Here is a 72089-nt window from a genome sequence, read left to right as displayed (position 1 = left end):
AGTATTGATGAAGCATGAGATATAGTGATGGAGGATGCAAACTGAGGAGGAGATTGAGGTCAGATTGATTGACAGGAACCTAGACCATTTGGTTTCCAAGTGCTCATGGAAGATCCTCAACAAATTCCCCCCTCTAGTTCAACCGAGGTAGTCATTTTGGGCTCAATAGGGAGCACATCAGCAACAAGCCCTAAATGGGAGGAAGGGTAGATGACAGAGGAGAAAAACAAGAAAATCAAGGATGAAATGTTATGACAGCCAATGTTTTAAAACTCCAACTCCGACTCAGCCAAAGATCGACTCTGACTCGATATCGACTCGGCCAGCTTGATTTCAATGACTCGGTCATTGTAAAAAATACATTAAATATTTTATATAAAAAATAAATAAATAATAATAATAATAATTTTAAAGATTTTCATTCATGTTTCCAAACACACAGCATTAGAATATAGATAGAAGACAACATATGATCAAAGTAGGCTCATGAATATATCCATTATATCAAAAATTAAAATGGCACCCAGTGCACTGTCCAATACATACATGATGATGATATAGAGATCAAAACAAAAACACATAACCAAGGAGGCTAGAAATGGCCTCTACAACAAAAGTAAACTGTGACCAGTACTACTGGCTAGTGGCTACTACTAGAGGAGCGAAGATCATCTGGATCAACCACTGGTAGCATATCCACATGCTTCATAGTTTGTAACTCATTTTTAATCTTGTACCCTCATCAATCATCTTAGACCATCTCATCAAGATGGATGTTAATAGATGTATCCATGAGAAGAACTACAAAAGCAATTTGTATGTGACACAGTCCAAATCAAGATATAGGATCCCTAATGCCAAAACTTCTGCATCCACATCTACATGCAGTCATGACAGACCCATCTACACCCCATAAAATATTTTGTGGCTATTCTCTAGTTTTAGGATCCCTTGGGGCAACTTCAAGTTTGTTCCCATCAACTTTGTAATATGTATAAAGATAAACTGACATCTTCCAAGAGAGAATTGCACCTATAAACATTCTAACTAGGATCACATGTCTGATCAACATTTCAATTTCAAGTGCTCTCTTTATTACATGGTTCTCAAATAGTATCATTGTTTACTTAGAAATTCACATTGTTCCTTGAGGAATTTTATACAATGAAGGCAACAAATGTCTTGCTCCATTCTTACAGGAGATTTCATGTTCTTGGCAAAAAGTTCACAACATTAGATCCTATCTAATTGCCAGCGCCAGACTCATCACTTTCTATTTTCAAGCACTAAACAATTCATGCCACAGGAAGCTGAGTGAACAAGTAAAAAACCTATGAAAACAGTCAGCTAATGTAGAATTCATGTGTCCACCGGCTTTTAACACAAATCTCTTCACCAAAAATCAAGTGGAAAAAAAATCGCTATTTTTTTGAGTTTTCAGGCCACTGTTACCAATCTAGTCGGGTTATTACCGGCTCGGTAATAACCCGGCCGGCCGAAACGGTTTGATGGCCGAGTCGACCCAATGAGGGCTTGACTCGAACCAACTCGGCCGAATAGGTTTCGAGCCGGACGGTTCTTAAAACAGTGATCACAGCTAGCGTCTTATTCAGTTCCCTACCAAACCATGCTTCTAGCTTCCATAGACCTAGAGAGAAATCAGATGAAGTTCTCCTTGTATCATCCTTCAGTGTAACCCCTCCCATCTGGGCCAGAGTTTAGAACAGTGGACTTGTATTTGGATATGACTAGTGTTCGCTTTATAGACAAGATTAATTTGCATAAGAAGGCATGGGAGATGATTTACAGCGAATTGAGTAAGGGATTCTTGACTATTAGCAAGGTCGAGAAGTTGTTGGAGAAAGAAGCCACTAAAATAAAGCAAGAAAATGCCAATTCGAGATCCCTTCATTTGCAAAATAAAGTATTTCAAGAGCTAATTATTAAATTGGGGGTAGAACCTGATGAACCCCAGTATTGCAGCAAGGATGTTGCAACTCCTAGGGCGACCAACTTTACTTTATCAACCCGAGGTTCGCACAAACTTGGAGGTGACAATGCTATATGCACAGTAGATGCAACAGTCTACTCTTGTCACTGCTCAACTGGGGCGATAGACCACTAGGGTTTTTCAAATTAGTCTTCTATTGACTAGAAGTAGGTTGACTATTGACATTGAATGTAAAGTTGTCCTTATTGCAGAAAGTAAATGCTTGCCTATGTTAAGGAAATGAAAGTGCTGAACAGAAAGTGCTACGAAAATGGCATGAAATCACCTAGCTAGGAATTAACACACATTACTTGAAAAAGAGACCTAATTTAACCTTGCATTCTATCATCTAGTTATCTGGACTAAGTAGGCATGGAAATGATCCTAGTATTGTTAAGACTGACGTATGCATGCATTAGCTAAATATTGCAGAAAAGAGTCTTTTGGTTTTTCAATTTAGACATGTATATGTTAAACTAATCAAGTTGATCTTTTGCAGGGAAGAAAGGTATGGGAAAACTAGTCAAAAATGGAATTGAGGGGTATGGAGGTCAAGTTGAAGGCCTACCCTAGTCTCTGATCATTATTTCTACCCAAAACAGTCTAAACAGGTTGCTACAGGGTTTCTTGTAGTTGTTACACGATTTCCTATAGTTACTACAGGATGTCCTAGTTTACTATAGGAAACTTAGCTGAAAGTTATAGGAAGGTAGGGAAGGTGAAAGGAAGTGTTGGGAAGGTGTATGATGGTGGAATAAGGTATGGGGAAGGTGCACACTACCCAAGGATCAGCCCAACTCTTCAGAATGGTTGGATTTTCTCAAGGTGGTTGTCCACAGTGGCTACAAACAGAAATTTGAATTGATTGTTGGTAGGGTTTGGCAAGAGGGGGAGGAGACTTAGATGAGGTTAGCTAAATGATTTCTCCCTGTAGATCAGCAACTCCTGCAACAACACATATTCATTTCTTCATTTATGCACAACTTTATGTAAATGTGGAAAAGATGAGTTGAATTTGAGAAATTGATTTATTGATGGCTAGTGGATCAAATCTATGGAATGGAATGCTTTCTAATCTACAACAAACTTAAGAAACCAAAATGACAATTGCAAGTGCTTCTAAGAAATCATGAACAATGACCTACTCAACAAGAAACCCTAAGCTATGTAATAACCAAAAGATAACTCTGTTTTTGGGGCTATGAGAGTGGGGCCCTCAAACCATGATCCCATGAGGGAGATGAGGATGAGGCCACTGTCACAAGCTTTTTTGAAGTCTTTTCTTCACTATTGTAACACTGATCTACTTCTCCAACTAATGGAAGCAAAACTAACCAATCATTCAAAGACTTGCAAATTAAACAAAACAAAAATAATTTCAGCAGTTTATCTATGATTCTAATCTAGGGTTACATGTACAAAAAGAAGAGGAATCTTTGATGCTAGGGTTGGGCCCTAACCCAAGAGCTTCAACCCTTTGAGTCAACTCAGTGTTGGATCAAAGAAACCCTTTTCATTATCACCAAAAAGTCAAAAATAACATGAGAATAACAATCATAATATATTAAGCTCAAAATTGCCTCTTAGCTACAATAAAAAGTTGAATCCTAATGAGGCCCTAGGCCTTCTTATTTATACAACTGGAGCTACCAATAGCTTCCTTAAAATTGGGGAGGCTTGGCTCCCAAACTCAAGATTAACTTGTCTTCAACTATCATTGGCTTGGTTTCCAATGAACTTGGTGGTCTTGGTTGCTTGTAACTCTGAGTTGATGAGATATGATGGAGGAATCTTTGAGTGATTGAGGACTTAAGGGGGGAGACCCAATCTCCTAAAATCCTTCTTTCTTGTCTACTTCGATTTCCTGCACTTAAATTAGCCAAAAACTGCTCCAAAACCTGCAATTAATGCACATTAGGCCACATGACATAACATCTCACCTTTACTCTCCTCGCTAAGCAAAATATAACAAAATATGTAAAGAAATGTGAGAAAAGTTTATTTTAATAAGCTGGAGAGTGGCATTAAGGCCCATATAATTTACCTATTAATGAGCCGCATCATCACCCCCCTACTGGAAGTGTTGCTCATCCTCTGAACAACTTAGTCTATGTCCATGTCTTTCATGGCTCTTATAGCCTCCCTGACATCCTAGGCCTTTGTTGATGGAGTTTCCTCTTGTGGATAAAACCCTGCATTCTTTTATATTTCCTCCCACTGCTTTATTTACTCCTCCTCCTTTCTACCTTCTAGCATAGCCAATAGAAAAGGTGGACTGAGTTTCAAACCAATCCAATTGATTTTGAGTCTCTGCAGTGCATTCTTATACAATGGGGTCCTTTCTAATGCATCTCTCATCCTTTCAGAGGAATGATACTCCTTGATCCTTAGGTTGTATGGTCGGGTCCTCCATCTCCTTTGGCATGCTTGCTGGCTTTCATCCCTTAACAATCTCAAGATGTTCTCAAAATGTGTGATTGTTTGCTCTTGTGTAGCTAGGTATCTTGGTGCAAGCTGGGGATCATTGGCGATGATGTTGTGGGTGCTAATGACAACCATAGAATTGATCTGTTCTGCTCTGATGTAAAGGGTCTCTTTTTCTTCTCTTTCCAACACCCTCTTCACCTCCTTAGCCTTGGCCTCCTCATGACTCATCCATGATGCAAGGGCCCTTAGTTGTAAGTCCCCGAACTTTGTATTGGGGTCCCACATGTTCAAGTCTGTTAAGGCCAAGTTGTGCAAGTAGAATTCAGATATCCTGGCCTTATCCTCTAGGGTGTTTTTGTCATATAGCTCGATGAACTGCTTATAGTCTTGGAAATGCATAGCCCCTCGTTGTGCTAGTGTCTTTATCTGAAATTGCATCCATTGATCTTTGAGGTGCAAGGCATATGATTTTGGTGGCATCCTATAGTGGAATGCCTCCATGGAGAGGTTTGCCATGGTGGCCAATTGGCTCTCTTTTTCCTGTAACGGCCTCCTTAGCCCTGTGTTTTCTGCCTCTAGTTGAGATCTCATAATTCATTCCATGTCTCTTATCCTACTCAACTCTCTACCCATCTCTTGTAGCTTCTCTTCCATATGGCCCACATCCTCTACCTTCTTTGATTTGGCAATTTGCATCCAGTGATGAGTCCTTCCTCTCTCTTTCTCAACCTCAAAGAATAGAGGGATGGAAAAATTTTGTGGTATTACTCTACCTCCCTTAATGAATCTGTAATAAGAGCTCAAATCGGGTTGTGGGCTAGGTTCCTGCAGCTCTTGGGACTCTCCCTTATATGTCTTTGGAGAATCTTCCCCCCACACTTGTGTTGTTGGTTCCTTGCCTTCCCTTTGTCCTTGTTGTCCTTCTTGCTGCTTTTTTTTTGTTTCCTATAGTGCTGACAGAGTTTCCTGTAGGATTGTCTGAGTATTCTATAGAAGGATTTTTCCTTTCTAAAATGGAGTGAAAGGTGCCTTATCTTTCTTTGTTGATTCAGAAATGGTGATAGACCTCCTAACATAGGTGATAGGAGACACTGAGGAAGCTTGTTTTGATGTGCCCTCTTCATCTTTTATTCCAAGGGAAACTGGCTTCTCTTGCTCCTTTGGTGAGTCCTCAATAACGATTGAGTCCTGGTGGGTGTTTGCGGTCTCCCTTGTTTGATCCTAATGCTCCTCCTTGTTTTGAAATAGAGGGGAGTTTTCCTTTGTCTCTTCCCTTTTGACTTGATAGGTGTGCTTAGGGAAGTCAAGGCAACAGCTGCCTCCCTCTTAGTTGGTTTAGGAGACAACCTTGGAGATTCCTCCCTTTCCTTGGTGTGTTCCTCAAGGCTTGCTTCTTCCTTTTGTTCTTTCTCTTCACCTTTCTCCTCTTCTTCCTCTTCAGGTTCTTCTTCTGCCTCCTCTTCAGGTTCTTCTTCTTCCTCTTCAGGTTCTTCTTCTGCCTCCTCTTCAGCACTAGAGGTATTGTCCCTATCATATTCAAGGGCTTGTATTTCAATCACAGCCTCTTTGTCCATGTCTCTAAATGTGGACCATTGAATGGGGATTCTGAGCTGGCTCAGGGCATCCTCTAGTATTAGCTTAATAAGTCCATGGTGTGCCAATTGCTGATGTTTTCCCTCTTGGAATTTTAAGCTCATGTCTATTATTGATTGTAGCAAGAAGTAGGGTATATTGAGTCTTTTGTCAATGGGTATCCCCTCTCCAAATCTCAACTCATGGAGGAGTCTAAATTGATAGCCATAGACTATACTGAGCCTCCCTTCACAAGAGATATATTTGAGAATATGATAGCTCACCTCATTCCAAGGGTAGGGAAGGCTTTCCCTTCTTATCCCATTTTTGTCCTCAATTGGCTCTTCATCCCTTAAGAAGAATTTTTTCTTTGCAAAAGTGTTTGTAGCCTTATCCTCCTTTCTCCATGGCATCCCTTGAGGAAGTGTAGTGATTCTGCTAATTACTTTAGGAGTAATTGTAATTAATAGTCCTCTTACCATAGTGGTAGCACTGATCCTAGCCTAAGGGTTAAGTGCCATGGAAAATTCTTGAGCTACATCATCATCATACCCTCTGAGCAGCTCAAAGAATCCCAACCAGTTATGTCTTCTAAATATTTCTACCACAGGGGGATGGAGGTGTATCCTGGATGTCTCTGTGGGTTCCCTTTTGTTAAACCCTCATATCATGTTCCTTTTCTAGTTGGCTAATTGTGGGGAGTTTGGTGGGCTAGCCTTATTTTTACTTAGATTTTTATGTTCCTAGCCATCAATTCAAAGCATAGGAGATATGGGCCACCTACCTTTCATTGTGATGAGGATAATTTCTGAGCAGCTAGACCCTATGCACCCCCTTTTAGCGTTCTCTGTGAATTTCCATTGTTTCCTATAGCTCCCTGTGTTTCCTGTAGTTGCTCTTGTAGCTCTGTTTCCTATAGGGTGGTTGAAATAGGTTTGCCTCCTCGATGGATCTCCAAGGTGGTCCCGATCCTCTTTGATCTCGAAATGAACAAATGGTGCATGAGAGTTTGGAATATTTTCTTTTTATGGTCGATTCCTTGGAGCATTGTATTGGTTGGCAATGTACAGGATTTCCTCTTTGGGACCGTTGGCCCACCGTTAGTTATCATGTAGCCTCTCCTCGTAATCATCACCCACTCTCACACAACTTAACTCGAACACCTTTTCAACTCATTCTTCTTGATGTGATGTTTCCACATGTCACACTGACTAGGAGTTCACTTTTTGTTTTCGAGTTGAGGGTGGCCAAGTTAATTGGCCACCTCCAGCTTATAAAATTGACTTTTTCATATTCCTACACTTTTATTATATCATACTTAGGGAAGAATTCAGATGAGGTGCCATACCTGTGCCTTCCTTCACTTGGTTGTTGCATGTTGAAGGGTGACTTTTTTGTGCTTCTTTTTGTTCAGGTAAGTGCTTTTCCTTGGTCATTTTTTTTGTGTATTTCTTCATGTTGATGTGGTTGTCCTCTTTGTTGCTATGTTCAGATGCTTGGTCTTGTTGTTGCTGTTGAGCTCTGGATGGGAGTCATAATGTCTGCAAGGGTGTTGGAGCTCTTTTCTTGCCTTGGTGCTGAAGGAGAATGCATGGAGATCTGTTGTTGTGAGAACACAGGCTGCCACAGGGTTTCCTATAGTTACTATAGGAAATCATGTAGCTACCTTTTTCATCATTTTTTTGTTTTTTTCACTTGGAGGAGGAATGGGTGGTGATGTAGGAGTAGAAGGACGGCAATGGAGGAGATGGAGTGGTAAGTGAGAAAGGACATTGATGGCATGGCCCTTGGACTCTCTTTTTCTATTTTTTTGTGAAAACAAAAAAAAAAAAAAAAAAACTCTGTGGTTTTTTTTTTATGGACACAGAGGGTAGTACGGTCATGAGTTGGTGTTGGGTGAGAGGTGGTGAGGTGTATGGTCCCCTCTTTCAACCTAGAATAGGCCTGCATCATCACTTCCCAATCAAAATTTCATTCCTGTAGAGTTTTAGGACATCTTGTAGTACCACAGGAAACCCTGTAGAAGTCAAAAAACTGCATAAACACTGGTTTTTGATGCCTGGAAGTGAGGATGGATGATGGATACCTAGTAGGAATGGGAGATATGAAGTGAATGAAGGAAGAATCGGGTGTTGCTTGGCTTGTTTTCCTCTTAAATCTGAGTCCTTTGTTTCCTTTAAAAACCTGCAAAAATCACAGAATTTTATTAGTGGGCAGGTTTGAGATCCTTATCATGTCATTTTATTTTTTATTTTCTCTTTTTTCACTCTTTTTTCTAAAGACACACAGGTCGCCTCAAAGGAGGTTTTCAACCTGTTTTCCTGCCCTAGGCACCTCAAGGGAGGTTTTCACCCAGGGGCTTTTTTATTTTCCTTTTTATTTCACTCTTGGGCTACCTCAAGGAGGTTTTCAACCCAAAAGTTGGCCTCATGTGCCTCATAGAGGTTTTCACCTAGGTCCCTTATTGTTTTTCCTCCTTTTTTCTTTTTTCATTTTTTTCAAAAATAAAACAGTCTTCAAGAAATTTGTGAGCTGGAATATGAGACACTTCAAGCACATTACTTTCCTTAATGATGGTACTGATGAACTCTTCCCTTGACAGAGGTCTTTTATAGGCTTTCAATTTGTATCCATTGACCAGCAAGGGGATACTTTCTTCATCAATGGCCCTTATTTGCACAGTCCCATTGTCATGGCATTTCTCTACCAAATATGGGCCCAGCCACCTGGTCATCAATTTGTCTTTGCAGTCCTTGAACCTAGATTCATATAGCAGAGCTCAATCACCCTCTTGAAAAACTTTGTCTTTGATGTTTTGGTCATGCCAAAATTTTCTTTGTACTTGAGTCACCTCTATATGTAGGAGGGCCTACATCATAAATTCATCTAAACCATTGAGCTAGAGTAGCCTCTCTTGTTGTGCCTTTGTAACATCCAAATCCAACTGTGTTTCCATTCTCAAAGTTTTGTACTCAAACTCAATGGAGAGCATATTCTTCTTCCCATAGACCAAGTCATAAGGAGTGAAGCCAGTGATTGTCTTCCAGGTTCTATTATAGGCCCAAGTGGCCTCCACTAGTTTGTCAGCCCAATATTTTCTGTTGTTGTTCACAACCTTTGTGAGAATGCCTTCCAATGCTCTATCGGTAACCTCTACTTGTCCATTGGCCTAAGGATGATAAGAAGTTGACTCCATGCGCTTGATCTTATGTTGGATCTACAGATTTTCAATCAGGTGTGAGTTGAATTGAGCACCTTGATCAGTGACTAGCTCTCTAGGGCACCCAAACTTGTAAAACACATTCTCCCTTAAGAACTCAGCCACTTTCTCTTATGTTGCTACCTTGACAGCCTTGGTTTCAGCCCACTTTGTCAAATAATCAATGCATACAATTATGTACTTTTTCTGCCCTGATGGTGGAGCAATGGGCCCAATGAAATCCATGCCCCACTTGTCAAATGGCTCAAGAGCCACTTGAGGTTGCAAAGGCATTTCATCCCTGGAAGTCACATCGATTGGTGTATCTTCTTGCATCTTGGTGGAGAGTGGGCCAATAGTAACCAGCTTGCAGTACCTTGAAAATTGTCCTCTTGGCTGCAAAGTGACCTCCACAAGACCCATCATGACAAGTCAGAAGGATGTCAAAGACTTCCTCCTCCAAAATTTTATTTGGGGCTAGCTTGAAGCGCGAAGAACGTGCTTTTGACCTAGACTTGAGCATGAAACCCATGCTTTGAATAAAATAATTTTCTTTTTTTTTTCTTTCTTTTCTTTCTTTATACAAAATGTACAATGTGATTATGACAAAAAGTCATTATGAAGATCTAATCTAGATACAATTTCCAACACTCCCTCTTAACTAGGGAGGTATTCATAATCCCATTATGAAGAATAGTGAATCTCATTCTTGAAGCATTCTCATAAGAAGAGTCAGATTGATAAGCCATTTGTTAAGCATCTATATCACAACCAACATTGTTATTTAAGGCCTTAACTAGACAACATGTTGGGAGGATTTACGTGAGCTTCCACACTACCTCTAAGGCATATACCTCATCCGGATGTCCACCAGGTATGCCCTTTAAGGACTATTCTTATCTTGGATTTCCAATCCTAAATTCTGAAAGAATATCAATCCTCTTCAACTACTTTTATATTGGATGCGCTACCTCATCCTCAAAGAGTATCAATCTACAACTTATTTTCCTGGATTCCACAATCCATAAGAAGTTCAAATCTTAGATGCCTATCCTATCCTCCAGACTCCATTTTTTCTATATGGCCTTCACTAAGACTTACGGATGTTAGTCCTGGCCTAATGCATGACCCATAAAGACAAAAACTACCAACATCACTCCCTCTCGATTAGGGAAGAGATGTCTACCAAACCAAGCTTACCTCTGAAGTACCCAAGCTTCTTGTTTGGTAAGACTTTAGTCAAAATATACGCTACATGTTCATATGTTGATAGATGGTGCAGTTGCACGACCCCATCTCGTACCAAGCTTTTGATGTGGTTGTACTTATTATTTATATGCTTCGTCCTAGCATGAAACATAGAGTCTTCATTCAATCTTATGCAACTTTCATTATCACCATGTATGCAAGTAGGGCTAAGCGATTCTTTAAACAAATCTAATAATAAATTCTTGAGCCAAACTGCTTCCCGACAGACTTCGCTTGCAGCAAAATACTCATCTTCAACACCACTCAAAGCAATTGTATCATGTTTTTTTCTCATCCATGAGACCATGGAAGATCCTAAGCTGAAGCATCCACATGTTGTGCTTCTTCCATCTGTCTCACTGCCACCCCAATCAGAATTTGTATATCCCATGAGTTGAATCTCATTACCATTATAATGAAGGTAGTGATGTATAGTTCCACACAAATATCTTAGGATGTGCTTGGCTGCAATCCAATGATCATGTTTTGGCTCCATATGAAATTGACTGAGGACAATTAATACAAAACAAATGCCAGGTCTAGTGTTTACCAAGTACATCAAGGACCCAATCAACTGTCTATAGCAAGTAGGATCCACCGAACTAGAATCTGAAATCCTCAACTTCTTTAGATTGGTAATCGTAGGAGTCATTGTAGGCTTGTTATCCATCACGCCAAATTTCTAAATAATCTTGATCACATATTTCCCTTGACCAAGATATATTTCACCTGGCTTATGCCAAACTTGTATTCCCAAGTAGTAATGCATAATCCCAAGATCCTTCATATCAAATTGAACTGCTAACTACTACTTGCATTCCTGAATTTGATGCTCTACATCTGTAACAAGTAGATCATCCACATACAAGAGTATGATAACTGGTTCACCTTGGACCACCCTTATGTTTAGGTTAGGATCTATAGAACTCTTGGTAAAACCAAGTCTCAATACGTATGCATCCATTCTTGCATACCAAAATCTAAATGCTTGCTTTAAGCCATATAGAGCTTTCTTTAGTCTGCAGACAAGAGTCTCCCTCTTATTCATTTCAAATCTTTGAGGTTGCTCAATGTAAACCTCTTCATCAATAGTCTCATTCAGAAAAGTTGTCTTAACATCCATTTGATGGATGTTCCATCCCATAGTAGTATCCAAAGAGACAAGCGATCTAATTGTTGTATATCTAGTTGTAGGAGCAAAGGTTTCTTTGTAATCAATACCTTCTTTCTATGAGAAGCCTCTTGCTACAAACCTTGCTTTGTATTTATCAATGCCCCCATCTATAACATACTTTATCTTATATGTCCATTTTGAAGTGACTATCGATTTGTCACTTGGCCTAGGAATGATTTACCATGCATCATTATTTATAATTGAATGGTATTCTTCCTGCGTCGCATTTCTCCACTCTTGATGTTTAGTTGCATCTTCATAGGAGGAAGTTTCAGCTTCAATGAGCTTCGGCATAGATTTTGTATATCCATAATACATTTTCAGTCTTTTATTTTCCCTAAAGGTCCCCTTTGTTGTGTGTCCTTTTGCTTCTTGTAGAGTAGTTCTCAACCAAGCATGCCTCTTTTCGTTTTAATGAAAATTCACTTGTTGCACAAGCTCACTAGGACCTTCAACATATTATGGAGTCGGATCTTGATCATCATTGTGTTGAAATATGTAAATAGGTTCAGTCTTCATAATGATAGATGTAATCATGATTTTATATATTTAATGAAAGGAGAAAAATAATTTTATTATTGTAAGTCTTGAGGCATGGGTTTCATGCACAAGAGAATTTATTTATAGGTCAAATCACCCATTGAGTGCTTCTAGGTTTTTTATAAAGTGATTAAGTCAGTGTCATGTATGAATGACCCATTTGGGCATGTTACATATTGTAGAGAAAAATTTATTGAGTCATAAACAAGTCAAAAGACCCTCCAAGACCTCATCCTGGCACAAGGTTCAAGTCGGCCTAAGGAAACTTCTAGTCAGCCTAGAGGAAGCAATTCAACCCTATGTGAAGCCTATATAAAGAAGACCTCGACCTCATTTGGAGAACACACTCTCACTCACACAACTTTGATCTTAAGGACGAAAGGAAGTGCAAAGAAGAGGAAGGCTAAAGAAGGAGAACAAGTTGAAGTTTTGGATTTGTTTTTAGGCTACTTCTCTCCACATCTACCAAGGAATTAGGGCACATATTGTTGTAGTGAAATCGAGTGGAAGAATTGAAGTTAGGTCACCAAGAAGAGTTGTGTTGGACGCTGAATTCTTTAGGAGAGAGAACCAACCCCAGCGAAGAAAAGAAGTTGCAGTTTTTGGGCATATCGTAGTTGCACTTGTAGTTTCTGGTTGAAGTTGCAGTTGCGGTTTCTAGTTTCTAGTTGCAGTTGCAGTTTCTAGTTACAGTTGCAGCCAAAGTTGCAGTTTCTGGTTGCAATCAACGTTGTAGTTTCTGGGAAAGTCGAAGTTGCAGTTTCTGGGCAAGTCGAAGTTATAGTTGCAGTTATTGAGTAGGTAGAATTTGCCGAAAGGAGAAGTTAGTCAAAGAGGAAGCATTAACTTGTTCTTGGAGGGGTTCTTGGTCAAAGGTCTAGGTCTTGGAATTCGCCAATTGACGATTCGATAAGAAGAAGAATTCTTGTGGGTTTTCCTTAGGTTGGAGAGGTTTTGGCCCTAACTGATCGCCTACATCTTGTGTTCTCTGTCTTATTGGTCTTTATGTTTTGGTAGTTGTTTGATAAAAAAAGAACACATAATAGTAATCAAGTACAAGAAGAACCTAATTAAGAAAAGTAAAAAGTCCTCACAAGCAGATATCATTATAAGAGAAATCATGTAATATCTCTGCCCTCAAATCTCTCAAAGATCAAGCTTCTTGAAGGATATCAAGGGCAAGGCAAAGGCTACTTCATTATCTTGAAAAAAGTATTCAAACCCTATATCGATCAAAGAAGAAGTTCACAGTTAAAGCATTCTTGTGATCCTCGCTCAAATCATCATCTCAAGAAAGGAGACCTCAAAAGACCCTATTCTACTCAAGATCTACAAATCAAAATAACTTGAAGTCTACTCATCCAAGAGAAGCAAGATCAAGGACGTTGTCATCATTTTCAACAAGGATGTTTTCATCATCATAAAAATCTCTAAGGTGATCTCCCTCTCTTTTGAGCCAAGGATCACTCCTGCAGAAAATTATCTCCATCAAGGAGAAACTTTCTATCTATATCATCATCAAATTCAAGGAGACAACAAGTGGAATAAGCATCTTCAAGTAAGTATATTTATGTCTATATCTGAATCTGTCAAAATGTCTTTTTGCAAAGAATGCAACAAGTTGGTTGGGGCTTCAAACTTTCTTGCATGGAAAAATAGGACATATTTGAATCTCATTGAAAATGAGATCATGGAACATGCTAAGGGCTCAATCACCAAACCACCAAAGGAAGATTCTCAAGTAATTTCAAGTTATATGAAAGGGGAAGTAAGGGCTTAAAGGATTCTCATAGAATCCACCAAGGATCCCCTCATTCCCTATGTATCAAATTTAGAGACATCAAAAGAAATATATAGCAAACTTGTAGAGATATTCTTCGTAAGCACTATAGGTGAAGTAATCTCGTTAAGGCAAGAACTATACAAGATGAAAATATCAAAAGAAGGAGTAGCCTCATACTTTATGAGGATATCTGAAATAAGAGATCAACTACAAGAATTGGGAGAGATAATGTCTAATAGAGAAACGATTGCCATAGTGCTCAATGCACTACCAGAAGAATGGGGAAACTTCTCATCAAGTATCTATGTGAAAAAAGAAGCTACTCCATTCAATGAATAGTGGTCACTATGAAATATGGAAGAAACTAGGTTAAAGGCAAAATTTGATGTAGGATTAAATGAGAAAACTCAAGCATATGCTACTATGGCAAAGAGAAAATGAAGTTTGGGAAATTTGGTCCTCATAAATGAAAGAAGAATATGGTGAAGGTTCAATGGATGTCAAGAATATGGGCACTATAAGAGAGATTTTTCTATTATTAAGAAGGACAACAACAAAAGGGGAAGAGAAGAAGCTCATGTTACTGAAGAAGTAGAGGTAGCTGAAAAGAAGAAATCCAAGAAGGAGGAAGTAAAGGATCTCTACTATGATTGAGATAGACTTCCTCACCTAGGTTCTTTTGAAGTCTTTATTTTTCAAGTCTTTCTGTTGTATAGCCACCTTGGTAGGAATCACTAAGTAGCATGATAGGATGCATCATGGCATCATAGAAGCATATGATTGAAGGAGATCATGACATTATCTTAGAAGAAGCGTAAAAGATAGCTAAGATAGAAGTTTATGGTAGCCACCTATAGAAGGATGTAGCTCTTGGTAACCTCATTAGGAGCGTAAGTAGTACTTATGGGAAGAAGAAATTCTTCTAGTATAAAATTTCATCATACATCACTCAAGAGAAGCATTTGCTAGATGAGGAATATCAAGATCCTCCGTTGAAACCTTCACTAGAAGGTTCACCTATTGATAGGAGCAACTGTTTCATCGAGAATTCCACCTTTTATGGGATTCATGGAGTAAAGGTACGATGTCATAAGATGTGAACCAGGTTAAGATGATTGAAGTTCGTTTAATCAAGGAAGTTGTTGAAGGAAGTCTAGATGACCTAAAAGAAGAGATGAGGTATGTATGCATATATTTGGATAAAAATCGAGTCATGTCATATGGTTGCAGGGATAAATGCTTTACCTCGAGAGCATAATCAAAAGAAAGGATCCCTTCATTTGGAAAAGACGCAGGAAGGCATGGATCACACATTGACTAGATGAAATCAATATAATATTTCCTCATATGAAGTATGAGGTGGTTGACTAAACTATGATTAGAAGTTCCTTGGAGGAAATGTGTGAATAAAGAAAGGAAGAGATCATAAAAATGCAACAATGGAGAAGGAAATCAACATCCAAGGACTAGAAGATTTGACTATGATATCTCCATGGGAAAGATATGAAGATTCTGATGAAGTTTGAAAAAGAAAGAGACCCTTGACATTGTATATCTTTTGGAGATGTGTATGCAGGATGTTAATGCAAACAGGAAGATGTCATGATGAAAGACGATCACAAAGGTAATCTTGATTTAATGATTCATTTTTCTAATTTTTGAACAATAGCTGGATGGGTTGTTGCAGGGCTGCCAAAGGAAGAATTGTAGATGTCCTCTACAGCTAATGCTCATGTGGTAAGATGAAAGGTCCTTAAGGAAACGTGACATGAAGAAGGTAGAAAGGCATGACGAAAGGCCATATATGGACAAATGGATAACTTTCTGATGAAAAGAAGGATGAAATGACTGACATGATTCATAAATGAAAGTGATGGATGGTCTATACCCTATGAAGAAATCTTAAAGGATGAAGACTCCTGAATAAAGAAGAAGAAGAAACGCATGACATCAAAATAAGTGCTACAAGTTGTTGTTCGTCCCATGGTATCCACATATAGAGCTATTGGAAGCAAGTCCCTGGTCGAGAGGGAGCTTGGGTACATTACTAATATGGGAATAAGTACATTCCTTCATTGGAATGGATATGTCATCCCTAGTTAAGAGGGTGAGATAGACACATCATTCTTGTCTTCACTTGGAGAGATAGAATGGAGGATTGTGTAAAGAATCTGGCATCCGATACTCTTTGAGAATGTGGTAGGGCATTGTTGTGAAGGCAAATCCCCTCTGCGGACAAAAGCGGACCCTCTAGCCCAATGAGTGTGTCTAGCAACAAACTAAACAATCTAATACTCACTTTCCTAGCCTATGCTTGACAAATGCAATAAGAAAGAGGAACCTACCTTGTTCTAATGATAATCGCTCATTCCTCAAATATGGCTTTGAATCTTTCGCTCCTAAGTCATTCTTCACATCTAAAACTTGCAAGGAAGATCAAAGTACTATACAAGAAACGAGAGCATATATAACATATATCAAGCATTAACTACTTAACAGATCAATGAACATTAAGATAATCGCATAAATATTTACACGATTATGGAAAGTGAACATCAGATGTATATATTAAGAAACTAAAAAGGGAAGCATACAACCTATGCCTTGATGTTGAGTTTCTTCCTTTGTGTGTGTTAAAATTAGCAACTAGGACCAAACTCCATGTGAGTCATCTTATTTATTGGCAGTTGATATTTTTCTTGGATCCCTCTCATCGAGAGGTGTAGGATTGATCTAAAGATCATCCGATTCCGATAAGTATTCATGGAGTTATGAATTTATTTGTGTTATAAGACAATTCGTCAAGGTCGGCCAGCAACCAAATAAACTCCACATGTGCTCAACGTTTTAGTATAAAAAGACGTGATTTGATAGTCATTTCTATACACACTTCTTTCTTGATTTCTCTCCACTTGTCTTGGGTTTTAGTGGAAAAGAAATCTAGGAGTGGAAACCCTAGACATTGGAGGAAAATAAGGCAGCCCTAACGCTACAAAGAGGACAGCCCTAGTATCTATGCAATCAAGTGAGAAGCCCTAGGATGCAGTCAAGTGAGAAGCCCTAACGCAGTCAAGTTTATGGGCCGCAGTGAGGGTTTGTTGTAGGTAACAGTGTGGTAAGTAAGGGTTGTTCCAAGTGCGCATTGCTGAGCAGATTAGGCCGAGGAACAGCTGTGTGGACAGTGGAGTTTTAGCCGCAACATGAAGGGTCAAAGGGACAACGTGTAGGCTGCCCTAGATGGCGTGAAGGGCTGTGTGGACAGCGGAGTCTTAGCCGCAATATAAGGGGTCAAAGGAACAGCGTGGAGGTTGCCCTAGACAGCGTGAAGGGGCTATAGAGACAGCGTGGCCTTAGCCACAGTATGAAGGACCAGAAGGACAACAAGGAGGCTGCCCTAGACAACGTGAAGGGGTTGTAGGGACATCGTGGCCTTAGCCGCAGTTAAACAAAGCCAAAAGGAATAGCGTAGGTGTGGAGGGTTATTCCCTTGGAGAACCGCAGTCTTTAGAAGGTTGCTTTGCTTATTTGTATGGAGGATAAGGGTTGTAGGGTGATGCCCTAACCAGTGATGTAGTGTAGTAGTGCAACGTGGTGAAACAACACATGACAGCAAGGTTACATGGTGATGCTAAGACACATGGGACAGCAACATGTTGGGACGGCAACTTCGATGGGTCAACCCAATGACATAGGATAGCTATGACAATTGTGCAGTGGTGGCACAAGTGGGACAACTGCTAACTAGTGCAGCAAAGTAAATAGGACAGCATGGTACATAGTGATGTATAGATGCATGGGACAGCAAGGTACATAGTGTTGTATAGATGCATGGGACAGCAAGGAAAATAGTGTTTGTATAGATACATGGGACAGTTGTGACATGGCAGCAAAAGTACATGGGACAGCAATAAGAATGGACAGCATGGCTATCATGGACAACATGGATAGCAGTGGCAAGTATGGTGTTGCAAGCACATGAGACATGTTGTATGACAACATGGTTCAACAATGGCACATGGGACAGTAGTGCAACATAAGGTGTAGCAGTCATGAGGTCTAGCGTTGTGATGATGGATGCAGCATGGTGCAACACGGTGAGGTGCAGCATGATGATGAGGTGCAGCACAATGATAGGTGAAGGAGTCACCATGGAGAATCAGTTGAAGTAGCATGTCTTCAACTGATCTCATGTATCATCTTCTTAGAAGATGATCTATGCTCTTATCTAGATAACTCATAGTGTTGACTGTTGTTGTAAATGTACTATCTCTCTCTCTCTTTGCTGAACTATTGAAGAACATATAAGAAGAATTGATAAAGGGTTTCCCCACATTGGGGTTTGTCCCTGGCTAGCGCCACATCTTGTGTCCTCTTGTCTTGGCTTGTCTTCTGCGATTTATGTTTATGTTCTATCTATAGTTTACTTTAATGCTGATGTGATTGTAATTTGGAAAAGATATTGAGCTAACTGTGAAAATTGAAATAAATTGCTCTAAGCATAGAACATACCTAAAATTAACATGGTATCAAAGCTAAGGTGAAGACAAAGCCCAAGCAAGAGTGAAAGAGAAATCACTGAAGACAGTTGGGAAAGAACAAAAGGATCAATGGATTCCTCATCCCTCTTCAAATTCGCCAATGGTGAAGTCAAACCAGAGAACATTATCAGAATGGCGCAACGGAAGCTTCTAATGGCCCACCTAAAGATCACTTCAATGGGAAGTCTGGATCTAAGGGTGGAAAGAAAGACAAATACCTTGTTTGTAATAAGTTCGACCATTATGCGAAGGAGTGTCTGAATGGCAGGGACACATCCCTTGATGAAGATAACAATCATTCCAAGGACATCTTCAATGATCAGAGGAATGATAGGTAATGTAGGTCATCAAGGAAATGATCGACTCTTTAAAGAAAGCAAGGAACCCCAGCTATGAAGAATCAAATGTTGTTTCTGATAAGATAAAGAAGCGTTATCTTATATTGGCCCTCTCCTTATTGATTGTAGTGCTTCAAGGCACTTCATCAGATAGGAGGGTGCTCTCTCTAATTTAGCACAGATGGAAACAATCGTGGGATTATACTTGGAGTCGATGCCACCTATCCCGAAAAGGGTGTAGGGAATGTTATCCCTCAATTGAATGAGGGTAACTCGATTCATTTACAAGAATCTCTTTTGTGTACCTGATCGCAAGAAGAACCTAGTGACCATTTCATAAATGGAAGTCAAAGGTTTCAGGGTGGCAGTGATCGATGGAAAGGTACGTGTTTGAAAATGAAATTTTGAAAGATTCATTTATTCTTGGGTTCAGGGTTGACATTTTGTATCAAGTTGCAGGAAGTCCACTGGGGACCATGTCAGTGATCACATCTCATCTATAGCACCGGAGGTCTACTTATTATGGGACCCTATCCGATGTGAGTCAAATGGTGACACGTATACCTAATTTCAAGAAGAGCATGAAGGTACATGTCTAAGATGTACCGAAGGAAAATCTTGCAAGGGAACCATTCCCCTCATGTAGCGGGTCCACAGGTTTGGAACAACCCGAGGGGTTTGAGATTCATGATCGGGAATCTCATGTGTGCAAGTGGAAGAAATCCCTCTATGGCTTGAAGAAAAACACCTCGGGCTTAGTATGAGAGGATTGATAGTTGTTTGATGAAGCTAAGATTCACTAGGAGTGAAGCTGATCCAAATCATTGCTCGAAGGTTATGGATGATAGACCTCTCATACTGGCACCTTCTGAGGACGACCTATTTCTAACAGGTGTAGACCCTCTCATTTGCAGAAGTAAGAGGGAGTTGGATTCCAGATGTGGAATTGTAAACTGCAAGCCTGTGACTACCTCGAGGATCTTAACTCTCAGAGGTTATATGGTAGTGATGCCGGACCAGATTTGGGAAATACCTCTGAGTTTCATAAACTCATTCGCGTTGATGTTCTTGGTGAACTTCCGTCGGGACATATGATTTGCAGTTAGTATGATGAGCTCATATATGGTTGAGCCTCACTGGATTGTTGCCAAGAATCTCTGAGATATCTTTGGGGCACAATCTCTCATGGATTGAGATACACTGCCAGAAATGTGAAGTTGCATAATTATTCGAATGCTAACTAGGCAGGCAGTGCAGAGGATCACAAGAGCACTTCTGGGTGTTGGTTCTCTTTGGGTTCTGCTCGACATCCTAGATGAGCAAGAAGCAGAAGACTGTTTCTTTGAGCACCGCTGAGACCAAATACATAGCTACAAGTATGACCTCGTGTGAAGCTGCCTGGTTGTGGAAGATCTTCAGTGAGTTGTTTGTACACATGATGGATACCACTGTGATCTTCTGTGTCAACCAGGGTTTGATTATTGAGGAATCTTGTATTCTATGATTGCTCCAGTAGCTAGACATCAGATACTACCTTATCTGGGATATGGTACGTCAATGAGCGAGGAGGCTCTAGCGCATTGAGACTGATGTACAGGTCGCAGACATTCTGTCAAAGCCCTGAGGAAAGGTCAAATTTGTGACTTTCCCGAACGACATGGAGTCGTTGAGATACCTTCTTATGAGGTTCCTGCATGTTACATGCATTGAGGTCTAGGAGCTCCGAGGGGCTTGGGATACTTATTGAAGCAACAAGCGACCATAGGGCAACTCACCCTCCCCTAATGGTGTGTTGAGTAAAAGTTGAATGGCTCAGCCTTCCCCTGTGATACCCCGTGGCGACTTAGGGACGGGATGAGTGGTTCTCTTGTCGAGCATCCTACCCATGTAGTCTAGGACTCATGGGAAGTACCTCTCATCTGGCCAATGAACAAGGAAATGGGGTTAGGGACCATAGTAGTACTATCGATGGACGCATCGTTGTATCTATAGTACTCCCTATGCTAGGATGACCTCCATGGATCTAGGATCAATGAAACTGTTCTGGTGTCAATGAAACTGATATGGAATCGGTATGAGTGGTTTGAGACACTCTCTTGTGATATTGCTCTGGGATCAATAAAATTGACTTTGGGTCAATATAGAATGGTATGAGACATTCTCAATCAATTCTTCTTCTTCATGGTTCAGCAAAACAGAGCAGAGCAGTGTAGGGCACTGATGGCAGAGATAGTACAGTCGGACATATGGATCAGCAGATGGAGTTCTCCCTAGTTGAGAGGGAGTGTAAAAATTGGAAACTAGGGCCAAACTCCATGTGGGTCATCTTATTTATGGCAGCTAATATTTTTCTTGGATCCCTCTCATCGAGAGGTGCAGGATTGATCTAAAGATCATCCGATTCCGATAAGTATTCATGGAGTTATGAATTTATTTGTGTTATAAGACAATTCATCAAGGTCGGCTAGCAACCAAATAAACCCCACATGTGCTCAACGTTTTAGTATAAAAAGAAGTGACTTGATAGTCATTTTTATAAACACTTCTATCTTGATTTCTCTCCACTTATCTTGGGTTTTAGTGGAAGATAAATCTAGGAGTGGAAACCCTAGACGTTGGAGGAAAAGAAGGCAACCCTGACGCTACAAGGAGGACAGCGCTAGTATCTACGTAGTCAAGTGAGAAGCCCTAGGATGCAGTCAAGTGAGAAGCCCTAGGACGCAATCAAGTGAGAAGCCCTAGGATGCAGTCAAGTGAGAAGCCCTAACGCAGTCAAGTTTATGGGCTATAGTGAGGGTTTGTTATAGGTAACAGCGTGGTAAATAAGGGTTGTTCCAAGTGCGCATTGCTGGGCAGATTAGGCTAAGGAATAGTTGTGTCGACAGCAGAGTCTTAGCCGCAGCATGAAGGGTCAAAGGGACAGAGTGTAGGCTGCCCTAGACAGCGTGAAGGGTTGTGTGGACAGCGGAGTCATAGCCGCAGTATAAGGGGTCAAAGGAACAACGTGGAGGCTGCCCTAGACAACGTGAAGGGGCTATAGAGACAACGTGGCCTTAGCCACAGTATGAAGGACCAGAAGGACAGCGAGGAGGTTTCCCTAGACAACGTGAAGGGGTTGTAGGGATAGTGTGGCCTTAGCCGCAGTTAAACAGAGCCAAAAGGAATAGTGTAGGTGTGGAGGGTTATTCCCTTGGAGAACCACAATCTTTAGAAGGTTGGTTTGTTGATTTGTATGGAGGATAAGGGCTCTAGGGTGATGCCCTAACTAGTGATGCAGTGCAGTAGTGCAGCGTGGTGAAACAACACATGACAACAAGGTTACATGGTGATGCTAAGACACATGGGACAGCAGCATGTTGGGATGGCAACTTTGATGGGACAACCCAATGACATAGGACAGCTATGACAATTTTGCAGCAGTGGCATAAGTGGGACAACTGCTAACTAGTGCAGCAAAGTAAATAGGACAGCAAGGTACATAGTGTTGTATAGATGCATGGGACAGCAAGGTACATAGTGTTGTATAGATACATGGGACAATTGTGACATGGCAGCAAAGGTACATGGGACAGCAGCAAGCATGGACAGCATGGATATCAGTGGAAATTATGGTGTTGCAAGCACATGAGACATGTTGTATGACAACATGGTTCAACAATGGCACATGGGACAACAGTGCAGCAGTCATGAGGTCCAGCATTGTGATGATGGGTGCAGCACAATGAGGTGCAAAATGATGACGAGATGCAACACAATGATAGGTGAGGGAGTCACCATGGAGAATCAGTTGAAGCAGCGTGTCTTCAACTGATCTCATGTATCATCTCCTTAGAAGATGACCTAAGATCTTATCTAGATAAGTCAAAGTGTTGACTTCTGTTGTAAATGTATTATCTCTCTCTCTCTCTGTTGAACTATTGAAGTATATATAAGAAGAATTGATCAAGGGTTTCCCCACATTGGGGTTTGTCCCTGCTAGCGCCACATCTTGTGTCCTCTTGTCTTGGCTTGTCTTCTGCGATTTATGTTTATGTTCTATCTGCAGTTTACTTTAATGCTTATGTGATTGATAATCTAGAAAAGATATTGAGCTAACTGTGAAAATTGAAATAAATTGCTCTAAGCATAGAACATACCTAAAATTAACAGGGTGGATGTCCAAGTCCAAGCAAAGACTCTTCAAACACTCCTTCTCCAAGCTAGAATGGGTAGCATGTAAGCATAATCTCAGCATAGAGATGCAGTAATCAATGACCAAACATTTGGGGATGGAAGGGAGTGAATTTATAGGAAGGGAGAAGGAGTTAGGGATCCACAAAAGAGGGAGGAAAGTCCACATCTCAAGGGGAAAGCCCATGATGATAAGATCAAGAGGCCCAAATGAGATAGCTTGATCATACCAACAACAACCAATATACAACTCGTTGTTCCCGAAGGTTCTAGTGAGAAAAGCTTCTCATATAGTTTGGGAAAGCCTACCAGAAGGAGCTCAGCGTGAGTTTTCCTATGAAAATATGTGCTGGCGGCGCGAGTGTCTAACTGAGCAACCTGCCATCAGCACGAACAAGCAGTGGAGCAAAACGCGTTGATGCCAAAAATTATGTTTTTAGGCAACTTTCCTTTCATTCTTCAAGGAGGTTTTGGTTCGTATACATGATGGATATTCTGCACAGTAGTCAATGTTTTGGCACTCCAAGATATGGCACGGGAAGTGAACAGGAGACATGAAAAAATATTGTGTAACAGATGACCCCTAAAGCATGAAGGCAGAACAAGGAGTGATGGCTGAGGTGCTTTACAAGTCAGTGCAAGGACGAGAACAACACCGTCAAGAGACCTGTAAATCAAGCATATAAATATACATATTTGAACACTTTGATGATCATGCCTAATAATACAGGAATAGGAATCTAATAATACATGAATCTAAGGTATGGACGCAGCCATCTGAATAGGAGGGATCATGTGCAAAGATCCTCGGTATGGTAGCAGCCATCAGAATGAAAAATGATCATGAATATGGACCCAAGGTATGGTCACAGCCATCCATCAAGAGGAAACATGTATATAATCATGAATGATTCATAACTCCACACAACTTGGATTCTATCAAACAAGATCCAAGGTTTTGCGCTCCGTCTCGACCTGGTCAATGTACAAATTCTAACATGTGAACAGATGTGTCGAAGTCGAACATGATAGAAAACCATATGATTACGGTCAATGATGTAAACCATTAACAAGCACGAGAGAAACCACCAGTAATGACAATGACTCTCAAATTACAGTCAGCATAATCCACGAATCTAAATAATGGAATTGAAGTCGAACACTCGTGAAGTCATTTAATCGAAGGTCAATGATGGAAACTCGTCGTAGAATGCGAAGAACTTACCATTGAGGCATCCAAGCTCTAAGGTACTAAAAGGGAGTTTCTATATCATCTTCGCAGAAAATGAGTTGAAGTCGACGGGAAATGATCCATCGAAAGAGGGCCATAATGAATCCCACATCATCGACACGAAACAAAGAATGTAGTAAAGTGAACAAGTATGATTCAGGACTGTAGCAGAAAGTCAGATAGTGTACAGGCAGTAAAGAACTACAGATAAGACTTCTCTTGAACATATCGGCAACACGACTCTGGAGTTTGACAACATAGGATCAAAGGTCATGATGACGAAATGGCATGATCAGACAAGAGGCAAAATGGCTTTCCCAAACCTAGGAAGGCAAGTGACAAAGTGAGGATATCCCAAACCCGACACGAATAACAGATAAGTGTCATGTTCAAGAGTGACATGTGGAATTTACATGATACAAAAGATGGACACTTTCACTTTTTCCCCCACCATTTCTGGCGAGTACCCCATATATTTTTTATCGCAAGCTTGAAGGGGATAACATATGCTTGCCATATAAGTTCATCCTTCGGATAAATCCATCCTAGTAAGTTTTACGAGCCCTAGGAAGGAAGAACTCGATCTCGTCATGGTGACAAATCTTGCGTCGTTTACGTTTTACGAGTCCGACGGAGGTGAAACTCGGCGTCTTTTTCATGTTTAGAGAGTTTGAAAAAGAAGCGTTAAAGAAAACTCCAAAGGTCCTTTTTCGTAAATTGTCTCTTGAACCCGAAAGGTAGAAAACAATATTCAAGAGAAGCTCTTAGCCATGTTCAACTAAGGTGTTCCTTTTTCGTACAATATTTTATCTCAGTCCAAAAAAGGGTTAAACTTATACTGAGTAGATGTAATTTCATTTACTTTAACGAGTTCGAAACAGCAAGTACTTGACAATATTTTCATATTTCAAGAGTCAAAAAAGAGCTAAAAGATGACTCTGCCTAAAAAACGAGTGGTATAAAAGGATAGAAATTGGTTCCGGTGATGATGGAACTGCTCAAAACATGTAAAGGTCAAGAGGTTGGCTAATAAGACCACTCATCGCGGATGTTCCTCAGGCAAAGGTAAAACAACCAAGTGAAAGTGTATGATTGGCCAAAGATATGGTGACAATGAAATGAAACAACCAAGGCTCATCTAGCAAAAACAGGCTGATAAAAACAGAAATCATGAAAGGTAAAATGGGAATGGTTTCATTTTTACACAAGCTTTAAACATGGGAAACTATGCTTGAGTATACTTGAAGATGTCTTCATTTTTCATAAGCTTGAAACATGAGAAAAACCTATGCTTGGATTTTGCTTCATTTTTATACAAGCTTGAAACGGAAACAAACTATGCTTGGGTTTGGTTTCATTTTTACACAAACTTGAAACAAAGATAAACTATGCTTGAGATAAGTTTGCATGCCCCAAACTCAAGGTATATGCCCCCCCAAGCTTCATTTCATTCGCCTAAGTAGACTATCGGTTACTAACAAGTGGGTGGAATGAAGACTTATTTACTAGATCAAGTGAAAGACTCGACTAGGATTTTACGAAATCTAATCAGAGGCTCAAATTGGAAGGGGATTTGTTTCATTTTTTAACGAGCTTGACACAAGAAAAGAACCATGCTCATTGGAGCCTATTTCATTTTTTACCGACGTTGACATGGTAAAAGAACTATCCTAATAGGGACCTATTTCATTTTTTAACGAGGTTGACATACTAAAAGAACTATCCTCATGGCCCTTGTTTCATTTTTTAACAAGCTTGACACAAGACAATGAACTCTGCTCCAAACCCTTGATCACAAACCAAAAGAGGCCATGGCTTCCAAGAGGTTCTCATCATATGGGAGAACAACGCTCTGGAAGAGATACATGTACAAGGATCCATATGAAAAATCGAGCTCCAACGCCCCTAGTACATGATGTACTACATCACCTACTGGATCATCAATAGATGTGCTCAATGAACAAGTGGCCACGTAATTAACCTGTGGCAGGAGAGATACCACTTGCACATAAGAACCATTTAGGGATGATGGTTGATGGGGAGTTGATTCAGGACCAATGAATGTAATCTAATCAATGATCACAATTCTTCCTTCATGTGGAAAACACATCACATGAAAGAGAGAAGAGACAAGAGCTCCCATGACATAAACATAGTCACGGCCAAGGAGTAGATTAAAATCTAAAGGGCCTTGGACAACCATCACGTCTATATAGATAGTCTTTCCTCCCAAAGTAATAGGTAACTTAGGAAGGATCCCTAACAGTTGACTGGTTCCTCTGTTAAAAGCTAACAAATTATGGGTGACGGGGACAAGCTGAGGAGAAGCTAAATCTTGCTAACCAATTGAGGACAGAATGTTGACAGATGTGCCCTCGTCTATGACTATGTTAGGTACGGCCATATTGTAAGCCTGTACTGTAATCTGGAAAGGCACATAAGATGGAAGGTGATATCCTGCCAGTCAACTCCAATCAAAAGAAGTGACCAAACTACTCGGAGGGGGTGTCATAGGAACGAGAGAGTTGCCCTCTTGCTCTATGGGAGCAAGAGAATTGCTCTCATGCACCTCGGGAACGGGAGAATTTCCCTCTAGTTCATTAGAAATTGAAGAAACAAGAAGAACCTGAGCAGTATGAGGTTCACTCTCTATCGGAAAGGTACGGTTAACTGAAGGTGGAGCCAAGTCTATTGTTTTCTCAACCAATGGTTGGTCGAGAACGGACTCACAAGACTCACTTTCAGAGAAAACGGTGTTGACCAAAGATGACTTTTGATCAACTAGTGAAGGATCAGGGGAAATCTTTCGATACCTAGCCAGAAGACAAAGTTGAGAAGTTGTAAGGTTTTCCAACTCTTTGGAAGCTTCATCCATAAGAGGACAAAGGTGAATGGGATTATTACCTTCAAACAACTTACAGGGAAATTTGACTTTTCCATTTTTCCCATGGGCTTTACTAATTGAAGGTTTATCACCAGCATGATCTCCAAAGGCTGACGACAAAGGTCGATGTGAACATGTGGACCACACTTCTAAGACCTTAGGAATACCAGGACAATTTCGAAGAAGGTGGTCACCCTTACATAACATGCAAGGGTATTTTACTTTTCAGGGTTGGTTTGAAGATTTTCTTGCATCGGTTGCATCCGTAGCAATGGCTGCTTGGTTGCCCCATTTCTTATTTTTCTTCTTCTTATTCGTCTTCTTCTTCTTCTTAGCTTCCTGGTTACTAGAATCTAGACTTTCACCAAGCGAAGAGGAAGAATGGAGTGAAGAAATAGGTGAAGAAGGTGGGATCAACTTTAGGATCAACATGAGGTTGATGTTGTTCAGGTGGAGGAGAACTCGGTTGAAAAGTAGTTTGGACACTCGGAATCACCGAGGTCGAAAATAACCAAACTAGCAGACCAATGGTCAATCCAGGAAGAGACAACATTGCCATATAGGGAGCACCAGTATTTCCAAAAGAAGGAAAAGGACTAGGATTCCCGCCAGAGGGGTTTCTTTGACTGGTAGACTCGAGAAATGTTGTCATCAATATCAACCTAAGATCTACTAAGGAGTATTTCCACAGGAAGGATGTTGTTTCGCGGCCAATTAATTGATTTTAGAAATTAACAAACAAAATAAAAGAGGGGTAACGTAGGCAAGAGGGTTTACTGAGTATTCGTGAACCGCAATATACACCTTACCCAAAACCAAGGACTTAACGTACGGCGGCCAATCTTCCCGAATATTGTGTTCAGTGTATCACGTCTACAAAGCGGTTGGCTCGGTTACCTGTGGCTAAAGGATAGCAACCTAGTGGGGTCTCCCAACATATACGCGATGGTATAGGGACCACAAGTTTGTGTTAGCACTGTCTAATGCATAACCATTCGGTGAGAGCGTTTTGATATAATTGTCCTACTAGAGTGTCTAAGAAATACCCTAACCTCTTATATACTCTGTACTGGAATGGGATTTAACCCCCATGATACAATGAAAACAGTTAACAACAATTGCTAGGTTTATAGATGTCAGAACACGTCTCTGGCCTGGACCTCTGGTTAGTTGAGGTAAATTTTAAGTTTATCTTCAATTAAGTTTTGGTTTTAATGCTCAAAAGGAGGTCACCTAAATCCCTAAGATGCAACTATATGAGAAAAGGAAAAAAAATTGTTTCAATGAAAGCTAGACTAATCAAGGGAAGAAATTTCAATTAATAATGCATCAAACAACATGCTTTCCACTAACTTTCACTTTCGTCTTCCAAACGCAATACCAAAAGTAAAAATGATTTCCACTTTTCACTATCCTAAATGCAACTTTTTCGAAAGCCAAAAGATTTTACTTTACGAAGATGCACTTATATGAATTATACTTTTCTTTTTGTTTTGAATGATTTGATGCACCTAATACAATTTTTAGCTTTCAATCACTGAACAAATGTGATCTATTTTCAATGATGAATCTCAAAAAATAACTTTTCAATGCAACTAATCAAATGCATTTTCACAAAAAGTAAATTTCGAAAGACAAGCTAAAACAAATGCAAAATGACGTTTTCAATGATTTCCACAGATAACAACACTCAATCAATCAGCAAGACGAGCAACTCAACCAATTGACTAGAAACCCTAGAACTCAATCAGATTTCACTTCAAATCCATTGAGATAAATTTTGCAAATCAATCAAGGCAATCAATCAAAACACTGACAAATCCAAGCATACAGGATGGGAAAATACCTCAGGGGGCAAGACACACTAGATTCTAGGGCGGAAACCCTAAAAATTCTCACATTCAAGGATCAACGCTACTTTAGATAGAAAAACATGTGTTGACATGGTCATCAATGCTACTTTTCATAGCAAAACATGTGTTGTCAACACTACTTTCCATAGAAAAAACCGTGTTGGTTTTGAGCGTGGGTAAACAGTGGAGAAAAGGGTTTTCAGCGCGACTGTAAAGGTAAAAACAAGCGATGTTAGCGCGACTGTCACTGATAAAACTCGCGTTGAGCGAGGAATATGGGAAAAAACAAAAAAGATTTCACAAACACTCCAAACTTAGCACTCTAAGGTAGCAATCAGTGATTGTGCAGACCTATACAGACTCAAACTAACTGAGAACTAAATGGTCCGTCAAACTAATCAAGAGATCAGTTGAGAAAAGATGATGAACATGTTATAGCTTCCCAAGTGGAGTGGCCATTTTGTTGTGAAGGAAAATCCCCTCTGTGGACAGAGACGATCCCTCTAGCCCAATGAGTGGGTCTAGCAACAAACTAAACAATCTAATACTCACTTTCCTAGCTTATGCTTGACAAATGCAATAAGAAAGAGGAACCTACCTCATTCTGATGCTAATCGCTTGTTCCTCAGAGATGGCTTTGAATCTTTCGCTCCAGGCCTCGCTCCTAAGTCGTTCTTCACGTCCGGAAACCTGCAAGGAAGATCAAAGTACTATACAATATACGAGAGCATATATAACATATATCAAGCATTAACTACTTAACATATCAAGGAACATTAAGCTAATCGTATAAATATTTACACAATTATGGAAAGTGAACATCAGATGTATATATTAAGAAACTAAAAAGGGAAGCATACAACCTATGCCTTGATGTTGAGGCCTTCCTTTGGGTGGATATCCAAGTCCAAGCAAAGACTCTTCAAGCACTCATTCTCCAAGCTAGAATGGGTAGCATGTAAGCATAATCTCAGCATAGGGATGCAGCAATCAATGACCAGCCATTTGGGGATGGAAGGGAGTGAATTTATAGTTAGGGAGAGGGAGTTAGGGATCCACAAAAGAGTGAGGAAGGTCCACATCTCAAGGGTAAAGCCATGATGATAAGATCAAGAGGCCCAAATGAGAGAGCTCGATCATACCAACAACAACCAATATCTAGCTCGTTGTTCCCGAAGGTTCTAGTGAGCGAAGCTTCTCCTCCAGTTTTGGAAACCCTGCCAAAAGGAGTTCAGCACGAGTTTTCCTATGAAAAGTCGCACTAGCAGTGCAAGTGTCTAACTAGGCAACCTGCCATCAGCATGGGCAGGCAGTGGAGCAAAACGCGCTGATGCCAAAAATTAGGTTTTTAGGCAACTTTCTCCAGAATGATTTCAGGGCAGCTTTCCTTTGATTCTTCAAGGAGGTTTTGGTATATATATCATGATGGATATTTTGCACAGTAGACCATGTTTTGGCACTTTGGGATATGGCACGGGAAGTGAACAGGAGACATGACAAAATATTGTGTAACAGGCATCCAAGATAAGAGTAGTCGTAAAGGACCGATATTCTTTGAGGACGGGGAATCTAAGATAAGAATAGTCTTGGTGGAACATACTTTGAGTGAACCCGGGTGGGGTATGTTCCGAGAGAGACAATGATGAGGGTGTTTATAAATCATTGGTCTCGCCAGCATTGTGCTCTGATCTTGTGTAGAGATAGAGTTGTTAGTCAAGGCCTTGCTATGTGACAATGTTGGATGATATGATGATATACATATGGGTTACCAATCTGACTCTTATTGTGAGAATTCTTCAGATTGAGAATGTCCAAGTACCTTGTATGGATTATGAATACTTCCATAGTTCATAGGGAGTGTTGAAATATGTAACTAGGTTCGGTCTTCATAATGACAAATGTAATCATGATTTTATGTATTTAATCAAAGGAGAAAAATAAATTTATTATTGTAATTCTTGAGGCATGGGTTTCATGCCTAAGAGAATTTATTTATAGGTCAAAGCACCCATTGAGTGCTTCTATGTTTGTTATAAAGTCATTAAGTCATTATCATGTATGAATGACCCATTTGGGCATGTTACATATTGTAAAGGAAAATTTATTGAGTCATAATCAAGTCAAAAGACCCTCCAAGACCTCGTCATGGTACAAGGTTCAAGTCGGCCTAAGGAAACTTCTAGTCAGCCTAGAAGAAGCAATTCGACCCTATGTGAAGCCTATATAAAGAAGACCTCGACCTCATTTGATAACACACTCTCACTCACACAAGTTCGATCTTAAGGACAAAAGGAAGAGCAAAGAAGAGGAAGGTTAAATAAGGAGAACAAGTTGAAGTTTTGGATTTGTTTTCGGGCTACTTCTCTTCACATGTGCGAAGGAATCATGCAGGGAAAATTTTATGGAAGAGTATCTTGAAGTTTAAAAACATTGACGAATCTCAGTAGTCCCTAATATGCAAACGATAAAATGTTTATTGATGTATTTGTAAAATTATTCAAATTTATAATTAGGTTATATATACTCTCTATATAATGTTGGCAATTTTTAAGGTCAAATAAATTTATATTGTAAGATTTGGGGGAATCATTTTTATAAAAAATGGAAATTGATGAATCTTTTTTTTTGAAAAAACATGGAAAATTAACCCACCTGCGAATATTAGCCCCTAAAATTTTCCATGGAATTAGGGCACATATTGTTGCAGTGAAACCAAGTTGTAGAATTGAAGTTAGGTCACCAAGAAGAGTTGTTCTAGAAGCCGAATTTTTAGGAGAGAGAATATACCCAAGCAAAGAAGAGAAGTTGCAATTTCTAGGCATATTGCAGTTGCAATTGTAGTTCCTGGTTGCAGTTTTTGGGAAAGTCGAAGTTGCAGTTTCTGGGAAAGTCGAAGTTGCAGTTTCTGGCCAAGTCGAAGTTGCAGTTTCTGGGCAAGTCAAAGTTGCAAATTTCTGGCCAAGTCGAAGTTATAGTTGCAGTTGCAGTTGCTGAGTAGGTCGAATTCGCTAGAAGGAGATGCTATTCAAAGAGGAAACATTGACTTGGTCTTGGAGGGGTTCTTGGTCAAGGGTCTAGGTCTTGGAATTCATCAATTGAAAATTCTATAAGAAGAAGAATTCTTGTGGGTTTTCCTCTCAGATTGGAGAGGTTATGGCCCTGGCTGATCGCCTACATTTTGTGTCCTTTGTCTCATTGTTCTTTATGGTTTGGTAGTTGTTTGATGAAGAAAGAACACATGTTAATAATAAAGTACAAGAAGAACCTAATTAAGAAAAGTAAAAAGTCCTCACAAGCAGTTATGATTATAAGAGAAATCATCTAATATCTTTGCCCTAGATTTCTCAACATATTGTCCCTCAAGATATCCTCAAAGATATGTATCTCTTCTTCATCAGAATCAACTGCAACATATTTTGATTTCTTGTGGGCTATACTTTCTTCAAAGATACATCCCTGCATACCTCGATCCAAGGATCCTCGTTAATATAGATTCTCTAAGCTTTTGATGAAGTACTATACCCAACAAAGATGCCCTTCATATTGGTAGGATCCAACTTCTTCCTTTTGTCCTTTAGTATATGAAAATAAACGGGACACCCAAATATTTGAAGATGATCCACACTCAGCTTCTTTGCTTTAAATGCTTCTTCCGGGGTCATCTTGTTAAGAATCTTCTGAGGACTTCAGTTCTGCAAGTAAAAAATCGTCACACATGCTTCTCCCCATAGGAATTGAGGAGATCTTGGTCATGTAGCATGGCCCTAACACATTCTTCAATTGTTTTGTTCTTCCTTTTGACCACACCATTTTGTTTAGGATCATAAGGAACAATGAGTTCCCTCTTAATCCTTGCTTCCTTGCAAAAACTTGAGTTCTTTGGAGGTATATTCTCCAGCATTGTCAGATCTTTAGAATCTTGATCTTTCTTTCAGTTAGATTCTCCACCTCATTTTTGAATTATTGAAGCTTCTCTAACACCTCGTCTTTGATTTTGAGGAGGTATAAGCAAGTTTTCCTTGAGAAATCATCAATGAAGGTCACATAATGTTGATGCCTGCCAAGAGATTTTACTACCATAGGACCACATACGTCAGTGTATGAGATCCAAAACTTCCTTAGATCTAGTATCACTTCTTGAAAATGGCTTCTTCATATTCTTGCCTAGAGCACAAACCATACAAGTCCCTTACTGTTCTTCCTTCAGTTCGGGGATGCCATTAACCATTTGATTTAGAGATGGCAAGATCTTATAATGAATGTGTCCATACCTTCTATGCCATAGTTCAGAAGGGTTCACATCTAAGTGAACTAGGGCTTGTGATAGAGGTGTTAAAAGTTTATATAATGCCCCTTCATGAATCCCAATCACCCTAGCATAATCTGTATTAGAGCCCTTACTCCAAACCAAAACATTGCCATCAACAAAAGCAATTCCATCACCCTTACTTCTAGACAAGAAATAGAAAGTAAGTTTTTCTTCAAACCTGAAACATAAAGGATGTTGTTGAGGTGAATACTTCCACCAGATTCGAGCTCCAATGAAGTAGATCCAATCCCTTTCACTATATATCTCTTTTTGTCTACAAGTTCGATTGAATGAGAGGATGTTCCTTTTGACAAAGTCTGAAATTGGCTGCATTCTCCCGTCATATGTCTAGAAGCATCGTTGTCGATAACCCACACATTTTCGTCCTTGAAAGTTCCAGACAAAGCAAAAAATAAACTTCTAGCTCGAAAATGATCTTCAAAATGTATCCCTTGATAGATGTAGCAATATTTCTAAGAAGCTTGAAACCCTTCATCATAACCCTTGCCACAGTGCCAACTAGGATGTGATCTTCAGTCTCCTTGCACCTTAACTCTAAAGCCATGTTGAAAAATGAGGAGACTTGTAGATTATAGATGATTTGCCTTAACTTGATAATTACTTGTGATGTTAATTGGTCTTTTATTACTTCTTTAGTTCTTGTTCATCGAACAATTACCAAAACAATGAAGATCACAAAGAGACACATTAAACAAGATATAGGCTCCAAACCAGGGAAAAACCCCTCCAAGGGGAAAACCCAGAAAGAAAGTTTCTCTTCTTATAGAAACTTCTTACAATGAGACTTCCAAGACCCAAAGACCAAAGCCCAAAATCCCCCCAAGCACCAAATCAGCGCCCCAACGAGATGAATTCTCTTTATATCAAGCGTGAATTCAATTTAGAATCTTCCCGAGCCTCTTAAGCTTAGGACATAGAAGAAACCGCTCCTGGATAGACCTCGTTCACCTGCTAGAGCAAAATCGCCTATGTGTAAAGTTGCTTTCTTAACTCGACCTTTCATCACTCTGTCTTGATCCTGCTTTGAAACCTTTTCTTACAAAGGCGCTCGATAACCCTTTAGTCTTGAATTCTTGGCTATTCGTACAAGTCCTGCTCATCGCTGCTTAACCAACTGCTTCTCGCTCCAAGCCAGCTTCAAGACTTTGACCTTCTGCAACTTCACTCTAGAATTTCGGCCGTGCAATTACTCCTCAGAATTTTGGCCCTACAATTTCAGCCTCCTGCAACTGGTAGCTTAACAGAAACCCTAGCAGCTTCACACGTGTGGACAGAAAAAGAGATAGATCCAAGATGCTTCGATTTCTTCTTCCTTCCTTCGTCCTTTTAGCTCTTTCTTCTCCTTCGCTATTGCAAATTGAACTTGTCGATGAATAGTGCTACAAATGAGTCGAGCTCCTTGTTTTTATAGCCCTCCTTTAGACCAACTTGTCCTTAACTAGGGTCTTTGGTCTTGGAGGAAAAAATGGATTTTTCTTGACAAAAACAAATATGTTTCTTTGTTACAAAGAGGCCAAGTGGGACTATAATACATGACATAAATTCTTCTTTGTCCTAGAAAAACCTAGAAGTGTGAAGAACATGCTTTTGACTTGGACTTGAGCATGAAATATACAAAATATACAATGTCATGATTACAAAAGGTCATTGCAAAGACCGAACCTAGTTACGATTTCCAACGATATGAGGGTTATGCGCTTTTTAGATTTCTTATCAGTTTTTCATACTCAAGATTTGAAATAAGAAAGCATGGTAAAATCTATAATCCAAGCATTCTATCCCTGGTTGGATTTCCCAAGCATCCCTAGATCTATCCTTGATGAAGATTGGTAGAATCTTGCTCCAAAATTTCATGGGCATAATCATTCAACCGCACTACATGTTTCATCCAATGTTGCAATAATCGTGAGGGGAAAAAATAGGAAAAAATCGTAAAAATTGGGAAAAAATCAGTAAAAATCAAGAAAAAATTGTAAAATACAAAAATATTCATTTTTTTTATATCTAAAGCATCTACAACATAAAATAAATACATTGACACATAAATGTGATAAAAGAACTAATATATAAGATGTGTAATATCATTTCTAGTGCTACATCACACATAACAGTGAATCATGCCCTTAATAGTAAGTCATGACACCCGAGTCCCAACTCAGCGTCAAAATATCAACAAAAAATATAATAATGTATCTCATATCATGAGTCATAATGTCATATACAATGAAATGAACCAAATAACTAAAGTCTAATACTACTGATTTCCTCTGCCCCTCTAGATGTAGATGCCAGTGGAGTTGGTAGTGGACTCTGCTATGCTCTAGACGCTAGAGAACTAGGAGCTACAGGAGGTAGACCACGTCCTCTACTGGTGACAGGGGTAGCTTGGGTAGGTTGTGTCACCTCCTCCTCCTGTTGCTCCTCCTCATCAAAAAATCAAAAATAATAATAATAATAATAATAATATATATATAGATATATTTTTTCTCCAAGATTTTTTCCCAAAAAAAGGTGATTGTTTCAAGTTATCATGATTTTTTTGTGAAAAAAAATTAGCATAAAAATCGGGCGATAATATCGCCAAACTAAAAAAAAAGTGATTTTCGGATTTTATCGCGATTTTCGCAACACTGGTTTCATCTTTCATGGAGATTATTTCAAATTTTGGTATTGTGCATAAGGATGTGATGATATACATATTTCTAATTACTTTGGAAGATGAGGCAGTGAATTGGTTTATAGGCTTTGGCAAATGAGAGATATCATCTTTTGCAAGTTTTATTGAATTATTTTACAAGCAATGTGACCATAGCAATGAAGACAACATTAATGATGAAGGCACTCAAGCATCCATCTCATCCTCTCTTGAATACAAGGGTTTGGCGAGCCAAATTCTGGTTTTATGAAGCAAATTTTGATGATTTAAAAAGACTGAATTTGTAGAAAAGCAAATTGAAAATGGAAAAGTTTCATATGCGGCTAACCCCCTCATATCAGAAAGAAGATAGCAACCAAGAGGATGAAAATATTGAAAAAAAAAAATCAAATTGCAGGCATGTATGGCCATAGATCTTTCGTATTTTCATGGAGAGCCTATTTAAGATACTCATGATGAGGATCATAGGGTCAAGATTGCAGATTTTGTGTCTCTTGGACAGACAAACGTATTGGGAGTATATGTAAAAAAATTAAGATAGGAAAACAGCCATGTATTTTCATAAATGCCACAGATTTGTTCCAGCCTAATGGACATTTTTATGATAGTCAATGTATAAATTTTTAAGCCATATCCTCTCTTAGATGAAGCGTATTTTTTGCAGCATCGTAGGTAGATCTTTTACAGCATTGAAAATATATTTACACTGAATTTTTCAGCGAATAACATATTCAGATACTGGCATATTTTTAATGTAAAAAATCAGCATGGGAGTGTGGTTTTGGTACTGCAGTGTTTTCAATTCATGGTACTTTGCACAAATTTCCAACCATTCAAAAAAGGGCAGCAAGTCCTACAATATGAGCAGAATCTTTTTCCGCCTTATACTTCATCTAAATGTTTATTGTAGAGGGGAAGCAAAGAAAGCTTTTACAGTTTTTTATTCGAACCGTGTAAACCATTATTGCTTTTACAGTTTAGTAATGGCATGCCCTATGTATATTTACAACCCAATGTTTATATCTTCTCGATCCACTATTGGATAGAGAAATCTTGTAGTGAAACATGACACTCCTGGTGTGACTTTTGCCTTCTTTCTCATTTTCATGAGTTCACTTCAGATTTCAGCCTCGCTATGATGGAGTTTCCAACGTGTATTCAATCATTTTTGATGTATCCTTGTTTTGGTTCATAGCCAACTATGAGGGAAGATCTCATGTTGTGTAGGAGCTGATTTAGTGGTTGCATTGATTGTGTGACTTAACCTAGCATTTTGTTTCTTCCTATTTAGAATAGGGTTAAATGAATAATCTCTTGTGCATGTCAATCAGCAATCGATTCCAAGCATGCAGTAGAAAGCATGCAGTAGAAAAGAGTGATGATGAGTACTGTTGATGTTTGTAATTTGGACAAGTACTTCCGCACAAGTCTAAGTGACAAGACGTGTGGAAGTCATCCAAAGTCCTCGCTTTAGTAATTCACTTTAATTAAAGGAATTATAGAGTGAAATGTCATTTTATAAAAAATGAATTTAATTTAATGAAATGTAAAGGTTTTACATTAGTAAATTAGATGAATTTTAACTGTTGATCGAGACTTAATCTCAACCGCTAATCTCATTGAGAGATTACTGTTATGAAGACTTCGACATTAATGGTTAATTGATTTGGCCAATACCTCAAGATTAAAAAGACAAGGCTGGGAGGAGGAAAGACATAAGAAAACAAGAGTGATTGAGACACAAAGGACAGTGACTCAAAGAGATCCAGTTGATAAAGAAATTTCATCTAGTAATCAGGTTCAAGAAGACAGCACGAGAAATCTGCAGCAAAACAATCCGCCCCACGCAGGCTGTACAGAGCATCTGCAACAATAGCAAGCAGACTGTACAGCAAATCTGCCACAGCAGCACGCAAGCTGTACAGCAAATCTATGGCAACAACATGCAGGGAGCAAAGTGTGGAGAGTCATATGCTAGTGAGGAGGGTTGCAGGTTGTGCGAGAGCAGCAGATCGAGCCAGACCAACGGGGTTGTACAAATGACGTACAGGCCATATGCAGGCCATACGTCACAGGGATTGAACAAACAACAGGTCAAGGGGGTGTTTCGGGAAGTCTGGTGGGTCATATAAGTGCTCAGTAATATTTAGAATTTTTACTGTAGCTTGTGTTAATTTATTGTGGACCATTTTCCCAGTAAAGGAGCCATTGTATGCTTTTATACTTTTTTCCCCAAGGAAAAATCGTAATTTCCATTAATATTTGAAAATTACATATTGTAGATGCTTGAAGAAGCATATGCAGTAAGTTGTGGCGAACCACCTTCAGATCTTCTTGTACAAAAACCTCCGTAGGGTACACTGGTAGTATGTGCATAATTACATGTCAAAAAAATAAATATATACATAAGGCTGTTCTGTGAAAAAAGCACTGGCAGTAGCTCAAAAAGTCATGAAATCAGGCCCTCTCAGACCCCTGTATTCTGTGGTTGATGTGTGGACAATGGTAGTACTGATAGAAGTCCATTCCCCTCTGTTCATGGATCATCCATAGGCCCCGAGGCTGGATCGCGGCCTCCTTGGATAGCTGATCGGAAATCTGGTAGCGCTCCCTGTAGATGTGATGACAAACAATGGAGTCAAATTGGGATTTTAAATGCAGTGCATCATCCAATATATTCCTGAGTGTGTGTGCATGGCAGATAGATGAACTGTTGAACCAATTAATAATTGTTTTGGAGCCACCAAATATTTGAATGTACCTACACTCTTTTTCTAAAGCAAAGTGCAAAAGATGTCTAAGTGTAATCAATTCTACAAAGTTATTAGAGCCATTGCCCAATCCCATCTGAATTTTAAAGAAGTGGTTCTCTAATAGGTGTAATAGTGGCCCCCCACAGCCCTTTGCTTGGGCAGATCCATCAAAATAGGCCCAAGGAATGCTTCTGTCAATAACTTCAGAGGTAATGGTACATAGGGGAGCAGGTCGATCATCATCAGGAATACTAGAATAAATGGATATTACATGTGCAGAGGCCTATGTCCAGTGAGGTTCGATATCACTGAAAATTGATTTATTCCGGGACAGCCAGATAGCCCAGCATACCAATAGAGGGAGGTTTCTAGCTTTAGGAGGCTTGGCCAAAGTCCACCATGATTGCTAGGCTTCAAGGATGGAATTCCCCTGCCATCGAAAGGTGATAGAGAGGGAGGAGAGGATCAAGGACCAAAAAGCCAGAATGGTGGGGCAATGGAGGAAAAGATGCTCGATAGATTCAGAGGCTTGTCGGCATAGGGTGCACCAAGTAGGGCCAGGGAAGGATCGCTTCATTAGATTCTCACCCATAGGAGCTTTGTGGCGAAGTACAGTCCACATGAAAAGCCTGGTACGTGGAGGGGCCTTCAATTTCCATAATAAACTCCACCACCAGTCAGAGTTTGGTGGCTTATGTGCTGAGTATATAATAGGGTAGCCATCCTTGGGAGTGTAATGACCATGCTTGGCATGTGCCCATATAAGTTCATCATAGCCTTCAAGAATCCTAACATGTGATTCAGTAAAAGCATTAGTGAAACTGTGCCAATTAGGACGCCAAGATGTATAGCTGATTTCCAAGCCTGTGTAAAAATAGTGGTATTGTTTGGGTCTGCAATTTGATCAAGATAGTTAATACCAGCATTCGATAAAAAATTGAATGAGATCAGGTGGGAGCCTGAATGCATTACCACATCCGAACCATGGGTGCCCGACCTAATTCTCCAGGCCAATCCATCACGAATATAAGATATAGAATTTAAGACAGCATGCCAAATGGATGATATGCAAGACCTGTTCCAAGTGGGGACGCGGATCCAATCAAGAGTGTGAAGGGGCCAGATGTATTTCTGTTAAATTATGGTATGTTCTATGCTTAGAGCAGTTTACTTATTTTCTTCTTATTATCGACAGATTAGCAATCACATATACATTAAGTAAAGTGCAGATAGAACATTAAATGATCAACAGAAAACAAGCCAAGACAAGAGACACAAGATGTGGCGGCTAGCTAGGGACAAACCCCAATGCGGGGAAACCCTTTGATCAAATCTTCTTTTATCTTCAATAGTTTAGCGGAGAGAAATAGTACAAAATCTAAATTCTGTAATTTTATATCAACAACAGCAAACCCTAGATCAGCAAAGCCAAACTTGGTCAAACTAGTTGAAATTGACCTCTAAAATATTTGGTCAATTTCCGGTCAACTTGTCCTCGAACAGCCTGAAGAAACAGCCCTTGAACAGCCCAAAAAGTTCAGTCAATTTGCAGATTTCTGAAGTCAACTTGCAGCCCTAAACTAGCGCAGTCAACACTAGTCAAACCAGAGGTCAGATCACCTCTATTTTCATGCCAAAAATTGCGGCCTACCTAGGAGAGGAAACCACACCCAATCCACACTTCCGAATGGTCAACGCTTGGTCAACGCTGGTCAAAGAGATGACCTACTGTCCTAGCGTCCTTCTTTCTACGTCTTCCTTGCCCTAAGACGTCTTCCTTTCAGCCACACGTGTGAGAGAGAGAGAGGCTCCTTTTATGCGTAGGAAAGTGAGAGAGAAGATGAGTGAATGAGTTTTCCAAATGAGGAGTCTCCTTGTATTTATATGCAAACATTGAGTGTGAATAGATGTGATTGTTGGGCTTCTAAGCCTACATAAGTTTGCTGGACGACCTTGACAATTTGTCCATAATCAAAATAATTCATATCTCCATAAATATATATCGGAATCGGATGATCTTAGATCAATCCTACACCTCTCGATGAGAGGAATCTAGGAAAAATATCGGAAGCCATAAATAAGGTGATCCACATGGAGTTTGGCCCTAGTTGCCAATTTTAACACTCCCTCTCAACTAGGGAGAACTTCATCTGCAATCCATCAAACCGCCGTTGCTATCCATCCATCAAATGCACTCTCCTGTACATCTTGACCCCACTCTGCTCCAACTATGAAGAGAAAGAAATGATCGAGGATGTATCATACCATCCTCCACTGACCCGAAGTCAGTCTCAGAGTGTAAAACACTCTCACTGATCCCGATCAATGGAGGTCATCCTAGCATAGGGAGTACGGTAGATACAGCGATGCGTCCATCAATAGTACTACTATGGTCCCTATCCTCATTTCCCGGCTCATTGATCAGATGAGAGGTACTTCCCATGAGTCCCAGACTGCATGGATAGGATGCCTCGACAAGAGAACTAATCATCCTGTCCACAGGAGAACGAATCATCCTCTCTAGTGGATGCCATGGAGAACTAATCATCCTGGCCTACAGGAGAACTAATCATCCTGCTCCACAATCACCACGGAGAACGAATCATCCTGGCCCACAGGAGAAATAATCATCATGTTCCACAGTCGCCACGGGGTGTCACAGGGGAAGGTTGAACCTTTACCTTGTACATAGTGCACCACCAGGGGATGGTGAGTCGCCCTGTGATCACATGTCGCTCCAAGAAGTACCTTGCGCCCTCCTAGAGCTCCCAGAGCTCAATACATCATACTCGACCCTCATAAGAGGGTCTCTGAACGACACCAAGTCGTTCTCGGAAAGTCATGAATTTGACCTTTCCTAGGGGCTTTGTCAAAAATGTCAGCAACCTGTTCATTTATACCAATATGTTGGAGCCTTATTGCTCCTCACTGCACCATATCTCGAATATAGTGGTACCTGATATCGATATGCTTGGAGCGATTATGAAATACAGGATTCTCTGATAAACGAATCCCGCTCTGGTTGTCACACAGGATTACGGTGGTATCCAATGTAAATCCAAACAGCTCACTGAAAAGCTTTCGCAACTAGACTACCTCACAGGAGCCCATGCTAGCAGCAATGTACTCTGCCTCGGCAGTGCTCAAAGCCACCGATTTTTGCTTCCTGCTCATCTAGGATATCGATCCAGATCCTAAAGAGAAACAGCACCCGGAAGTGATCCTTCGGTCCACCACACTACCTGCCCAATCAGCATCAATATACCCAAGTAGTCTCACATCTCCGGCAGTGTATCTCAACCCATGAGTGATTGTGCCACGAAGATATCTCAACAGATTCTTGGCACCAATCCAATGTGAGTGGTGAGGCTCAACCATATGTTGACTCAATGTGTTGACTGCAAAGCATATATCCGGATGGGAGTTCACCAAGAACATTAATGAATCGACGAGTTGACGATTCTCGATAGCATTTCGTAAAACAGGTCTGGCAGCACTATCGCTTAACTTCTTAAAGTCAAGCTCCATCGGGGTAGTTATGAGCTTGCAATCCACCATGCCGAATCTCTCCAATATCTTCACCACATATTTTCCTTGAGATAGGAAAATCTCCCCTAGTTTCTGCTAGACTTCCAGTCCTAAGAAATAGTGCATAAGTCCTAGGTATTTCATCTCGAATTCAAAAGCCAGCTTCCTCTTACATTCGTGAATGAGAGAGTCTGCACCTGTTAGAAAGAGGTCGTCAACATATAGCACCAGTATGAAAGGCTTGTCATCTATAACTTAAAGTAAAGTTTAGGGTCGGCTTCACTCCTAGTGAATCCCAGCTTCATCAAGTAGCTATCGATCCTCTCATACCATGCTTAGGGTGCTTGCTTTAGCCCATAGAGGGCCTTCTTCAACATGAGATTCTCAATCATAAATCTCAAATCCTTTGGGTTGCTCTACATAGACCTCCTCTTTGATCGAACCATGTAAGAACACAGTCTTGACATCCATCTGATGTAGGTTCCATCCTTGCGAAGCAGCAAGGGCTATGATCGAGCGGATGTGTAATGTCCCTTAATAATAAATAATAAATAATATAATATAATATTAAATAAATAAATAAATAAAAAATAGTAATAGTAAATAATAATAAATTAATTACATGCTATAAATAAATATAAATAAGAATAAAACAAGAAAGCAGTAAAAATCAGTAAAGCTATCAAAAAGTAAAAACAAAAGAAATAAAACAAGAAAGCAATAAAGTTGCATGTTGACACATGGAGTGTGTGCATGTGGTTCCCCTTCCAATGTTTGCTCTAGATGATGAGGAACATGAGAGGCATGCCATCATTCCATGATTCCATCATCCATTCTCTTGGGAGAATAGTGTTGTGAGACAAAAGATTCCCTGACATTAGTACGTTGATTGAGGGCTCGGGGGTAGCCAGTTGTAGCAATATTTTGTGCAATTGAACCTATGGTTGGGTGGAGAGTCGTCCCCAAGACTTTGTTGCAGTTAGTAGAATTCAACTAGCATTCAACCCTGAAATCACAAGTGAGAAACATCATCGCCATAGGTAAGTGTCAACATCATCGCCATAGGTAAGTGTCTCTACTCATATTTTTGGAATTGATGTTAATTAGTTGATAAATTGCGTGTTGATTATGAATCGCCTAATTAATCTAATTTATTACATGTTTTTATTTCAAGGCTGTGACATATGGTATCAGAGCCAGGTTTCGATCTGGGGATCTGTGGGTTATGGGCCAACCACGCTTCCGCTGCGCCACTCTGATGGCATATGAGGTCTGAGTCAAGCGCGAGCCTTGGGGCCAGCCTTGGACTAGGATACAGACCGAGGAGGCTTATGCCTGATTCCGAAAGTGGAAAAAAGGACAGAGATTCCTTGGGATTTCCTGGGTGTTGTGAAACTTTCGATGTCTGCTGGTTATACTAGTTTAGCATAGGGTGTCGGGACTGTTACATGAAGTAATAAATAACAAAATAAATGTAATGTCCCTTAATAATAAATAATAAATAATAAAAACTTAACTTCGGGACAAAGTTTCTTAAAGTGGGGGAGTATGTAATGTCCCTTAATAATAAATAATAAATAATATAATATAATATTAAATAAATAATAAACAATAAATTAATAAAAAATAGTAATAGTAAATAAATAATAATAAATTAATAAATTAATTACATGCTCTAAATAAATATAAATAAAAATAAAACAAGAAAGCAGTAAAAATCAGTGAAGCTATCAAAAAGTAAAAACAAAAGAAATAAAACAAGAAAGCAATAAAGTTACATGTTGACACATGGAGTGTGTGCATGTGGTTCCCCTTCCAATGTTTGCTCTAAATGGTGAGGAAGATGAGAGGCATGCTATCATTCCATGATTCCATCATCCATTCTCTTGGGAGAATAGTGTTGTGAGACAAAGGATTCCCTGGCAGTGGTACGTTGATTGAGGGCTCGGGGTTGGCCAGTTGTAGCAAGATTTTGTGCAATTGAGCCTATGGTTGGGTGGAGAGTCGTCCCCAAGACTTTGTTGCAGTTAGCACAATTCAACTAGCGTTAAACCCTGAACTCACAAGTGAGAAACATCATCGCCACAGGTAAGTGTCTCTACTCATATTTTTGGAATTGATGTTAATTAGTTGATAAATTGTGTGTTGATTATAAATCACCTGATTAATCTAATTTATTACATGTTTTTATTTCGGGGCAGTTACAGGATGGTGGTATATCGGGCAACAGGTGCAAATATCTCGTCATAGTCTATACCTTCCTTCTGGGAGAAGCCACGAGCGACAAAACGAGCCTTATACTTTTCCGCACTTCCATCAACTGCATGCTTTATCTTGTAAAGCCATTTTGAAGTGACAACTGCTTTGTCCTGGGGCCTGGGGACCACATCCCAAACATCGTTTTTCATGATGGACTCATATTCCTCAATCATAGCATCCTTCCATACTTGATGCTTGACGGCATCTGTGAATGACGAAGGCTCATTTTGGATGATCGTGCTCATGATGGTCAGGTATCCCTGATACCTGTTCGGCTTCTTACTTTCACGGAAGGTTCCTTGGGGTGCAATGTGTCCTTCCACATCATCAAGTGTCCCCCTAAGCCATGAAGGCCTCTTCCTAGAAGAAGAAGGCTCTTGCAAAGGAGGATCAATAAGATCCATAGGTTCTTCCACATCGGGCATCGTCTCATCTTCCTTTTCCTTTGGTTCCCCGGTGTCAGCTTCTTTAGATCCCCTTAAAGTAGGAAGATTGTCTACTTTGCTAAGAGCCATATCTTCGTCAAAGGTGACATCATGACTAATCTCGACTTCCCTTTGACAAGCTACATAGATTCTATAGCCCTTAGTATTTTCGCTATAGCCCACAAAGATTCCTTTCTTTCCAGATGCACCCAATTTATTCCTTTTCTCTTTAGGCACATGAAAATATACAGGGCTTCCAAAAATTCTAAAATGAGATACGTCAGGTTTCTTACCGGTGAACATTTCTTCGGGAGTCTTGGAACCCAATGCTTGATGAGGGCATTGGTTTTGTACATATACGGCGGTATTTGCAGCTTCGGCCCATAGAAACTTCGAAAGTCTTTGATCATGGAGCATAGCACGGACAGCTTCCACAATTGTACGATTCTTCCTTTCCGCCACACCATTCTGCTCAGGAGTATATGGTGTAGTAGTCTCCCTCTTAATGCCAGCCTCTTTGCAAAAGTCATGAAACTCATTGGATTCATATTCAGTCCCATTATCAGTCCTTAAGGTCTTGATCTTCTTTTTGGTTTGATTCTCGATCAAGGCTTTGAAGTGCTGAAACCAGGAGAACACTTCATCCTTCTTTTTCAAGAAGTATATCCAAGTCTTGCGAGAATAATCATCTGTAAAAGTGAGGTAATATAAATATCCTCCCAAGGAGTTCACAGGCATCATACCGGATATGTCTGAGTGAACCAACTGCAATATATCGGAGGTCTTGCTTTGGCTTGAGGGGAATGGTCCCCTTTTGAGCTTTCCTTCGGCACATCCTGGACATACACCTTCTTGCTCTAATCTGAACTCGGGCATCCCGGTCACCATTTTTCTTACATCGAGTAGAGCTTTATAATGAAGGTGAGCAAACCTCCAATGCCATAGTTCGAATCGAAAAGATGTGTCACAAGACATGACACCCAACGGACTTCCTTCGACCTGATATAATGAATCAACTGGAAACCCAAGAGTAAAAGGATCTTTAAAGTTCTTTTTCCATACACGTACCTTGCCATCATTGAAGGCCACCTTGTAGCCTTTGTCTTCCATTGACGAAATGGACACCACATTCTTTTTGACATCATGTACATATAATACATCTTGTAAGTGGATGGTATTACCCTGATTCAACTGAAAAGTGACATTTCCTACGCCTTTCGCGGGATATTTTGAATTATCTCCAAGAACAGTTTCCAGGTTGGTTTCCTTCTTTATCAGATTATAGAGAGCTTCTTTGTAACCAGTGAAGTGCCTTGAGGCACCACTATCAATAAGCCAATTTCCCAGCGAGTCCGGAGGAGCAGTAGTAGATAGAGTTGCTGGTAGATAATATTCATCTTGCTTATTGTTAACAGTGTTAGATTCATACCTGGAATTTTTTGCCTTCTTGAATGGTTGTCCTCTTCCTTGATTTCCGACACTTCTTTTACCTCTGCCATTTGACCTACCATTCTTTTGATTGCCTTGAGCAGGATTTTGATCATCGTCTCAGTGTGAGTCCCTTTTATCAAGGCAATCCCTTGCATAGTGACCTGTTTTATTGCAATTGTAACATCGTCCTTTTCTTCCACCCTTTGGTCTAGCCTTTCCTTTGAATTTAGCCCCGAATTGTTTCTTCTTTTAGTATGAGAAGAAAAGGCAGAGGGATGACCTTTAAGTATGGGCATTTCTTGCTCTTCCACCCTCGTTTCTTCACCTCAGCTCTGATACCATGTCAAATTATGGTATGTTTTATGCTTAGAGCAGTTTACTTATTTTCTTCTTATTATCCACAGATTAGCAATCACATATACATTAAGTAAAGTGCAGATAGAACATTAAATGATCAACAGAAAACAAGCCAAGACAAAAGACACAAGATGTGGCGGCTAGACAGGGACAAACCCCAATGTGGAGAAACCCTTTGATCAAATCTTCTTTTATCTTCAATAGTTTAGCAGAGAGAAATAGTACAAAATATGAATTCTATAATTTTATATAGCAGCAGCAAACCCTAGATCAGCAAAGTCAAACTTGGTCAAACTAGTTGAAATTGACCTCTAAAATACTTGGTCAATTTCCGGTCAACTTGTCCTCGAACAGCCTGAAGAAACAGCCCTTGAACAACCCCAAAAGTTCAGTGAATTTGCAGATTTTCTGAAGTCAACTTGCAGCCCTAAACTAGGGCAGTCAACACCGGTCAAACCAGAGGTCAGATCACCTCGATTTTTGTGCCAAAAATTGCGGCCTACCTAGGAGAGGCAAACACACCCAATCCGCACTTTTGAATGGTCAACGCTTGTTCTTATTATCCACAGATTAGCAATCCCATATACATTAAGTAAAGTGCAGATAGAACATTAAATGATCAACAGAAAACAAGCCAAGACAAGAGACACAAGATGTGGCGGCTAGCCAAAGACAAACCCCAATGCAGAGAAACCCTTTGATCAAATCTTCTTTTATCTTCAACAGTTCAGCAGAGAGAAATAGTACAACTCTGAATTCTGTAATTTTATATCAGCAGCAACAAACCCTAGATCAACAAAGTCAAACTTGGTCAAACTTGTTGAAATTGACCTCTAAAATAATTGGTCAATTTCCGGTCAACTTGTCCTCGAACAGCCTGAAGAAACAGCCCTTGAACAGCCCCAAAAGTTTAGTCAATTTGCAGATTTCTGAAGTCAACTTGCAGCCCTAAACTAGGGCAGTCAACGCCGTTCAAACCAGAGGTCAGATCACCTCAATTTTCGGGCCAAAAATTGCGGCCTACCTGGGAGAGGCAAACACACCCAATCCGCACTTTTGAATGGTCAACGCCTGGTCAACACTGGTCAAAGAGATGACATGTTGTCCTAGCGTCCTTCTTTCTGCGTCTTCCTTGCCCTAGGACGTCTTCCTTTCAGCGACACGTGTGAGAGAGAGAGAGGCTCCTTTTATGCATAGGAGAGAGAGAGAAGATGAGTGAATGAGTTTTCCAAATGAGGAGTCTCCTTGTATTTATATGCAAACATTGAGTGTGAATAGATGTGACTGTTGGCCTCCTAAGCCTACATAAGTTCGCTGGCCGACCTTGACAATTTGTCGATAATCAAAATAAATTCATATCTCCATAAATATATATCGAAATCGGATGACCTTTAGATCAATCCTACACCTCTCGATGAGAGGAATCTAGGAAAAACAAAAGCCATAAATAAGGTGATCCACAAGGAGTTTGGCCCTAGTTGCCAATTTAACAATTTCTGATAAACGACCTCATTTCATAAGCTTTTTGCTGTGAGAATTTGCCAACGCATCTTGGCAGCAAGTGCTTTGGAGAAGGACTCAAGGTTTTTTAGTCCCCATCCACCCCATTTCTTGGAAGTGCAATCAAATCCCAACGAACCCATGCATAAATGTGACCATCATGTTTCCCTTTCCATAGGAATCTGTTGCACAACTGTTGAATTCTCGTAAGTATTCCTTTTGGGATCCAGGCCATGGACATCCAATAGACCGGAATGGCTTCCAATACTGTTTTGATTAATACCAATCGTCCAGCTCTGAAGAGGTATTTGTGATGCCAAATAGTAAGTCTCCTTTCAATCTTGGCTACTAGCCAGGTCCAATTTGCAATCTTGTATTGTAGGGGTTTGAGTCGAAACCCAAGGTACTTCAATCCATCATCTAATGATAAGAGTGAGTAAGGAAATCTTTGGTGTGCAAATTGAATCTCATGGGGTGTGCATCGACAGAATAATTGAATTATAGATAGTAAGACTCATGAATCGTCGAGACTCCCATTGAGGAAAATTAATAGATCATCAACAAAAAGTAGGTGTAAGGATGCAGTTGTTGGTAATCTTGATACCATGGAGACGACCAAGTCTGCTTTCTTTTGTAATGAGCCGACTCAGGCCTTCCATAACAAGCAAGAACAGAAGAGGGGAGAGGGGGCAGCCCTGTCGAAGACCCAATTTTGCATGAAAAAAGGCGGAGGCGAATCCATTAATAAGAACACTAAATGAGACTTTGGTAATGCAGCACATGATCCAGTTGACGAATTCCAGGGGAAAACCCAAATGGATTAAAGAGCATTCTCAAGTAAAGCAAATTAGTGCAATCAAAAGCCTTTGCAAGCTTGATCTTGAGAACCGTGCCTTTCAACTTCTTTATCTTGATGGAGTGTAATACCTCTTGTGCAGTACTAATGGCATCATGAATTTGACGGTGGTTAAGAAAGGCAAACTGTTCAGGAGATATATGAGCAGATAGGATGGGCTTAAGCCGGTTGGCGATGATCTTGGCAATAATTTTATATATGCAATTGCAGAGTGAGATGGGGCGAAAGTCCTTGAAGGACTCAGGGGAATCAGATTTAGGGATGAGGGCTATGAAGGTCGAATTGAAAGCCTCATACATTCGACCACTGGTTCGACAGTCTTCAATAATATGGAGCAGATCTTCCCCCAGTAATTCAAAGAAAGCCAAGTAGAATTCGATCGGCCATCCATCAGGGCCAGGGCTCTTGTCCTTCTTAAACCATTTTAAAGTATTCTCTAGCTCCCCCATAGAAATTGGCTTGTATAGATCCTCAACTGCCTCTTGATCAACAAACAGTGAAAAAGTCCTGCCACCCTGATAATTTCTGCCAATGTTGCTTCCTGTGAGGCCTTGTAAATATTTCTGAAGTGTGAGGTGTTGAGTGATGCCAGATGATTGAAAGAGTGTACTCTCTGACCTTCCTCATTGGCCATCTGCCAAATGGTGTTGATCGCACGGCGCCCATTTGCATATTGGTGATAGAATTTTGTATTGTCATCTCCCTCTTTTAGCCAGAGGGCACTACTCCTAAGTCTCCAAGTTGCCTCTCTGTCTTTTAGAATCCTATCCCTTTCGATCTCCAGTTTAATGAGGTGGGACTTGGCATCCGTAGATAGGTAGCCCATCCCATTAGCATCTTCCAGGTTTGCAATCTTAGTCTCAATAGATTGGAGTTTGTGGTCATCCATCTTTCTCTTGTTATGGGCCCAGTCTATGGTTAATTGCTTAAGTTTAAGAAGGTTGTTGGAGAAGCCTTCCGAAATAGTTTGACCAAAATCAGGAGGGTGAGTCTTCCAAAAGTCCGAGACTAAACGGATATAGTCTAGATCCTTTAACCAAGTGGCATTGAATTTAAAGTGAGCTTTTGGTTTGCGAGCATGACCAACGATCTCAAGCTAAATAGGAGAATGATCAAATAGGCCCCCCGATCCCACCCACTGCTTGTAGTTATAGAGGGTCCCAAAGAATTGCTCCTTGATGAGGAAACGGTCCAGCCTTCGAGCCAACATGACCTCTCCAGTCCTTTGGTTCCTCCAGGTAGGCTGAAGACGAAACATGGGGATATCAATAAACTGGTGATCATCAAGTAGAGCCTCCAAAGTATTAGATAAAGGGTCAATCTGAGCATTGTGCCCCCATGATTCAGCATGTCCAATGGAAAAATTGAGGTCACCTCCCATAATGATATTATCAGCTTGTAAAAGGGCTAAATTGAGGAGTTGTTCCCAAAATGCAACTTGGTTGTGGCAGGGGCCATACACATTAATCAGTCAAAGCTCCATCCCCAAGTCGTATGAGAAAATAACAGCACCAATGAAGCCATTCCCACCACAAACATTTGATAATCTTACCGATCTAGGGTTAAACCCAACGGCAATACCCCCAAATCGCCCACAAACATTTAGGGCATGAAATTGTCATCCAGGTATCAGAGATTCCAACACAGGTATAACCATATTAATTAGGCCAAGGGTTTCTTGAAGGAATAGGACATCCACCCATTCAGTTTCCATAAGTCTCATGAAGGCTTGTTTTTTAGCAGGGCTAGCCAGTGCGCGACAATTAAAGGATAACCACTTCCTGGGGGAGATGAAGATAAGGTGTTGTGTGCTCTAAGAACCCAATCAATAGTGAGTTGTCAACCTTCAGCTACGTCAATACCAGCTTGATGGATGGCTTTGGATATGGAGGAGTGTCTGCCCCGATATGATTTGGGGGGCTTAAGGGGAGGGATGATACCAATTCCATCGATACCTATGGAAGAGGATTTGTCCAAGGAGCAGAGGTTGTAGGAGTGGGATGGGCACAAAGAGTTTGATGCCTCTGTCGAAGGAACAGTCAAGGGGGGGTCCGGAAGGAAGGAGGCGGATTGGAGAAAATAAGGGGAGGATGAACCAGGGAGCAAGACAGGGGAGGCGATGCAGGTGCATATGTTGAGGTACAATGTGATAAAGAGGATGACAAAAAAGAATCAGAAAGTGCAAAAGATGAATCAAAAGAATAGGAAGGAGGGTTACCCAATGAGAGCACTGCCGTGGTCGCCGCCCGATATCTCGTAAGCGAAGGCGAGGGAGGACGAACAAGAGTGGTGACACGCTCCTTCCCCCGTGCCTTTGCCTTTGATAGATTACCGGGAGCTGAGGGCATACGTTGTGCTTGTGAACCCAGCTTGTCCACCAAACCATCAGTCGTGATCTCCAGAGGAGGAACAGATATTACCAAGGGTCATTCCTTATATAAATGTCCAACCTTGTGGCATCGTCTACACTTGAAGGGCACCCCTTCGTAGTCAAGGATCTAAACGCGGGTGAAATGCTTCCAATGAAGGATAATCTGTTCCTCCAATCCTTCTCTAGTGTCAAGATGAACCCAAAAAAGGACCAAAGACATATTGTCGGAGACAATGAAAGATTTGTCATGATCCAAGTAGGTGCCAAGTGCATTTCCAAATGCGCTTGAAGATGTCTTCGGACTAGAAGTGTAGCGGGAAACCAAGTAACCGCACCCAGATAGGACCAGCCCCCAATTACTCCCGCTCCGGATCAAACAAGGGACTTCATCACTTGAGCAAGGCAGGTGCAAGCTCAATGTGCCAATATTTTGAGAGCACCCACGAAGTATAGTCTGAACACTGAAACCGAAGGGCGAACCAACCACGCAAGAGAGTGGTAACCGATGGCAGTTCAGAGAGTATTTGTCCCCAAATTTCAATGATCCATTGTCGAAGCCTAGCAGTGGAATGCGTTCGCCTGCGTACGTGCCCCACCAAAACACGGTCCGCCGTATCAACCACACCCCCCATCTGAATCCCTTCACCGAATCTGAGAGACGTCTTTGTTCCTTGCTTTGACACACTTGGACTTCTTCACGGTTTTGGGATGCTTATTAGCTTGGGGACCAGAGGAGGGTTCGGGAAGGGGGTCCAAGGAGTCGTCAACCCTAGGGTCAAAGTCACAGTCCACCAAGTTGATACGGGGTCCTTCAAGGTAGCCGGAAGAGGGAGGGGCAAATACGAAATAGATATGCGATTCCGACTGAAAAGGAGGAGGCCCAGGGAGGTGATCCGGGGGAAAAGATGTCGGTTCAGGAGGCATTATGAGAGGGAAATTGACAGCAGAAGGAATAGAGGAATAACCCGGCGGATAAGAGGGGGAGCTAGAATGAAGGCATGTAGCCAGGAATTGTAGGGATGTCGGAGAAGGGGGAGGGTAATCAAAACCCGGCCAAGGTTGCGAGTCATCAGGCAAGGAGACGTCCGAACACAAGGAGTTTGGGTCAGCTAAAAAAGTCGGTGTAACGACCCCAGGGTAACCAAAAATGGAGATTGGGGGCGCAGACAGTGACGCATCCGACAAGGGAGGGGGCAATGTGGTCCAGATGGGCATAGTTACAAATGGGTCGTCGTATAGCCAACCAGGTCTACCTCCATATCAGCCAACCAGACGACAGACCATGGTGCAAGTGTAAGACCCCGTGCCAGATGCCAGGATGGGTGACGAAAAAGAGGTGAGACGATGAACCCTGAGACTCCCACAAGGTAAGGAGCATAAGGGAGAAGTCCTCAAACTAAATCAGCAAACCTGCAAAACCCTAACCGATGTCGGAAATGCTGCAGAAAGGGTGAAGTCGCACCATCCTATTGCACTGTCTAAGTCATACCAAACTGTTCATTTTGAGAGTTCTTGTATGATATATGTGTTTATACTTATTTTAATGAGAAGCATATTAGAAGGGAAAAAATTATGTGTGTGCATGTTGTGAAAATTGGTTTTATTTGCTTCCATTGAAATTTTGTTTTGCCAGTGAAAAATCCCAGTGTATGCATTTTATTCTGTAAAGTTGTATTAAATTTAATTAGCAGCAAGGAAATCACAAGGAAATAATTTGTCAAGTTCTATGGTTATAAAAATTTAACAAGACTCTCTTAGGCAAAGGGAGCTAACGATGATGACACTCTTGCTTCAAGATTCTTTCACTCAGAGGTATTTTCCATTGTTGAGATTGTTGTTTCAATTACACAGGTTTTGAGGGGTTTGAAAGGAACTCCCATGCTTGTAGTTTGATAGTAAATTCTTATGGGTTGTTATTACCTTTTACCTCAAGCTTGATATTTTAGGATCAATGAGTTTAGATGTTTGCAAATTTTTATTATGTGCTTTCATAGATCTGATCCACTTGTCGTGGTCACATAGAAGATGTAATTATCTTTGCAGGATGTCCTAAAGAACTCTGGATGTGGCACCAAATGAATTTGGTCGTGACGATAACTTTAGTAATGTTGGAGTTTTGATAGGTAACCATGGATGTCATGCTTTTTCTTGAGTGATTTCACAGTTAAGCATATCAGTGGTCTAGGGTTATGTTCCTTTAGTTTCACAAATGGTCACTTTCCTTTTGGAGCCCCCGGTAGAGGGTAAGAGAGAGTAGCTTGGTTTGGTGGCATAAACCCAATTGCTTTGTCGTATTCTCTTTAGAGTCTTTACATGTTCACCATCAAAAGGCCAAGTTGTGATTGCTTGGAGAGAGACCCACCTTTATGAGCAATGATTTTTAGATGTTGGGGTGTGCAAGCTTATACTTGTGAGTGTGGCTCTTACAAAGTATGTATGATGTTCTACATTATGAAGGAGGATTCTAGTAATTTTGTGAGAGGCACTGGAATTAGATATTGCAATTTTAGATGGAATTGATGAGATACAAAAAACACTTTTCTTGTAAAGAGGAAGTGTTAATTTTTGGGGCTAATCCAAAAGTGTTTTCACCTCTCTAGGAGAGCACTATGTCTCCTACCCCTTGGCAATGCTTCAAAGTTCATAGACATGGATGGATTAGTTTGAGTGGATGTTTGACCTTAGTTGGAGTGTTTAGTTGAAGTGTTAACATGGTACACTTAACTAGGAGGTTGTTACCTTGACTAACCCATTGAGTGCACAAAATGGGGAAGTTGGCTCCTCAATCAGGAAAAGTGCCTACCTAGAAGGACGAGTGTTGGGCACTTAAAGGAGGGCTCTTAGCCCTGGGTGCCTGGGACCATGTAATACACACCTTGGACATTGGACACTTGAGTTAACGATGCTTTGGTTAAGGAGGATGCCTCATAGAGGTTGGTGATGGACCCACAGACATATTTTGATGAGGAGAATTGGAACTTTGTGACCACATTGGCATATGTGAAAGTAGCAATGGGCACATGTGAGGGCATGCACACAATTAGACAAGGAGCATCTAGCATGAGGACAACTGGAAGGCAAACCATCGTGGAAGAGGGAGCACTAGACTAGCATATTGTTGGAGAGCACATCATCTTGGTGATGGACCCACAGACATATTTTGATGAGGAGAATTGGAACTTTGTGATCACATTGGCATATGTGAAAGTAGCAATGGGCACATGTGAGGGCATGCACACAATTAGACAAGGAGCATCTAGCATGAGGACAACTGGAAGGCAAACCATCGTGGAAGAGGGAGCACTAGACTAGCATATTGTTGGAGAGCACATCATCTTGGAGGATCATTGAGCACAAGGACAATCATGCTTGGAGAGCATTTCAGTTTTGTGGTTTGAATAAACCCTAGTCTAACAACCAAGCCACCTAGTTCAAATTCATGTTTGAATTCAATGAGTTTAAAGTTTGGCAAAAATTCGACATTTTAAATTTTAGTCATAAAATTTGAAATTAAATTCAAAAACCTCTAAATTTAAAAATACATACAATACCTAATAAATATAATAAAATATAACAAAAATAAAATAGATATGAGATATGTGATATAGGAAGATATATGAATATCATAAATAAATATATGAAATAAAATAAATATGGTTTATACCTATTATTACCCCGTGTGTTAACAGGGGGCATATATATTAGTGCAACATTTTTCATCACCATTGTAAGCCCAAGATCACAAGTCAAAAGCGATGTAAAAACCATGTGAGGTTTTGTAATTAGGTATCCCATATCTGTGTCATGCCTTTTGAGTTTGTATCTTGTTGCCTTGAGACTTGGTTAGACCATGGTTGGTCCCTTGAAGTTTCACTTCAAGTTACTCTTGTCCTATATGTGATTGGAGGGTCTTCGGCAAACTTTCTTATGGACTCATGGTTTATGAGAGCCTACATTTGTAAGGATGATCATCGATGTATGGGTCATTCCATCACACGTCAAGGTGTACCTATGTCATTCCACATGGTTAGGGTCGATTAAGTCTGTAGGTGACATTAGCTTTCGTGTAGTGTTCCTCATAAAAACTCTTCGAGCATCGCAGTATCATTTGACAACATTTCATGTTTCTCAAGGCAGTTCATGGTTATGAATGTAGCGGTCCCCATGTTCAAAATGTCAACTTGGTCTTAGAATGTGTAGTTTGAAGCGAGGAATCCATGCCAAATCAATTTTTTCCAATCAAAGAAGGTAGTGGCTAGTTACAGCTTGGTCAAGCTTGGTCAACATGTCAAAACAAGTTTTGAGGTGATAGAACAAGGGTAACATTGGGTTTCACTGTGACATGCATTATGTCAAAAGTGGTCTACTCAATGACAGGGAGATAAAAATCCATGTCTCAGTTTCTCTAAATTCCCAAGGGAATTAGAGAACCAACACAAGGCATGATGATGTGGCAACGCTAGGCAAGATATGAATTCCATGAGATACCTAGTTCAAATCCAAGTTGATTTTAACATATCCAAGTGCCAAGAAAATTAGAAAGTCAAGAGTTGGAGATCCAACTCCCATGTGGCTAGGTCAAATTACTAAAGCGCAAAGTCAAGTCAAAAACATCCATTGGTGAAGTCAGCTAGGAGTTAGAGGGTATAACTATTTGTTGGAGACCTGGTGGATCAATTAGTTGAGCAATGGACCAAGAAAGTAGCCGCTATAAGATGAATTTCTCCTCCAATGGACAAAATCAAATTTTTCAAGGGTGACCAAGTGGAACATTGATCTACTATTGTTTACTATGTTGACTATTGACCATCATGGACCATGAGAAAAGGGAATCTTGAGCTAAATTGTTGAAATTTGTCCAAGTTGACCTCCTAGTGGGTGAATTACAAATTATATTGTAATATTTTATGAAAAAATACTAAGTCTCCAACTTGTGGATGACTAGTAAATTACTATTTTGAGGAAGAGTCAAAACTAGTCATTATCTAGCCATTACAAATTGTTCTATAAAAAGCTAGCCTACCCTCATTGTATTGTTAGTGTTGTCAATCGATATAAGTGTTATCATCTTAAAGAGCTCATTTTTGCAAACCCTTGTGTAAATTTTATGCATTGTGTGGAATGAATTCCATTTTCACTCTTTTTCTTGATATTATTCAGGGGTTTATTTTAATCTAACCATTTTTGGTAATCAATAAAATTACGCTAAGGATAAAAATTATGGCCATTGAGGGTTTATCTAGTCACATGGAAAGGGCCAACTAGGGAGCGACCCCACTTGAGTTCTTTTGTTTTGCATGTGAGTCAATCCAAGCAACCATACCTTCTCTGGAGGGAAATTTGATTTGTGTTGGGTCTCGTATTCATCACACACAGAAGTTGAAGGATAGAGATGCCACTTTGAAAGAGGTCGCTCATAAGCAAGTTCGAAAGTCACCAAGAGAGTTAAGTCAATAATGGGGGTGATATCTGTCCAAGACCAAACCCACTCCCTTGACCGGATATATTGGCTTAGGAGGGTGTCAACTTCGCATTCCAACAAAGCCGAGGTAAAGCAAATGGCACAGGCATTATCCAACAACCATTTCTGTATTTAAAAAATCAAAAACTTTATTTTTCCATAATCAATTTAGGTTATTTAGCTTGCTAATTTTTCATTTTCATCATTCTAGCAAACAATTTCCTTGGAGAATTTAGAATTTACTAGCAAATCTAACCAAGGATAGGCACATGTTTTATTTCAAGATAACATTACATTTGTATCCAGTTGTTTGGCACTGCAGATTTGAAGATCATCTTGTCGTACCAGGCTGGATCTGCATATGTTAAAGGGGTTTTCAGTCATTCAAGTAAGCATATCCATCCCAAAACCTTCTCCTTTCCTCTATAGTGCCTAAAATCAACATTTTTTGTATTTAGAGTAATTTTCAAGTCATTTCCAATCACTCTTAAAGCTTATAATTAATTCTGGAAATTTCTAAGTAAATTAACCAAGAGGGTTTTTGCCCAGAATTTTGAAAAGTGATTTCTAGCTTTGCTGGAAATTCACTTTTCATTCAAATTTTGGTTGAGGAGAGGCCCCAAAGGCCTCAAAATTAACCCTCATACATTTCCGCCCCTAGACTAATCATCCGAAAGTGCTACGATACTTGTAGGGTGGTTGTTATAGTCAAATCAGATTATTGTCCCGGCGTTTTTTGCATATTTTATAGTCTGCTACATAGGACAACAAGTTGTTTTGACTCGTAACTCTTTAATCAACAACCCAACGCATAGAATAATTAAATATTTGGTTAAATCTTTCCTTGTAGACCATAATCTATCAGTTACGCAATAGATTTTTGGTGATTTGGTGCTACTAATTTTGTTGTTTAGTTTTCCGCTGTCACACGTATTTTACAGCTAGACAACTCTTGGAAGTGAATGCCTCCACTCAAGGTGACTCCAATAAGGTAATAATCTTATTTTGGAGTTACTTGGGATTATATAAGGGGCTCCTCCCTTGGCCATTTAGCGGGTGTTGGGCTTAAATAGCGAGAGCTTGGGCCAATGTAACAATGAGTATGTGTCTTGTGTGTACCCATCCAACAGGTTGTCAGAACCTTAGCAACACTACTAATAGGATCGGTAACACCTATGATAAATATGAAATAAATATAAGAATTAAAGATATACAATATATAGATGTTGATTGAACTTTAAAGATCCAGCTGGATAAACATAAAATACATATGATTTTTAAAGATATATGAATATATCATATAAAGATGATGAGTGAACTTTGAAGTATAGTCAAACGAAGATTGTTGAGCAAAGAGTCAAGACTGTCATTGTTTTTGAGCAAAGAGTCGAGACTCTAAATCATTACGATTATGGGCTTAGTGCTCCTTTAAGTGCAGGTATTTGATGTAAATTAAGTGAAAATATTAAGTTCTATATGGGTCTATAATGTTGTAAATTGTGCATTAGTATGTACTATGAGAGTGTAAATCATGGAGTAATTCATTCACAAAGCATCTAATGGTGATCAAAGTTGGAGCTTGGAGAGAACAACAAGCTATGAGAAATGAAAATCAATTTCCAAGTGGCAAAGTATTAAGTATTTTGCCTTTTTAATTTATGAAATAAAAATTAGTTAAATTTGAACTGATTTGGCCAAATTTAGACAAACTCCCGCAAATTTATTCACCCAATTCCTTCATTTTTAGGTTCCATATTCAATTTTTCTTAGGTTTTGTGAAAAACAACAAATATATTTGGATTAGCTTGAAGTTCACATTAGCTTGAAGCTTCAAGCTCACCGAACCTGTTGACTCTGTCTAACACATGCATATTCTTGCACTGTAGAGCGCTCCATGTGGGATTGCCTTGTTGGGTACTTGTATGGACACAAGTCCTTAATTTATTTTTAGCCTCCCTTATCTACTTGTATATATAAGAGAGGAGAGAGTTCTTGTACACATATCATCATTTTACTCTTCTTCGTACTTGTCTTGGTGACATTAGGGTTCATGAGGAAACCCTAGGAGAAGGTAAGGAGAAAGAGAGACATCTTGAATGTCCATGGAGATATTACTTTGTGTGATGGGCCCCCACCTCGAGTTTCATCATGTCATCAATAATACCATAGAGGGCGAAGTAATGTTCCATCTAAGTGACCCATCTTAACAGGTTAGACCTATCAAACTTGTTTAACTCCACCTTAGCAGAACGGTGCCAAATGTTATTACTATTGTCATGCAAACCTCACGAGTATCATGGGTGGCTAAATTGTATTGATTAGAAGCTTCTTCTTGATGTAGCTCAATGTGTTATGCAATCCCATGGTTTTCTTTTGGTATGCCTTGAACTAACATACTTGGCACCTTCTGAATCAACATTTTTTCAAAGTTTTCTGACTTCAAATTGCTCTTGTGATAACTAGGGTTTGAGCTATGCATATAAATTGTAGAGAAGAACATTATGTTGGAGTTGATAATGGTTCTAGTTGCTCTTGTTTTAGCACTAGGATCTTTACCCTAGTTGAAAACATGGAGAGTGGAACAAATCCCTTGCTTGGTTTAAGGAAAAATCATGGAGAGATAAGCTCGATAAATCTTGAGCTTCATGTGACGCCTTGCTTGGAAGAGGACTCACCCATTGAATATTTGATGTTACATGGACATCTTGGTGCTTGTGTTGATGCAGAGTTAAAGACCTAAGGCTCAAGGACTCAAACCCTAGGATAGACAGTCAACTTCTATGATGGACATGTAAATTTGGAGGCCAATGCTAGAGTTGTCTTCCCATGTATTTGTGTAATGCAACATGGCTAGGGTTTGTAAACCCTATGGAAGACAACATTGCTGATGTGAACTCATGAGATGCAAGCTTGATGTTGGAGTCGAGGAAGTACCAATGTTGACGCTTGCTTGTTGTGGATCATTGATGGTGAACCAAGGTTTTCATAGTTTTCCTGGCCAGGATTTTAGAGAGCTTGAAAATTGTACCAACTTATAATAAATGTACATGTACTTGATTTATTTTAATTATATATATGAAGCTTCTAGCTGTCCAAAATTGTGTAATTATGATTTCTCTTTCAACTTGATTTGGCAATTTTCAGCACCTAATATTCATGACAATTTGATGTATTTAAAGGTTGAATTTGTTAAGTAATTGGACGGATATCTTGAAGATAGTAGGGCAGATTTACTACTCTAAATTTATAATGATTAAAGTGATTTTAGATCTATCTAGTTTATATTTGGAAAATGTGCCCTAAGGACTAAAACTTGTTATCATATGTTTGATATCTTTTCTCTTCGGCCACCTAGTATATTTGTTTGAAGTGAGCTAAAATATCGTTTGTCACCTGCAGTTGTAAATCAACATTTGTGATCAACAATAAGGCTGAAGTTTATGTTGATTTGGGGTAGCATCGGATGTGCTCTAGCCACGAAAATTGGTGGAGAGGCTAAGGCACATGAGATCTCCAATACCCAGAAATGGTTTGGGCAGATTCTAAATAGTTTGGGAGATATTAAAATAATTGATATTTTTAATGGTCCCTAAGTCTAAACTTAGGGAAAATAAAATAGTAATGTGAATTAATATAAAATTGTGTTAGAAGGGTCCAAAAGTTATGGATCAAGTCAGAGTTAATCTTAGCCGTTGATTAGGGACTTAATCTCGTTCGTTGATTTGTCAACGAGAAAAGTATAAGAGGAGGCTTGAGGGTCACTTGGAGAATTCACCAAGAGAGATCAAGAACTCAATTTTCTAGGGCAGGATTTGCTGAGGAAATTGAGCGAGTGATCTGAGTTGCAACTGAGGGGCAGTGAATACATAGCAAAGAGGCAGAGTTAGTACCAGGAGGATCAGCACAGAGCCAGGAGAGGGATTCAGAGCCAGCTAGAGGCCACGCAAAGGCAGCCAAGCGCTGCGCAGAGCTTGAAAGGGCTAGCATGTGAGATGCAGAGGGTCCAAGGGCTGACGCAGAGGCTCCAAAAGCTGACGCAAAGCCCAGAGAGGCTGATGCAGGGTCTAGAGGCAGCGCTGGGAGCCTTTCGTGGGACAGACTAAGAGCTAGAGAGCCGGACAGGGTGACGCAGTCCCTATCAGAGTGATGTAGAGCAGCAGAAGTTGCATTGTTCTTGTGGGATAGTTCATCCGGTGATTTAGCCGAAATATCTGTCTCCGACTGAGACGTACTCCTGCCGAGGGCATTCTCTGTTGGGTGAGCCATTTCTGACACCTAGGTTGTATTCTGAAACTGCATAATAATAAAACCCTCTGAATAGCAGCATCGGTTTTTCCCACATTGGGTTTTTCGGAGGACATTAGTCCAAAAACAACGGTGTCACTTGTGTGCTTGTTTACTTTCAGTTGATGATATGTATGTGTTGATACTGTAATTGTATTTATTTTCAGTATTTACATGGTAAATAACTTGTTAAGTAATTGAACAAGTAGGAAGAAATAAATCAGATAGTACAAGAAGAATTTCTAACGGGTTAAACTTAGAAATTCCAACATGGTATCAGAGCGTGGTTGTAGATCACAAGATAACTAAAGGCATTAGCTGAGCAGAGCAGTAGCAACAGAAAATAGTTGTCCCGAGTGACAGAAGTTGTTCCTAGCAGAAAGCAGCAAGGAAGGGGTGACGCAAAGTGCCTGCGTCATCAGTTCAAGCCAGGAGGAGGATCAGCGCAGTGGCAGAGAGGAGCATACCTAACCTATGTAGTGCCCGGTCATCTTTCTCAACCAGGAAGGATTGATGCTATGGCCAAGAGGTGCAGATTTTGCCGGTATCGGGATTGCGCAAGAGCCTAGAGGCTCAGTTCTTCAAAGTAACTGAGGTATAGGGGGCTATGGATAATTTGCGGAGCGAAGCTGGTGGGGAGATGTGATCAGAACAGTACCTAACAAGGCAAGACCAAGGAGAAGGGATTTCTAGAAAGTAAATCAAGACTCAGGGGGAGTCAAACCGAGGACTTCCAGAAGGGAAGTAAAGAGACTCAGAGGAGTCAGAAGAAGAGTAGCAAGATGGCAATGAATGGGCTGAGAGATCAAGATAGACTGGATGGAGCTTCCAACTTCTTAGTCTGGAAGGCCAGAATCTTTTCCATTCTAGACAGGTATCGCATCAAGCACTTCGCCTTGAAAACGATAGCAATCCCAGTTGACCTAGCTGAAAATGAGAAGTATAAGGAGGCAATGGCCAAGGAAAAGTGCATCATCCTTGATGGGGTCAAGGATCATGTGGTGCCGCATATTGCCGTTAAGGACACCGGAAATGAGATGTGGGAGGCCCTGAAGAAATTGTACCAGCATACGTCCATGCAGAGGAAGATGTTACTCAAAAATCAGTTGCGGTCATACTAGATGCAAAAGGGAGAGCAGATAGATGTCTTCCTCGGTGGATTAAAGGAGATCCGTGATCAGCTAACTTCCATATGGGCCACGTTAGATCAAGAACTGATGGTGAGGACCACATTGAACGCAGTCTCAGAGGATTGGAAGGTATTTGTCCAGAGCATACTAGGTAGGACGAGCCTTCCAGATTAGGAGGAACTATGGGCGGCTCTTCGTTAAGAAGAGAATAAAGGAGTAGGAAGAAGAAGAATAAAGGAGGAGGAAGAAGAAGATGTGGCTCTCGAATCTGCGGGAAAGCAGGAGAAGAGAAAGAAGAAGGACCTCTCCAAGGTCAAATGCTTCCATTGTGGGGAACTGGGTCACAATGCGAACCAGTGTCCGAGGAAGAAGAGTAAGGGAGAGGCTTCTGAGACCAAGGCAGCACCAGCGAGGACGGAGAAAGAAGTGGAGACAAATGACGACTGTGCCATGAGTGCTCACACGCCACTTGAGCGGAAGTGGGGAGACATTGAGTTGTAGTCAAACGGACTATAGGCGATGAGGGGCAGGATCTTCGAGGTACCCAGCCTCTTGGATTAGACCTTGCTACGGGAGCCCTGAAGAGGAGTAATAGTACTGGCAGATGTCAGTAGAGACGGATACGGCTGAAGCGACAGAGGGAGCTACAATGCAGGAGTCCCCAGGCAGCGTGAGGCTAGCAGGCTACAACAGTGCGAGAGGCATGGGAGTGTTGCATCAGTGCAGGATGGCACAGAGAGGTGCGCAACAGTGTGAGATGCAGGGAGTTGTTGCAGCAACGCAAAGGTCAGTAAAGGGAGCACTTGTTAGTGATAAAGAGAGCTTCAGCATCGGGAGTGTTCCTACCCTGACAGAGATGTCAGAGTTGGGAGATCAATTACTTACTTCTCAATAACTAAGTTGCAATGCAGCGGTTAGCAGTGGCAGTACTATGGGCAGCAGGATGAAAGGGAGCTGTCGTATGAATGCAATAGTGGCAGTGGCAGGGCCATGGGTAGCAGTACATGATGTAGCAATGTAGATGATGGGCAGCAAGCCTAGCATCGACACAGGGACTGATGTCGGATGATCAAGGTCATACTCAATGAGGAGTATTACTAGAGCACAGTGATTGCTAAGAGCGAGTGTTGATTTGGGGTAGCATCGGATGTACTCTAGCCATGAAAATTGGTGGAGACACTAAGGCACATGAGATCTCCAATACCCAGAAATGGTTTGGGTAGATTCTAAACAGTTTGGGATATATTAGAATAATTAATATTTTTAATGGAGTCCCTAAGTTTGAAAATAAAATATTAATGTGAATTAATATAAAACTGTGTTAGAAAGGTCCAAAAGTCATGGATCAAGCCAAAGTTAATCTTAGCCGTTGATTAGGGACTTAATCTCAGTCGTTGATTTGTCAACAAGAAAAGTATAAGAGGAGGCTTGAGGGTCACTTGGAGAATACACAAAGAGAGATCAAGAACTCGATTTTCTAGGGCAAGGTTTGCTGAGGAAATTGAATGAGTGATATGAGTTACAACTGAGGGGCAGTGAATACATAGCAGAGAAGCAGATTTAGTACCAGGAGGATCAGTGCAGTGCCGGGAGAGGGACACAAAGCCAACTAGAGGCCACGCAGAGACAGCCAAGAGTTGCGCAGAGCCCAAGAGGGCCAACGTGTGAGACGTAGAGGGTCCAGGGGCTAACGCAAAGGCTCCAGACGCTGACGCAAGGTCTAGAGGCAGCGCTAGGAGCATTTCGTGGGACAGGCTAAGAGCTGGAGAGCAGGATAGGGTGACGCAGTCCCTATCAAATGACGCAGCGCAGTAGAAGTTGCATTGTTGCTGTGGGATCGTTCATCCGGTGATTTAGCCAGAATATCTATCTCCAACTGAGAGGTACTACTGCCGAGGGCATTCTTTGTTGGATGAGCCATTTCTGGCACCTAGGTTGTATTCTGAAACTGCATAATAATAAAACCCTCTGAATAGCAACACCGGTTTTTCCCGCATTGGATTTTTCCGGGGACATTAGTCCAAAAACAACGGTGTCACTTGTGTGTGTGTTTACTTTCAGTTGATGATCTATATGTGTTGATACTGTACTTGTATTTATTTTTAGTATTTACATGGTAAATAACTTGTTAAGTAATTGAACAAGTAGGAAGAAATAAGTCAGATAGTACAGGAAGAATTTCTAACGGGTTAAACTTAGAAATTCCAACAATTTACAAGGACTAGATGCAGAAAACCTCTAGTGTGAAGTGAAATTTTTGAATTTGCAATTCATAATCACAGAAACTATAACAACAATGAAGTTGAAGAATGAAAATCAGAACAAAGTACAAGCATTGCACCTGTAGAACTAATTAAGATAGAAGAATGAAGCAAAAATGACGAACATAACAATTTTGGGACAGTTCATTGTTAGGTACGTGTTATATTCTTTGCACGACTAGCTCTAGCTGTTGCCTGTTGTGCTGAGTGTAGTGGGGATGTCACAAGAGGGCTGGCAGCGCCCACAAAAAGAAAATTGGGTGGTTTTTGCATTCGTTTTTGGTGGTTTTTGGCACATGGTGATTTTGTAGTTTTAGTTGGGGACCTGTGGTTGTATTCTAATCTGAGTAAATGGCTTGGCAGTTCAAGGATACTGCGGGATATATATTGTATTGTGATACTGTACAGAAATTTATTTTGAAAAGTATTGCTGGTTTCCCAGTTTTGGGTGTTAGTAAAACCTTAAAGGACTAGAGGGGGGCTAATTATTTTTGTGCGTGTAAAATTTCCTTTTATCCTGATGTGCCAGGCTCACCCTTCCCCAATCTAGGAGAATTTCATTGTAGGTAGCCAACTTACAACATTGATATCAGAGTCCGTCCATTGAAAGGCTGCAAGGAGGAGGGGTTCTCTATTGCACCAAATTTGCCTAGGACTTGCACCTGGCCCAGACCGCTTTCACAAGAGCATGCATACAACAAGCATGAGCATGAGCACATGCATCATTGGAAAGATTTGGACCCTGGCAGGTTTATTAGAAACACCTTAGTTTCACCTACTACACAGGCCAACATTCACTAAAGGAACTAAATTTTGATACAGTCTGGAAAAATATTGTGGATAAAGTGAAATCATATTGTTGCAAAGATGGCCAGTATATCATGGAAAAACGTCAGACAGCCATTTCCAAACCACCACAGCAGGATTGGTGGTCGCTACTGCAACTCTGGAATACGAACATTGAGTTTGTAATAAGTTTCCTCATTTTAATGATTAAAGTAAAACACTCTGGTATCATTATTGAAGTAAATGAAGTTGTATACGTATAAATGCCCTAAAATACTTAACAGACTAAATGAAATCACTACACTGCACTTAGGTTACCGGCTCTGCTATTTAGGGTAGAATTCAAAACTTCAAGTGTTCCATTCAAGGTAGTAGAAAGAAGCATTAACTAGATACATATAACATATTAAAATAAACATTGTAAATGAAGACAATCATGCTGACAACAAGGTTTTAGGATAACAAAGCTAGCAATGTTTAGTTAAAATTCTTTAAGAATTTGAATCCCCAACGGATGATAGGTTAATCTGAGCCACTTTCAACAGCCTACAACCAAATGGTCGAGTACTAAATCTGTACCTATTTTAACTTTCAATATATCTGGTAAATCATTAACTGAGATTACAAGCCCTGCAACTGCATCTAAAAATAAATATGCTCACTTGCATATCAAACAAAAAGTAGGTTTTCAATTAAAGTCAGAGAACAAGACACCACAACTTCCAAAGAGAATCTTACATATAAATAAGAGAGAAATGAAGTTTAAAATACTGAAGGCAGCATATGAAAAGAAATGGCATGCATACCACACTTAAGTGACCTTCATGCCTGGCCTGGGTTCAAAGGCCATAGCTCTGGTATCTCTCACATAGCCTTGGTCATCATTTAAAGGACAGCTGGGAAGCCAACTCCATGTGTTTTCACTTACATTGTAAACAACCACCTCCATCTCCCGCATATGTCCAAGGAATATAAAGCAGGCATAATCTCCAATTCCTATGCAGTGGCTGAACGGCCAGTCCACAAAGGAGTGGATCATGTTAACACGACCGCAGAGGGATGGTGGCATTCTAGCAATTTCCTTCCACGATGATGATGAAGAAGATGACAAAGAGGAGGAAATCCCCTGCTCCAACTCCCATATAATGATCTCCTGCAAAAGGTCACCCCCTTCTTTGATAATGCCAACTATAACAAGAACCCTAGACCTGCAAGCAAGGAGGTAAGGCCTTCGGTTATTTTCATTAGCCATCTCTGGCAGAAGTATAAAATCGTAAGCTCCATGTCTGAAACTGAAACCCAAAATGCCCAAAGCCCCATTAAATACTGTTAAGCAGTAAAAGGAACTGTCGCAGAAAACCATAGGCAGAGTCATCCCCATCCCCATCCCAATTAACATCCCCGGCCCCGTTACCTGGAGATCCTCCGGCAGATGTCCTGCAATTCTCCATGACTTGTCAGTGGAATCATAGATTTCCACTACATAGGCATACTGAAAACGAGACCGACCCACAACCACCACCTTGTATGACTGGCGACCGTGGGCTTCCCCTTCCATGATGCCTGCCCATCTAATCGACCGCACTATGGATGACTTGTGGGGTAATTTTAAGAACGTTTTCGTGAGAGGATTGCAGACCAGAAAATGAGTCACCAAGAAGAGGCCTGCAGCGGATCCAAGGCAATGAATATAATTTTGATTTTGTCTGAGAAAGGAAAGGGAGAGTCGAGAGGATTTCTCCCATGTGCGTGTGTAGAAGCAGTAAACCCAACCATTGGGCATTTCGGAGTAGACATTTTGCAGGAATAACCATGGATTCTTGTTGTGAGGTGCCTCTGCCCATTTAGTTGTTATGAATTTGGGTGATGAAAGGAGGGCATTCCAATCTTGGCATACGCTGCGAAATCTACAGAGAGATTCCACTGGTAAACGTGCCAATATCTCTTCTCTCAGATATTCCGGCAATTCGGGGTACCCTAACCCTAACGCCTTTGCTTGCAGCTCCCCCATTTCTTTCCTTGTAGCCAGAAGGAATGAATGAAAGGGACGAAGAAAAACACGGAGAAATGGAAATATTTATTCAAGTATTTATGCAAGTAAGCAACGACGTCCTCGGGCACTGTATATCATAATAGCGATAAGGCTTTTTTCTAAATTTTAAATTATATTAATTTTAATTGGTCTGTAAAATGGAATCTTCTAATTATTTTAAGTTTTAGTTTTTTAATTCAAATTTGGTTTGCTTTTTAGTTCAAATTTGATGTTAATGGATTCTCAGTCTACACTTTTTCTACATCTGGCACACATCTTTTTAAGTTCTTCTCTCTCCCTTTGAGATTTGAGATCAGGTTCCTGCATTATTTTTATGATATTCTCTTTGCACCCGCCGTGCATGATATGACGGTTTGGGCGGATGGCTTTCGCTCCCCCACGAGTGTTCGATCCCTGCGGAGGATCCCTCGCTTCGGTCATTTATGTGACGTTATGCCGTAAAATCTGCTGGCTTTGGCCGTATTCTGACTGGCTTCGGCCATATTATAATCTGGTTTCGGCCGTATTTTGACTGGCTTCCTCTCCCTTTGAGATCAGGTTCCTGCATTATTTTTATGATATTCTCTTTGCACCCGGCCTGCATGACCCACCCGTGTTCGATCCCTGCGGAGGATCCCTCGCTTCGGTCATTTATGTGACGGTTATGCCTTAAAATCTGCTGGCTTTGGCTGTATTCTGACTGGCTTCGGCCATATTATAATCTGGTTTCGACCATATTCTGACTGGCTTCGGCCATATTGTACTCTGAGACTTCAGCCATATATAGGGATTTCTCTCTGAAAAAAAACTCTCAGGGTCTCTCCAAAACTGTCGATACTCCTGCCGTTAACCGTTTACCGTGGCTACATTTTTGGCGATACTTTGCCAGCAAGTTCTATACCCAACGATCTTCGGTGCACTACCAACAGATTACGATTTCTGCGGTGCACGATCAACAGATTCCTGCTACATGACGCACCATAAGATATCTGCTGCCGTGTAGGGTCAAAGTTCATCAGCAATTGCGTTAATTGTGAAATCATATTAGTTACTTCCAGTGGCAACGACAACGAGTGCTCTGAATGGCTGGACCGGCAGAGGGCAGCCTTGGTCGCTCATCTCTCCATGACCATGCCCATGACCTGCAACTTCTATTGAAGGGGCCCTTGTGTTAATTTTTACTGCAGCTATTCCTGATTGAAGATGCACAGATACTATCCCAATTTGCATGTTCTTCGTCAAATTCAAATGCAATCTGTTCCACTGCTCCAGCCGAGGTGCATTATTCATTCTTTATAGCCATGGCTGAATGCAATTCTTTTCCCCTGTATCTTTTTTGGGAACTAACGACAAGTTTGGGGATGTTGTTTCTGCTTGTTTTGCCCACAGGTTTACTCGCCTGGTAGTGTGAGGAGGATTGAGAAGGAAGTGGTGGAGGAAAATGAAGATTCTCCTCTAATGAAACAAGTATGTGGGATCTGTCTAGAAGAAAGATACCCATCTGAAATATTTGATCAAATTCCAAATTCCGTGTCGCATGATCGAATCCCACCAGCTCCAACGTCCTAATCGTGTTTCACTTCTGCTGGTTCGAATCCCGTGAATCAGGATGTTCTAATGAAAGATACTTTAGATATTAAAGTTTTAATATCTAGATAATATGTTATATTTAAAAAATTTAATAGTAAAAATATTTTTTACTGATAAATATTTATCAATTATATTGAATAAGTTTTTTATTATAAAAAAATTCCTTTAAAAAAAATTAAATAAATATTTGTATTTATAAATATATAATAAATTCCAAATCAACTAATTTTGATAAAATATATTTATAATTCATTTTATTACTATAAAATTATTAATCTTTATTTTAATCTTCTCCATTTTTAACTGTTTTATTAATTTGAATAATTTTTTAAAATAAATATTATTAATTAAAATTATATATTTGAGATAATCTCATTGTTAAATGAGATAATTTTGGTATATATTTATAATTCATTTTATTACTATAAAATTATTAATCTTTATGTTAATCTTTTCTATTTTTAATTGTTTTATTAATTTGAATAATTTCTTAAAATAAATATTATTAATTAAAATTATATATTTGAGATAATCTCATTGTCAAATAAGATTATTTTGGGGGATAAATAGAGTAGTTAATTGATCTTTGTATAATTTTTTTTTTTTAAATAAAATATATATATATATATATATATAAACAATTTTAAATGTTGATATTAGTGTTTTGGATTAACATCGCTAGGATTTGATCGAAACCAACTAATGTGATTCATCCTCACTACAAAGTGAGAAATCAATAGATCTGAGGAATAAATAGCAAGGATGCATCACTACCAGAGTTCAGTTGGAAAATAACCGTTAGGTAACTTGTTATGTAATAAATAAATATTTAGTTTCGATATTTTAAAATGATAAAATTAAATTTAGTTATAAAATAGTTGTTGTATAATAAATAAATATTAAATTTCGATATTATAAATGGAATATTAGAATTAAATATTAGTTTTTAGAGCTAATTAATATTAACTATTGTAGTAATATTAACTATTGTCTAGAGATAATTAATAATATAGTTTGTTAGGGTTTGACTTATAGTAATAGAAACTAGTTGTTGTGAAGTAATATTATTTAGAAATCATAAGTTAAATTATTAATAGTAATGTCATCTATAAATAGTTAGTTTAAATAGTGTAATGTGTTCAGTTCTAACCTTACCTTATATTGATTGGAATAGTATTTAATTTATTAATAATTTAATATTATTAATTATTATTATAATCTTATAGAGACACTGTAGTATTAAATCCTATCAATAATGTACCAATGGTATAATATTATTATAGAGATTAATAATAATATTAAATACATTATTTTAATATAATTAGATATATTAATTTCTATGGATAACTTTAATAAAATAAAAAGACTAAGAATGGAAGAAGGAAAACTAATCACATAAAAATGGAGCATGGCTAATGATGAACCGATGGTATTTCTATTATTAATAAGATATAATAATTTTAATCTATTATTTTAATATATATAAAATAAAATACTATAATAGGAAGGAGGAAAACTAATCACATTAAAAAAAAGGAAGGCAAAAGATAATATTAGATCAGAGATATACTTCAATAGCAAGCAAAGAAATTAAAGAAAATTAAGGCAGGATTTAAGGGGGAAAACCAGAAGGCGATAAGGGAGATCAAAGGGGAAAGGAGAAGGGAGATCCAACAAGAATGGAAAGGGGAAAGGAGAGGGAGGAGACGAAGGGTCAAGAGGAGAGAGTTGGAATCCAGCTTTTACTTAATTTCCAGCCATCATCCTTATTGAGGTTTTTGGCATGCCTCTCAATTTCAATCGCTTTTCTAAGTTTTAAAGTTGTTTTTAATTAAAATATTAAAATAAATTTAAATAATAAAATATTAACGTATTACATGCTTGTAACAAAATTTTAACTATATTTAACTATATTAATTAAATTTAAACTAAGCAAGAGTAGTTGGTTAATATGTGAGAGTTGGTTCATATTTTTCAAAGTTCAATAATTAAACTAAGCGGCAGGGAACATTAGCTAGTGGATAGTTTTTTTAAAGTTTATAGTATATTAAAGCAGTAACTAACTTTAATCAAGTATATAACACAAATTAATAATAATAATAACATATTTAACAAAAACACATTTTAATTTAACTATGTTTAAACTAAGTTAATTCAACTATTTTACTTTAATCAAGTATATAACACAAATTAATAATAATAATAACATATTTAACAAAAACACATATTTTAATTTAACTATGTTTAAACTAAGTTAATTCAACTATTTTAATTTAATATTTTTTTAACATAACAAATCTGTCCAAATAATAGATTAAAATAGACAAGTATGACATTAAAGTTTATAAAGAAAAACAATCTACAAATAGAGTTTTTATTATCTCTGCCTAGACAAAAACACTGCGCTGCGTTACAACCAATCATCTCGTGTCATGGCGGACCAATAGATCATCTGCAGGTGCGTGGAGAGGGCCTATTTTCACAATACAGGTGGTATACGTGACTTTCTACCCGCATGCATATCTTGTTCCATTCTCTATTGCCACATCTCTGCCTGGATGCATTTGCCATCATCTGGGCCTCGCATCTATAAGTGACATCCCTTAAGAAGTTTCATTTGTCCTCCCGTAAACCTCACAAGTGGCAATTATCCACTATAATATACACATTGTCATTCTCGGTTCGTTTTCTTTCGTCTCTACGCACTCTTGCGCGGGGCCTTTGGTTGCCTATCTGCTTTGTACTCCTTTGATCTCCCACATAGCTCAGTTCAGTTTTTGGTTTTATTCCTAGTCCTGGAACCTTTTTGATGTATGCATTCATCACAATTTATCGACTCTGGCATGTTGTACTCCACTGCGGCGCTTCTCCCTCGACTCTTGCTTCGGTAGAAGGTCAGTGTCTTCAATTCCCCCTATAGGCATGAATGAAGTGGATGTTTCATATGATAAAACCAGATTAAAAAGATTTTACAGGAGTATAAAGCGATATAGAATTCTGAGATAAATTGGTAGTACAGGAAATACATGAAGTTATATAATTTCATTTTAATATACTCTTGTTTTCATTTGAAGTTATTCATGTTACTGGGCTGTCACAGTGAGTTTATATCTTAGTTATAATTACAAGCAA

At 39.8% G+C, this 72089-nt stretch overlaps 1 protein-coding gene across 1 annotated transcript; it reads right to left on the bottom strand.

The window, feature by feature from the left end:
* Window positions 1–38141: 38141 nt before the first annotated feature.
* LOC149267108 (F-box only protein 6-like) lies at window positions 38142–67450 on the bottom strand. Its single transcript, XM_089431395.1, has 2 exons — window positions 66142–67450; window positions 38142–38544 (listed from the first exon to the last, which is right to left on the bottom strand). The coding sequence occupies exon 1, from the start codon at window positions 67344–67346 to the stop codon at window positions 66147–66149; it is 1200 nt and encodes a 399-aa protein (XP_089287521.1). The 5' UTR covers window positions 67347–67450; the 3' UTR covers window positions 38142–38544; window positions 66142–66146.
* Between the last annotated feature and the right edge of the window lie 4639 nt (window positions 67451–72089).

The sequence above is a fragment of the Pinus tabuliformis genome, chromosome 6 (genome assembly GCF_031772625.1).
Source record: "Pinus tabuliformis cultivar Carrire ecotype Pingquan chromosome 6, CPIR1, whole genome shotgun sequence".
Lineage (NCBI taxonomy): Eukaryota > Viridiplantae > Streptophyta > Pinopsida > Pinales > Pinaceae > Pinus > Pinus tabuliformis.
The sequence above is the reverse complement of the archived record's forward strand: the minus strand, read 5'-3'. Positions and strand labels throughout refer to the sequence as shown.

Excerpts from the sequence above, each read along its gene's own strand:
- LOC149267108 (XM_089431395.1), bottom strand. The coding sequence starts at position 67,346 with ATGGGGGAGCTGCAAGCAAAGGCGTTAGGGTTAGGGTACCCCGAATTG.